The 72,089-nt window shown below is 38.2% G+C and overlaps 1 protein-coding gene across 1 annotated transcript; it reads right to left on the bottom strand.

The window, feature by feature from the left end:
- Positions 1–12,103: 12,103 nt before the first annotated feature.
- Positions 12,104–70,136, bottom strand: LOC139719818 (NBAS subunit of NRZ tethering complex-like). Its single transcript, XM_071631205.1, has 57 exons — positions 70,000–70,136; positions 68,381–68,444; positions 67,757–67,799; positions 66,418–66,498; positions 65,838–65,929; positions 65,057–65,190; positions 63,842–63,930; positions 63,134–63,190; positions 62,369–62,615; positions 61,509–61,580; positions 60,923–61,051; positions 59,631–59,691; positions 59,023–59,072; positions 57,475–57,618; positions 56,674–56,835; positions 56,316–56,371; positions 55,722–55,791; positions 55,121–55,246; positions 54,357–54,508; positions 50,568–50,714; positions 49,942–50,020; positions 49,520–49,624; positions 49,099–49,235; positions 48,457–48,612; positions 47,188–47,266; positions 46,111–46,161; positions 45,285–45,419; positions 44,184–44,309; positions 43,203–43,250; positions 42,228–42,361; positions 41,459–41,644; positions 40,610–40,712; positions 39,638–39,867; positions 38,900–39,012; positions 38,340–38,419; positions 37,221–37,316; positions 36,241–36,362; positions 33,894–33,981; positions 32,787–32,912; positions 31,487–31,837; positions 30,899–31,037; positions 30,177–30,253; positions 29,091–29,394; positions 27,796–27,862; positions 26,974–27,084; positions 25,506–25,753; positions 24,506–24,624; positions 23,484–23,582; positions 22,418–22,531; positions 21,718–21,915; positions 21,065–21,264; positions 20,306–20,401; positions 19,407–19,515; positions 17,981–18,067; positions 16,659–16,798; positions 15,891–15,897; positions 12,104–12,537 (listed from the first exon to the last, which is right to left on the bottom strand). The coding sequence occupies exons 1-57, from the start codon at positions 70,108–70,110 to the stop codon at positions 12,262–12,264; spliced, it is 7,023 nt and encodes a 2,340-aa protein (XP_071487306.1). The 5' UTR covers positions 70,111–70,136; the 3' UTR covers positions 12,104–12,261.
- Positions 70,137–72,089: the final 1,953 nt, after the last annotated feature.

Below are 72,089 nucleotides of genomic sequence, written 5' to 3'. Positions count from 1 at the left end.
AATATCATATAGATTATTTATCTAAGATGCTTTCGAGAAATACTGGGATTTTAAATAAGCTAAAACATTTTTCCCCAAGTATATTCTGAAAAATTTATATTCAATGCTTATCTTACCCTATCTCTGTTACGGAATACTTGCCTGGGGAAACTGTGCCAAATTATATATTGATAAAATTTTCAAATTACAAAAACGGGCTATCCGTTCAGTTAATCTAGCCGACTATTATTGTCACACGAATTATTTCTTCTTTGAAAACAGACTCCTTAAGGTTGCTGATTTGTTTTTATACAACTTAGGAACATTTATGTTTCAGTTATCAGCCAACGGCTTGCCTGATGTATTTACTCACATGTTTCAGAAAAACTATGCCGTCCATGCTAACCCACAAGACAAAGAGATTCATTTCACCTTCCACGTACTCGCACACTCCTTGCTCAAAAAACATTTTTTTTTTTTTTACCAGACCTAAAGTTTGGAATGATCTTCCCGCCGATCTAATGAATTGTTCTAGTATGTTTAAATTTAAGCAAAAATTGAAATTAATGTTAATAAATGAATATAACCAGCCTGATTAGAATTTTTAATGTGTTATATGCGCGGTATCCTCGTTTAATGTATATTTCTGGTTTATGCATCCATTATATAATCACTGCATCCGTACCTGTATTAACATTTCGAACTCATTATGAAGTTGATTATAGATAATGTGCACGTATATACTTGTGTATCTATATGCCATATTTCCACTCAGTTCTTATTCTTTGGATTTTTTTTCACTTTTTCTTTTTCTTTTTCTTCTTTATTATCTCTTTTTTCCCTTTGTACCTTGATATTTTAGCTTTCATATCGTTTCGTCATTATTACTTTGTGTCCTATTTCCATTGATTGCATAGCAAATTTACACCGGTATTTTTTCATGGAACCTGCGTTTACAAGCTTTGCTTTTGCGGTTCCATCATATTTCACAAGTTATAGAGAATTGTCTTATGTACATTATGTATGCTGACACACTTTCTGTTCATGACCCGACTGATAACATATTTTGTATCTTGCTTGGTTTGTATTCTTTTTTGGATGTATTTTGATGTCAAGCGAATTATGAAAATAAACGTGCTGGAACTGTTCACTGTGTCTCGAGTGCAAGACCAGTGCAGTTTCAGTTATTCAATTCAATAATGTCTTATGGATTGTTGTGCTGTAATGAGTTTTATATTTTTCCCATGATAATCAGCTGCTTGACGGGTTGGATATTGATGAATGCTGGAGTTTGAGATAAATACATCTTTAAACATTGCAGGGAGGTGGTTGTAAGTATATCTATACATAGATATTGCAGTTTGCCATATATGTGTATATCAGTAAATTTGAGAGTCTTAAAATCATGGAACAGTGTGTGCTAAATATATAGTGAGAACCCGTGATAATTCCACCTGTACGTTTCTATAAAGGCAAAAGAGTTTTGACTTTGGTAGAACCACAATTTCCCAAAACAATATTAAAGTAGATTATGTGAGATGATATGAATGCGTTATAAAGAATTAACAATGTGTTTTGACCAAATTATTCTCTGAGAATTCCGATATTTCTTGATTTTGTTGAGTAGATTTTTAGAATGTGATAAGACCATTGTAAATGAGCATCAATGGTTGTTCCCACGAACTTAACAAAAACATTTTGTTCCGGATTTTGTCTGTCTTTATAAGTAGCGATATATGGTATTGGTGTATGATGATTACAAAACGCAATATAATTTGTTAGTTTTTGTCCTTACACCGTGTTGATATTATCATAATCAATGTTTGAAGATCTTTATGGGAGAAGTAAATGATCGTATCATCTTTAAATGAAATGGAATGGAGCAATGACGAGTAATATAGAAGATCGTATAGATCAAAAACAAAAGCAGTCCTAAAATCGATCAATGCGGGACTCCACAGAGGATGTTTTGTTTTATTAGTGGGTTCAATTGATTGGTAAAATAATTACTGTTGCGTTTTCTGTTGTGTAGATAATCTTTAACTCAGTTAGAGCCTCGTCTCGGATACCACATTTTACCATCTTATATGATAAAATATTGTGATCAATGGTATCGCAGGACTTACTCAGGTCCATGTTAATTTCAATTAATTGCTTTGTCATATTTGAATGATAGCATAATTGGTCGAATGCCCTTTTTTGAAATCAAATCGGTTAAGAATTAGATGTGCACTCAAATATTGAGGGTTGCTCCGGACACTATTAGAAGGGAAAGGAGAGGGAAATGAAGAAATAAAAGACAGAAAAGAAGAGAAAAAATATTGTAAAGACGCATAATCCGATAATGGACATTAATCCTACAAGATACTCTACAGTAATAAGCAAATTTCTCGCATAGGACGACAGCGTCAGTAGAAGGCGGAGCTCCCGCTAAAGAATTAAAAGAAACTCCAGCACCTGATTGGTAAAGAAATAATATGATACAAATTTGAGATTCTGTTTCAGGCTAGCCTTTGTGATATAAGAAAGAGACGAAGAAGAAGATGGGATGATTGATATAGCAATTGCCTTGGTTGTAAGGCGCTTTTTTGAAACGTTTCTAAGAACACAATTTTCTGAATTATAAAGTATTTATCCCTGACTTTCAATACGTTGAGAGAAAAGGAGGAGAAATTAAAACAATGCATTTGTGAACTTATAATTGAAACAATGAAAGGGGAGGGGTGGGGGGAGGTCTGACATCTATTGAGGTTTGAATGGTAAAAAGTCAACCTGCCATTAACACAAAGAAGAGAACATATGCCCTATTTAGCCCGTCTTAATGAGGAAATCCACCCCCCCCCCCCAAAAAAAAAAAAAAAAATAAATAAAAAATAAAAAATAAAAAAAAAATAGAAAAATAGAAAAATAAAATAAAAGAAATATATAAAAAAAAATAACTTCAAAAGAAAGAGACAAATATTCTTTTGGGGGGTCTGATAGGGTGCAGCGTATCCTAGTACAACTACTACATCATTAACTTGTTTTGGAGACGTGCTTTTTCATTTAGAAGCTAACAAGAAGAAGAATCAGAAGGTAACAAACAATGAATGAACAACATGGTGTGCGCCTTATATAACGTGAGCTTGACATTATGTCATTCATGTTCATGTATCAAAAAAGAAAAATAAATGGCCTTGCCATTTTAGTTCTTCTCAGAATGATCACGCCATTTTCTTCCACTTATTTCAATGAAATTGCGATATGACTGGAGAGGTCAGGTTTTGATTACGTAATGATTTCATAATCGCACACACTTAAGTAGTCCTTTGTCTGAATGAAGCTTGTATCTCGGAAAGATATGAATCTTGACAGGAGCTGTCTGTTACTTGGATATATTATCATGACGGTAATCATGGTAATCTATGTAGACTCGATCATGTCCTTGTTGTTAATATTGATAGTGGGTATAATTACATGAAATTGATAAGGGTTTTTTGTTCATTTTGAAAGACGCTGTGTTTGGTTTAGAAAGCGTCTGTCCGCGCAGTAATACTGTCAGCGACTTTTGTAATATCATAGTGCACTCAAAAACTTGGCCTATACTCCATGGCAACCCCCGCAATAAGCTGCAGAGCTGTCGCTGGTGATGACCAAGTGCAAATAGAAAAAATGGAGAGCTCTGAATCAAGTATTATCCGTTATAATCAAACCGTGGCACTGTGTTGTCTTTTTCTCGTCGGTTCAAACTGACATCTTCTTTTGAATGACATCCTTTTTTGTTTCCCCTGTCTTTTTCCCCTTCAGAAACGTACGCCTGCTCTTGGCATCATCGCATTTCAAAAACGTCTATTTGATGCGAGAAGGAGTGACATGTTTCCAGAAACGAACGCTTTGAATAACTGCTTTCATACCGAGCAAACATTTGCCAACAGAGAACCCATCAGTAATAGAAATACACAGTATCTTCAAACGGACTGGAGAACAGATTTGCATTGACTACTTCTTATCGTTATAACGGGAACGCTTCACATCAACGCAGCAAAAAGGTATCGATTTATCTCATAGGATATACTGTCATCAATTTTTTTTTTTCCACAAGGGGGTGATTTAAATCATTTTGCCTCCATGTGCTACAAGAATCAATAATCAAAAAATACCTCAATAATCATTAATGATAATAAAGATAACAAGGGGACATTTCTGTAGGTAGATAATTTATCCATTGTATTTTGTTTTCAGATATTCTGTAGAGATGAATTATCAACATAACATGAAGCCATTCAGATCATACAGCTTTTTTTAAGCATGATCGGATTACCTCACTTTGACCCTTGAATCTAAGCTTATCATCAATATCAGTCAGTGACAATAGTAAAAGTGAAATATTCTATATTATTGATGCTTGAAATTTAAAGTTAAAAGAAGGTTACCTAACGCGAATTGTATCTTCTTATGCATCAACAGTTTGAAGCTGGGCGTCATAACCGCCGATACCCGCCCCCTCTCCACCCCCCTCCCCATGTCTCGCTCTCCTGTCTCCTTCCCTTTTCTCCTCCGATAAACTCTCTCTCTCTCTCTCTCTTTCTGTCTTTATATCCCCTCCTAGCTCTCTCTCTCTCCCCGTCTTGCTCCCTCTTCTCTTTTGTTTATCTCTGTCTCTAAATCTGTCCCCCCCCCTCTCTCTCTCTCTCTCTCTCTCTCTCTCTCTATCTATCAATTTATCTATCTATCTATCTATCTATTTACCTACCTACCTATCTGCCTATCTATCTATCTATCTATCTATCTATATATCTATCTATCTATCTATTATCTATCTATCTATCTATTTATCTATCTATCTATCTATCTATCTATCTATCTATCTATCTATCTATCTATTCATCTGTCTATCTGTGGGTCTGTCTGTGTATCTACATGTATGTAAATTATCTGCATCGTTGATTGAGAAGCCTGAAACAAAAAAAAACCCACGAACATGAACACTCGTCTGATGTCATGCGTCATGAAAAGTGGGCCTACAACCATTCGAGCTGTACAATGTTATTCTAGACTTCTTTTGTGATTACATCTCATGAATATTCAATTCAATGAGAAGAATTTTCTTGAAAAAGTGCGAGCAAGAAATTAAGGCAAAGAATTAATCTGCATGTAGTTATTTCTTATAATTTCAAGTATTGCTTTAGCTTAAGCAGAAGGTGATACCATACCCCTTTCCTTCAGATCCCCCCCCCCCCCCCCATCCCTGCAAGTTGCCGGTGGCTGATAAAGTTGACATAAATGCAACTGAGACACATTGATCAGTTGATCTGTGTATCCATCTGTTGATGTTATGTACGACTGAATCATTGTATACACACGACTAAGAAGATATCTGTTTAAAGAATGGCCAATCAGTCGTAAGTATGTATGCAATGTATACACAGGAAATCAAACACATTATATCTCTCTCCCTCCCTCCCCCCCCCCCCCTCTCTCTCTCCCTCCCCCCTCTCTCTCTCTCTCTCCCTCTCCCTCTCTCTCTCTCTCTCTATCTCCACATGGCAGTTAGGCCAAAGGTACTTTGCAACAAGTGGTGAAAAGGCATTATATAAATATCAGTGTTTTGTTTTTTCATGTTATGTTATGTTATGTTATGTTATGTTATGCTATGCTTTGTCATGTCATGTTATGTCATGTTATGTGAATAATTATGTTCTGTTATCTTATACTATCTTCTACTACAACAATGTTATGTCATGCTAATACTATGCTATGATATGTGTCATGTCATGTCATGTTACATGTATGTTATGCTATATTAGATCATGTTATGTTATGTTATATTATGTCATGTCACTGCTTGTTATGGGATGAGGACAGCAGAACGCGACTTGCTTATCAGATGGCGTTATCGACATGCATGGCTAGGCGTTTTATTGCAAGAACGCATCCTGTTGTGTCGTAGATACCCAGCCAATATGTTAATAGTCCAGGAGCAAAATATCTCCGATTTCTTTCTTTCTTTCTTTTTTTGCGTGAGTGTGTTTCTGCCTTTTGATTTGCTTAATCTTTTTTTGATTGCTTCCAATTTTTTTAAATCTTCTTTATATGTGAATGCATGATGACGGATACGCGCAAGCAGATGACAAGATTTTATTTCCGTGGCAACGGATCATCAATTAAATTCATCTTGTGTATTTACTGCTTTTAAGGCGAACACGTTTGCAAGAAATGCAACGAGTAATGTAACTTCAATCGGAGCGTGTGCTTGTCTGTATATCCTCTCTTGCTTTCTACAGATATTGCACAGAAATTGTCTTTTTTTCACGAAAAGCTTTGTGAATAGGCCTACTTTCGTTATCTAAGGAAGATTTTGCTTCCAAAGAGTGTCATAAATTGCAAGAGAGTATACTAGTAGATGTCGCAACGAAAATTAAAACATTGCGTCTGAAAAGGCGATGATGCAGATCATTGTTCCGGCTTGGGCAAGGCATTATGACTTAATGTACCTAAACGTACTATATGTCTGTAACACTATCTTTATAATCTATATATAAATATACATGATTTATTTAGTTATTTAGCTATCTAGTCATCTACATAAAGATGGAGAGGAGAGTAGGCATGAATGCATGGGTTTGCTGAGCTTAAAGTGTGGGCAATGCGTAACACTTGGAAACAAAGTAAGAAATTAAATCGTTCTTTCTTGTCAGATTGCAGAATTTTGCCAATTTCTTTCTTTTTTCAAATTGATCATCATAAACGACGATTGAACAGCCTGCAGATTTCATCTGTATTATGACGAATTACCAACAGGGAGATATTTTCAAGAATACCGACACGAAAATGCAATTAAAAAAAAAATCCTCGTATAAAGAAAACTATATTTTGTCAGACCCAGAATATCGTCTGGCTTGACAATAGGCCCCGGCCTGATTCAAACAACCCGAATTTTATTTGTGCAGACATTGGGATAACACAGACATACGGCAGGAGAATGGCTCTGCCATCATTGGCAATAATTCACTTTGGATTGTACAATCATCATTACCGGAAGAGAAAGAGCAGACAAGTGTTGATGGTAATGGGTCCTGGAGAAAATTGCTTTCACGAATCTGGCAAATGGCTTTTTATCCCGGTAGCCGTAAAATGTTCGTAAGAGCTTAAAATATCATTGACTGCTAATTTCGTACTTTGCTTCATCCCCGACCCATCCCTCCCTCTCTATTTCGTGTCTCGAGGGCAATTTTCTCTTAATTTGTGTGTTAAAGCAGTCTGTAAATAATTTCGAGAGGTAAGGAACATGTCTATGTAATTTGAATAGTGTCACCAGACTGTTGGGTTTACCTTTTACAGCACACTTATACAGAAAATAGTGAACGAAAAGAAAACTGAGATACAGTGTACTTTGACACGGTCTTGGAAATTACCTACAAAAAAGTTCAGCAATAACCTAATCGTTTCTCCACGTCCACTTCAAGATGCATAGTCACGGTCGTCACTATCTAGAACACCACCATTAACAGGATCAACATGAACAACTTCCTAAAACATTACTCGTCACCACCATCAACACTAGAAATCCCCTTCCTCAATATCCTAAATCTGTAGTCAATAAGACTACTCATAGAATCATAAAACAAATCACCATGCCGCTTTTATCACCACCGTCACTAGAATGCACTCCCGTTAAAATGAACGCGATTATAACGAAATGCCGGATACAAAAGGAGTAGAATTCAGGGCCCAAAATTATCATCCAGATATCTTTACACACTTGATTTGTTCGGATATGATGAGATTTCGATATATTGAAAGAAGATTGCCCGTCGCCGAGGATTTCGTTATACAGGGAGTCATGTGTGTCTGTCAATATCATCACCGTCATTGCCAGTGTTATCAAATCATCTTCGTTATCCTCCTCCTCCTCCACTTCCTCCTACAAATCATCACCAAAATCATAATCCACTTCACTGTCCATCATCACTCCAAACAATCATCAACCAAAGTCATCAGAACCGTTAGTACCATCACAACCATCGTCACAAGGCACCATGTGGTAAACTTCATTGTCAGACAATGCCCGAAATGTGTCCATGATTTTGTTCTTTTCAATAAAATATGTATTCAATATGAATACATCACACACACACACACACACACACACACACACACACACACTCACTCACACACAAGCACACTCATGCATAAAATAAGACTCACCATGAAACATGTGTATATTTACTTTTATTGCATTGTATTATTTATTTATGCGTTATGTATTTACATCATATGAACAAGAATTCAACAGTCCAATCAAACAGTCACATAACTACAGTACACATGATGGTGACACAAAAGCTTCACTGCATAATTGCATACAAATTAGCCAATTCTTAGACTTTTTATATTCTTCTGTTGTTGTTTTTCATCCGTATCTCTCGTATCTCCTATGCTCTGATGATCATGCTGGCACAGCTATATATGTTGATTGCCAACACGATGTATAGTACAGAGGTATTGCACACAGAATCGCTCTTTTTGATGTTGTTGACAAATGATACAAATAGTGATGAATTCACTGAGCCAGAGTGTGGTGACACATGGAAATTCAGTATGCACTTAACATGCAAACGTGATGCTGTAATGCACACAACATAATCGAGCACGGAGTTGCATCTTTGTATATGTACTATGCTAACACTTTTTACATGTCCTGTTGTACAAACGCCCCACACAAGAGGAGAAGGACGCATCTACAGAAACATGCCTCTTTTCCCCTGACTCATTTTGAAAACATACGGTGTGATTCTACACAATGTTATTCGTCTTATCGCAAAGTTTAAAGTTCAAGGAAGCGACATATTTTGTAACATAGATGCATGCACTCAAAAGAGACATCATAAAAATCAATTATATCGCACAAAAAAAAAAAAAAGGTATCAGCAATTCATTTGCACATTGATTAGCATGTGCATACAGCTCGGCATGAATTTCTTTCATTTCAAGCTGCATAGTAAATCCATTAGAGATGATATATTTTCAGAGCTTGACAGACTGACTACAGCTACTGAATCAGACACTTTACCCAAATTGCCCTGTGATTAGGTGACTGTATACACACTGCAAAATTCAGTTAAGCAGAATACAGGTACTAACAGAAAGTTAGGACTGCAGAGGTCCTCTGATATTCATGAATGTCGCAAAGTGGTATGATCATGGAAAAACACACATAGATACATGAATTTTTCATGAAAGTTTTGTAAATCATTTCTCTGACTGCAATTTCAAAGTTGTTTCCCCCTGTCCATCACTCTTCAAGACAGATTTTTGCCCATCAAAGAGTTTAATGTCATAATATCTAAATAATCACAATCTGTTTGTCTTACAAGAAAAACAAAATAATATATTTCTAGCTTCCAACAGATAGGCATATTATACTACAGTCAAACCTGTCTATAGCGGCCACCCAAGGGAAACGAAAAAAGTGGCCGTTATAGACAGGTGGCCGCTATAGACAGGTAATCCAACTTAATGTGCATTGCCTGTACATGTACATATATCATCGTTGGATACGTCGATAAGTATTTAATGTACATAATGTATGCGTAAGTATACACACGTGTATTTCATGGCATTGAACAATGCCGGTGTTATTGTTGCACAGTAGCATGTGTACAGTCGTGAAGAAAGCTTTACACTAGTGCATTATTATGACTGAATAAGTGATGAATGCAGCGGTGGCGATCACTGAGCGTTGCCCATGAATGTCTGGCACGGCCACAAATCAGAAAAACATGCTGAATTACCGGCTCTGTGGCCGCTATAGACAGGTTAAAATCTACCGCGGGAAACAAAATTTGTGGCCGCTGGCCGCGTTAGACAGGTGGCCGCTATACACAGGGTCTTTAACAGGGCTTTTCTCTCGGAGGGATTTTTCAGTGGCCGCTGTAGACAGGTGGTCGCTATAGACAGGTGGCCGCTAAGGCAGGTTTGACTGTATTTGAAAGTATGACTTTCTTTATATTTTTATCATTTGATAAAAACAAAACAAACATCTAATCATAAAATGTCAGGTCTTTACATACATCTGAACAGGTCAGGCACATAGCTACCCACACAATTCACATGGATTTGAGGAATGCAAAAAATCATTAACACTAAATACAGTGAAGAGCATACTTAAAGTGAGCCGCAGAAAAAGAGGTACTTAAATATGAGAGCTATTAATATGCAAAAAAAAAAAGTCACTTGAAGTAAACACCTTACTAAGCACTACTGGCATGAATTTCTCATTACTTCCAATAAACAACCAAAACAAATGCTCTGTTAAACAAAAACCTCACATTTTTTGCTTGTTTTCAGTACATCTTTTTGACTCTTGCTTTTCTTTAATGAGAAACTTGATAAGTAGTCACATGAAAAGTCTTTGTGCTATTTCCACAAGCAAAGCATCAATACTGTCACACTATTATGTCTGGCAAGTACTTCATTTTGAATAGATTAACTAATTGACTGTCAGACAAATAGGCAGAAAATATTCGTCAATACTCAAAGAATCAGAAGCGAGTTTTCTGTGTGTGGCTACTAGGTTTATTTTTAACCCGTTGAGGACGAGTTCCGAGCATACTCTGGCAGGTGTCTATGGGAAGTACGTGTTGTAGCGAAATCAGTCTGTCCTCGACGGGTTAAGACTGAGCAACCATCCACTCCTCTGTATGTGATGTGGCATCATGCGCACAAATGAAATACACATGCTCTCTCTGTCTCTCTCACATCTCACACCAACACACACACAGAGTGCATACATACTGTAAAAGTGGAAATTTTCGCGGTGTTGAAATTTTCGCGCATTTTCGCACAACCAGAAACTAGTGTGAAAATGAAGCACGCGAATATTTTTGCTTGCCATATGTTCCAGTGCATGATGTCTTGATTCCACGGAATTAAAACACGCGAAACTCTTCTTACACGGCCAAGCGCGAAAAATTAGTCGCGCGAAAATATCCACTTTTACAGTATACAAATAAACAGAAAAATCACAGAAAACTTTACAAAGCAAGCAGGCATTCCATGTTTTCCCTGTCTAAACTTTGTTTCTGAATCATAATAAGCAAAAATGACATGGCTAAAAAAAAAAAGAGATTGTCCATTGGGAAGAAGATGCTTTACACAAGGTTAGATGTGGCACTGCCATAATCATTTACTGCCTCACAATGTTTTTCTTGGTTTCGTAAAACAAAGGCAGGGAATAATTTTCCTGGTATCGCATCGCAATTGCTACGCACTTTTACACCACTGCTACACAAACTATCTTTTGTGTAGCAGTTTTCTTCCATAGAGATGTACAGGATACCATGTGAAATATTGTTCATCAGCTGAAATTGCTAATCAAATTTGAGTTAGAAAATTATTCCCTGACAGGAATGCTGAAAATCATATTTTTGCTCGAACACTTCCTCAACTAACATTAACTTTCTTCTTCCAAAGAGTAAGTATTGCTATGATTTACAGGGGTGGATCCAGGAATTCTGTAAAGGGGGGTGCATGCCCCCTCCCCCCATTTTTTCTTGCTATTCCTTTTGTTTTAACCAAAAATAAAGGGGCGCGCAAGTCTGCCTCTGCCACTGATTTATGAATGATTTCTAACCCCGGTGTGAGGAAATTATAATAATCTGTGGGTAAATTTAGAAGAGAAAATCCTCAAATGATTTGTCTGCAAATTGAGGGTTGACCTTGCTCTACAGCATGAAGTCATGATGGACTCCTCGTAAGAGGAATACTTTCTGGGTTTGTTCATTTCTGTGTATTTTGTTTGTTTGTTTGTTTGTGTTGTGCAAACGGAGAAAGTCAAATGAATAAGGTATTGGAAAACACTATCATTTATTGAGAATAGGATGATTTGCTGATAGGTGATAGGGCTGCAGACAGCCCTTTGAACAATCACTGCTATATTAATTCTTGTAACTGTTCAAGACCAAATTTGGCTATGAGTCACTGTTAACCAGGAGCACTCTTTTCAAGGTCTGGCAATACCCCCCTGGTTATGAGAAAAGAGGGGGGGGGGGGGGAGGGAGGGGGAATGTGTGAGACATCTGCTTTGAGCTATATTTAGATCTTTATGCCACTGTGAACAAGCTTGCCTCACAGCCTCGTGATTGAATGCAATTGGTTACATTCCATGACCAGAGCTGAACTGGCAGAGTAAGGAAAAAAAAAAGGGGGTAAAGAAAAATTGATGAAAAAAAAGAAGAAGACAGAATCAAGATGCACATGAGATGAAACAAGTGTATTGGTTATTAGCTGGTTTTGGCCATACTACTTCTTGAGCCAAGATCTCACAGCGGCGAATGCTGTGTCGAGTGTGCTGAGCATCGGATGTGTCATCCGTTGCCGTATCAACAGGGACGATGCCTCTGCTTCGTGGCCGGATTCCATCAGTTGCCTAGCAACCTTCCCTGTGTCCGCATCCTGGCCCGAGTTGAGCAGGAAGTCTGCCAGGGGAGGAAAGTAGGGTGTGTCCACAACCTCGCTGGCGAAGGAACGGCTGACAAACAGCTGGAGCAATTCCTCGTCGTACGACTCCTCGCCAAACTGAGGAGGTAAACAAAACACGACAAATTTCAGTCCAGTGAAATATGATTTTTATGCCTGTGACAACTTCTCATATTTGATGATACTCAAATTTCAGTGTGGATTCTTTTTACTTAGAAAAAAATATGTATTTTGAAAACTTAATCTTCACTCCATGATCTCCTAATGTAGTTAATATATCATATCACGAGGATATACCTGTATCAAAGTATTCGCGTTATTTCTCTTTTTCTTTCGGCTTGGAGAAGAGCACTAACAGTTATAAGATGCATGAAATCCAGGCAGACATCAAACATGACACGACACACAAGAAATGATAACTTGATTCTGACGCAATATGCCAGCCTCAGTTGGGAAAAGACTTCTCCCTGTACATTCACACACATAGAGTCAACTCCACAAGATTCTGGTGAATTGAGCCCGGAGAAAAAGCTTAGATTTAGGCCAATTACAACTTTGTGTTGCTGATACATGTGTTTCACAAATTGGTTTCCACTTTATAGTGAATAAATGATAGAGTAGGGAGACGTTTTAGCAAACTTTCAATTCTAAATTTCAAGTGAAAACATTGGTGTCTTTCTCAGAAAGGATCGCTAACATCATAGTAAATATAAATCTACCTTTCTACACATATATCACATCTATCACTTCATCTAATTTAATGAATTTCAGCAAGCATCAGGAGACAGCGACAAGGTATTTGTAATGAACAAATAGGAGAAATTGAACACCAGGAACATCTGCAGTAGAGTTTTGAAGTCATCCATCTACCATTTTTTTTTTTTGAAGTTGTGTCACGAAAATGCCTCTTGATGACAGACTGAAAGCCTTAAGAATCGAGGACACCTTTGCTCTTCACTGGAAATAGTTACTAGAGACAGAAGAAGGGCAATCTACAATAATCAACAATCTACAATAATCAAAAGACTTTTAATTTTTCTATTTTCATTTGTAAAACTTGGCACAAATATACCACGCATACTATTAAAAATTATATCAAGGGCACCTCAACCACTTGAGGAGATGAGTCTCCTTTGCCCACTCCGTGCGGCTAATAACAAAGCAATTAAAGATGCTTATCACCAGGGGACCTACTGAATTGACGACATCAGGTCGCCTTCGCAAGGTCTACGCAACAGAGATGAAGTGTCCACTGCTAATGGACTCTAGCAAGGATATCAAGACCGCAGAGTCCATGGTTTGGATGGCCAAGCATAAGTAGCTAGCTCCTACAAGTAAAATGTTGTTGTTGTTTTTTTTCACAGACTTTGTTGTGGTTGGTTGTTTTTTTTTTTACTTATTTTCATTATTTTTTTTCCTTTAAAGGGATGGTCTAGTATTGGTTAAGGTGAGAATTCAGCTCTTAACTTTTTGTAAGATACTTAGAAACCACTCTATAAAATGTTAAAGAGCATACAATTCTTACAGGGATTCAAAGTTTAGTTTATGAAAATTGGTTTTGAAATGGCTGAGAAATCCAAAAACAAAGTAAAATAAAGCAATCATTATAAAAGGTGGGTTCCACCTTTTATCAGGATTGCTTTGTTTTCAATATCTCAGCCATTTCAAAACCAGTTTTCATCAAATAAACTTTGAATTCCCGTTAGAATTATATGCTCTTTCATATTTGATAAGAGAGTTCTCATCATCTAAAAAAAAATCATCATCAAAAAATGTTGGAAACCTGAAGCACCATCCCAACGGAAACTGTACCATCCCTTTAAATTGCTTACAACAGTATGTCTTCGGAAGACAAGAAAAAAGGCACAAAATGTGATGTAATCTGAGAATTACGTGTTTGGGCTCCTTCATGAAGTCAACGATGGCTGGATAGAGACTGGACTGGGCTGTGATGAGGACTGCCTTGATGGCCACCAGATGGTGACCACTCTTGACCAGTCGGGAGTGAAGCTCTGTTATGCACTGCCATTTTTTTTTTTGGGGGGGGGGGGGAGGAAAGAGGGGAATTTACACATAATTTACTTAACACAGATTCAACAGAAACACAATTTGATACAAAGATAATATAAAGAGAATTCCATCAAAATGTCGATACAAAGAAAATATAAAGAGAATTCCATTAAAATTTCTTCTTTTTTTGTTGAAAAGTACACATTCCCTCAACTTTTTGCTGACATCTGTTAAGGGTAATATCATTCCCCCTGCCTTCTGAAAGGCAAGTCAAGTGCTCCTTCATTGAGTAGGAAAAGTGAAAATATGTTGATTTTCCTTTGTATTTTCTTTATATTTTTCTACGTGTGTGACATCACAGACTGTAGTAGCCTTCTCATACAGCAATGGTGGCACTGAAATTTCGAAAATTAATAACTTTTGAACGGATTGTCTGATTTTCTTTAAATTTCCACCAATGTGTTCTGCTAGTATTACTGCATTCACTCAATCCACACATATATCAAGGTATCCTTTTATTTAAACATTAGCATCTGATGAATTCATATCTGGCAAAAACCAAACACCAAAACAAAAAAAAACAAACAAAAAACTCCTGGCATTATATGGCTTTCATGATGAAGCTTCACAAATAGTTTTTGTTGAGATGTGACCGCTAAATAGTGCCATTGGAAAATATATCTTATCTATGAAACACTTTGTGGCTTGTTTTTTTTCTTTGCAACATGAAATGTCCTTCAACACAATGAAAGAAAGAACTACTCTCAGTGCATTAAGGATATTACATCTTTTTGGAATAATTTAATAAAAAAAGGCCCATTTTTTTTTTTTAGTATCCAATACATCCATGAACGTAAAATTATATGCCATGTCTCTTTGTTGACACCATATATATGAGGAGTACTCTGCAAGTTATGTATATTTGATGCAATATTTTGAGATAAGCAGAAAATCACCATGCACATTAATATTCGGATATGTAATGGCTTTAACTTTCCATGATTTGTTAGCTTTCAGTGTCTATTTCTCTAATGTGTAGTAGATGGGAAGAAGATATGGCAGGAGACTTACGTCTGATGAGAGCGGATGGGTACCCTGTATGTCCCTGATGAGGTCAACGACCAGTTGACCTTTGAACTCTGCATGAACTATCATCTTTGACAGAAGCATGACCCATGGAGTTTCCACAGGAGTACTATGTGACAGGCAGAATTTAAAAAGGAAGGAGAGAAAAAGATAGCAGAACAGAGAATTAGCTTCCCAAACTTCCACAAAATAAAAATGAATCAATTGAGGTTCTGAGGTACATGTAGGCTTTACAGGGACAATGTGAAGACACATTAGCATCAGATGTCTTCTCTTTTTTTCTGAAATACCTTGATATTTCTTACAATATGTATGTATTAATGATCCCAAACTATAGTTTGAAGTGGCTATGTTACGATGCCCCTGCAGTGATCACAAAAGAGAAAAATCATACTGAATGTTCATAGAAGTAGTTTTGAAGCCATTTTGTATGAGCAATGTACAATATTTCCTGTGTGTGAATTGTCCTATGTCAGTTAAAATTCTCTTAGCTGATTTGTATGCTCTATCACTCAAATGTAAGATATAGTTTCATGATAATTATAAAATTATCAAAACACCTACAAAATTAACAAAAACACTTATGAAAAGCATGCACTAGCCCACAGTCAAATGATCATAAATGCAAAAATAGAAATTCTTCACAGAAATAATACACAAAACATAACATCTTTCACACTTTTCTGCAATATGTTAATGCACATTAACCAATTGAGGACGGGCTGATTTTGCTACAACACACATTTCCCATACAAATTTGCCTGAGTAAACTCGGGACTAGTCCTCAACGGATTAAATTTCAGCTTCAACGCAATGCAGTAGAATAATATATGAAGGTATTTGTTTCTGTGTTTGTTCATGTTGCTTGTTTTGTTTTGTAAATGTCACAATATGATCAAGGTGGCAAAAATGCATGACTATGTAACTAGATACAAGACTGATGAATCTCCATTATGATCTCCTTAATGTCAGTTTTGGTTTTCATTATGTTCAAGGCAGTCTAATTTCTGGCAAGCAGCAACATTTGGCTGAGCTTCGGTTTCCATGGCAACGGAAACAAAAAGGAGCAAAATACAAAATGCCATCGCGGCAGACAATACACAAGGATCTGCCTGCAGGCTTACCTGTGAGTAGTCTCGAATGAAGGCCACTGCTTGAGCAGGTCAGAGAGAGACAACAGTTGTGCCATGCTCTCACTCGAATTCAGCAGAGTCTCAAACAGCTCAAAACGGCTGGTCTCAGAGACTACACTGTCTTGCGTAACCTGGGAAAGAAGAAGAGATCAAGCATTTGTGAAGAATCAAATGTGCATAGCAATCTATTCATCATAATGTCTGTATGGTGTGATAGTTTTCATAAACATTTGACTTCAAGGACTTATGAGAATCACTGCCCATGCCTTGGAATTATGTTGAGTTACAATATTGTAGCTCTAGAATAAGATTGTTGTTAGTGTGCCATGTTCACACGCCCGACTCAGTTGACAGCATGCCAACTTCGCATATTCTACTCAAACGCACAAACCCGCCCAAACCGATCGATAAATCGCCAAATGCCACAGTACAATGAAAGCGTTTCTCGCGATTCCGTTCCTCTCGCACATAGCTTGCATTTTATGTGGTGAATGACCAGCAAGCAGTGCTCCCTACTGGATGCTGCGTTTAAATTCTCGGTTTCTGTTACTGTTCTGTGCGCAAAAGTCATGCCTTTACAATAATGTATCTCTTAGTCATTTGAAAGAAAAACAAAAAAGTAAAGCTTGGCATTTTCTCTACAACATTGCTAACTGCATGTCCAGCTTAAAAGAAATCTATACAAGTTACATGTATTTGAAAGACGGAATGTTTTCCCAAAGCACGACGATGTTGCTGTCTCAGAATAATGTGGCACACAGGGGGTTTACATTATGGAACATAAAGAGTTAAAAAGTACTGTATGTCCTGGAGTTAAAAAATACTGTATGTCCTGAAGTTAAAAAGAGTTTGAAAATAGCTAAATCTATTGAGAAAGGAAAAAAGGTTCAAGTGTGCGCTGATCTCATTTGAAGATCATTCTCTCTCCAACAAGCCAACAAGAGAATTAAACTATGTAACATACTCTGTAAAAAAAAAAACAGGATCAAAAGCCATCAATACTGGTTAAAGATTGTACTTCAAGTCAATTCCTCATTCTGGTGTTTTAAATATCTCACACTCACTTCTGGATATGTTACAAGCAATATGTAGGGTTCCCTATGTTTTTCACTTTTTTTCTCATCTTTATCTTGTCATCTGTCTTAATTGTGTAATCTGTAGTGATTTGAATCGCATTAATAAGGGTATTTTTACTACTTTCATCCCCTCACCTCCCCAAATGTGTTGTATGTTGATGTGCTCCTCTTCTTGGTCTTCATTCATGAAAATGAACGAAATATGACTTGAAGGAAATGACACACTATGATTCTCACCTGAACATCTGCCCAACAGGAGCTGACAATAGCTTCAGTCCTATAGAACAGTAGGAGCTGTGTGTCTGCCTGCCCGAGAGGGAAGGTCTGACGGGAACAAATCAGCAAGAAATAGACGGGTGACTCATTAATGTGCAACATCAACTTGACTGTAGTTTGCGATAAACTTTTGGGAATCTCATTAAAGGGGGAATCCAGCTTCAAAATTTAAAGGATTTCTAAAATTACCAAAAAGAATAGAGCTACTGTCCACATTGCATCATCAGTGTTTGTGTTGTGAGTCTCTTTTTATAATGTGTGTGAGCAATTGAATCATAATTTGTTTAGTATCATGTTAATGGACCCCAGTCAAAAGCTGTGCTTCTCGGGGTCTATGACCATCATTCACTATTATTTAATGTAAACATGCATGAAATACAATTCAATTATCACATGAAATTGTTATTTGACAGTGTTCATAACTGTTACTGTGTCTTAATCACCAAATTATTGGTTCTCATAAATTGAAATTGAATTGATTTAAACTGGATTGAACTGAAGTAAATTGAAATGGATCAAATTGAACTGAATTGAACTGAATTGATTGAGAACATTCAAAGTGCGATTCCATGCCATATTTGAATTGGCTTTGATTATAGTGCAACATCAGATGAAGGGACCTGTTGCTGTGCTACAGCTTTAAATAGCACCTATAGCTTTGGGTGTAGTTGGTATATCACCATCATCACATGATTGATTTCTTTGATCTATTTCTACAAAAACCAATAGTATACAAGTGAGGTTATGACATCACCTCAAGTAGACCAATATCATTATTTGGTGAAAACATACAAGACTTAAAAATGTGTTATTTTCTTATTTTGAGTTTATCTTAAATGACTTTACTTCATCTCCAGTTCTGGTCATTTGAATTTAGTCTTATTTACAAAAGCTGAACTTGCAAATGGTATGAATTGATGCTATAAGGTCGAGGTGGTAGTACCGATATAAACAGTCTCCCCAATAAATAAACAGACAAATCAAAGAATTGAAGAAACAAATCAATCAATTATATAAAAAGAAAGGAGAATAATACAAACAGTTTAAACGTTTTATTTCTCTCTTTTCACACTTCATGTCTTCACAGCCAAATGCTCTCTGAAAGTCAAAATGCGAATAGCAAACGCAGAGATGTATGCATTTATCATAATCTTTTTCAGTCCTCTAAAAGTGCTTCCATCACTTCCAATAATTTTGAATCTTTATCCATTATTTCCACTAATTCATATTCATAATTTCCACTGATTATTTTCTTTTACTCCTTCCTCTACATACTTTGTAACACTTTTCTTCACGTACAATATGTTCTCTTTAGTGAATTTCATTCAAAAGAGCATTTTCTTGCAATCTTAGTTGTCAGTAACATTGTGGGTCACATTCCCAATACCTCTTCTAATAGCTGTAGGACGTCAATTCGCGGTTGCACTGCAACTGACGTATCACTGCAGAAAGGTCGCAATTCGTCCAGGACGTGATTTGCGGTAACTAGGATGCCACTGCAAAAAAAGCAATGATAATAATAAAATAAATAAATAAGGTGAAATATCATATTTGTGTATAGAAGGTCTATTACCAATAAAAGAACTGTGAAAGCTAGAATGAAGTACCAGGCCGTAATCAATTCTTTTTTCTTTCTTTTTTTTCTAATCTCAGACTAACGGTTTTCATGTTTCCAAGTAACAGACCTTAATTTAGCTTTTGGGTACCCAGACCAATATATTTCCTCATTTCTAACTCTTATTTCTGTTTTGACCAATCTTCACATTTTTTTTTTTCACTCTGTATGTCTCCTTTTGTGACTGAAAAAGAAGAAGAGATAATTATAATCAAATAATGAACCATCGTTTACCAGGGCACCTTGTCTCAGTGTGTCCAGGTGAATTCTTTTTTTGTTGTTGCAATGTCATAAATGTCGAATTTATGTTTTGGATGGGCTTTTGCTCAACATGAAATATAATATCCTGTTCTATTACACAAATAAACAAACATGCAATGTTTTGTTCCAATAGAAAGAAATACATAGGCTGATATTACACAGTATGTGCTAGATCCTCACAAAGAATTAAATCTAGGACCACTAGCAGAAGAAATAGTTTCAGACAAAGGATCTCAACCATTTATTTTTTCGTTTTGTTTTACAATGAGAACATATTAGGTAACAACAACAACAACAACAACAACAACAACAACAATTCCCCCAGCAAAGATGTCTGCCATTTGTGAGTATGATTATGCATCCAGGTATGTTTAGAAAATATCAGTATTCCCGCCCCGTGGCATACGTACCCTTCTGTGGAATGCTTTTGCACAGCCGATGCGATTCTCCTCAGGAAACTCAATGGTTCTCCTTCGAGGTCAATCCCTTCTACAGTACTCCCAGTCCTGGATGCGGGCAAAGCAAAGAAGGATATTAAGATTTTTTAATCAAAAAAGAATTTCCACTGGACCTACTGTTAACATTGGATCGTCAATTGAGAAACAGGATTAATAATGCCATGCAGGCTGTTTAATTGCAATTTATTGGGAAATTGCCTAAATATTCAGGTAGATGTAGGGCAATTTGATAATCAGTTGCAATAAGAACAACTTGACTCAAGAATTTCATCAATTCCAAAGGTTGTTTGGTGTTCATGAATTATTTGTCAATACACATATTATCAGATGAGTGTAGAGGAATATATAATATATTGTAGGATTGTGTATTTGGTTATAAACATTAATTGTGAGCACCTTGAGCACCTATGAGTGGATATTTTGCACAGTATAAATGTCTATATTATCATTATCACACACACACATATATACCCTGTATATACAATATATGCACACACACATATGGATAGATAAGTAGATAAATATAAAGACAGTAGATATTCAATGAATTGGTTGCATTTTGTACATATTCTTGTGAATACCTTACAAAGATCTACATGCAATGTAGCATCTATTTTATACAAAACTACTGAAAATCTATGCATGATGCCATTCCCTGAATGGCATCATGCCTTACTGATGCACCCTATTCAGTATCGTCATCGAACTCACTGGATAGCTGTCTGTACCCTTCCCAGCGCCTCGCGGACCACAGACAGCACTGACCACTTGCCCACTTTGGAGCAGGCGAGGGCGTCTTCCAGCAGACGCAGCGGGGCACCACGGCACAGCAGTGCGACGAAGACAGACTTGACGGCTTCAGCCTCGCCACGACTCAAGTCATACTGGGCGAAGAACTGGGTAGCGTTCTCCTGGAAGTCATGCAGACAGATGAAAAAAAGATATCTCAAAGTGAAAAGATACTGAGATGCTGAGACAGTAACATGAATTGCTTTTCTTTATGCACATAGATATATTTGCATTATAAAGTTAAAACTCATTTACTTTTAGGACTAAATGCAAAGAGAAAGAAACATGACAAGGGCATAAAAATATATTAGCTTTATCAGCTCAATAAAAGCCTTAGAACAGTGAACAAGGTATAATCTATGAATCAAATTTTACTTACAGCCTGTATGTTTGCTACAGGATATGCCACGATTCTTTAATATGGTGGCTAGGAGAAATAGAAACTCCCTATGAAAAACAAAAAAAAAACAAAAAAACAGATTATCATGCAATAAAGTGACACAGTAATTCACGAGTAAGGACATTCCAACAACATAGTGTGCAAAAATGATAAACAATAATGGCAAGTATCGTACCTCATCAAATTGTTTTATTTGCAGGGCGCCCTCTGTGGTCAGTGTCTGTAGATGCTTCTGGTATTGCTGCAGCAGCTGGATGCCTGCCTCAAGGTCATTTTCGCTGCTCTCGCCAGAAAACTTCTGCTTGCCCGAGCCCTGCTGGCGGGTGAATTTCAGGGCTCGGCTAATGATGTTTTGACGACAATCCAAAGGAAGCTACGTCACAGAGAGAATCATTTTTATGGTTGAATTTGAAGAAGGATGAGTACATTATGGGAACACGATCATTTGTATTTCTATAATAGAAGAACCACAAATACGTGTACTTCTGTCTCATATGAGAGATACCCAGGCCTGTGATCATTGCACCACTGAAAGCTTGCTCGCAACATCTTCAGGTTCTTTTGAGATGCAAGCACAAAAATAAACAAATCAATGATTAAATCTAGGAACAAGTTTTTAATGTAGTTATGGCAACAAAACAGTACTCCTCTTTACTATTATTTCTTTCTTTGTGATAATATTTTACCATGAATACATAAATTTCACATAAATTAATTCTCCATAAGCTAAAGAATGCATCTATTCTCCCAAATTCTGGACTTACAAAATTGCATTCTAACTGCATTCATTGTGGTAAAATTCATGTCCAATTTGGCCATTTACAGACACTATTGGAACAGAGATGTTTAGTACATGGTACCTCCTGATATTTTACCTTGTCCAGTGATTTCTGGGAGAAGACGATCCGTGAGATGAGGTCGAGAAAGTCGGAGAGGGTCAGGCGACCGAAGAACTCGCCGCACGCCTCGTAACGATGCTGCCAATCAGCCTGCAATGTGATTTATACACACGTATTCAATAATGAACAGCAATAACAGGAACGTGGTACATGTACATGTGCTAATATCTATGAGTAAGGTACAGACTGTGCAGGGAGAGAGGTGGCTCAGTTAGAAGCAGTAAGCACATCTCCCTCACGATCAAAGATGGTTTGGGCTTGAGTCCCAGGAGTCTGGCTGAGCAAATGTTGTGTGTAGTTATGCCATCCCTCGGATAGGACATCAATTAGAGGACCTGTGTGTGGAGTGAGTCACAACTTACGCACATAAAGATCCCACTTTGCTTCTTCATAAAGAGCAGGGTGCAAACCCAGTGTAGCAGTCTACTGCCACACACCCAACACACCAGAAAACCAGTGAATGATGCCACCCCTCGTGGTTTGTGCCTAGGTACTACCAAAAGTCAACAAACGGTGTCAACTCGGCACATAGTGCTGAAAAGGAGATACATACTGGGACACACCATGGAAGGGTTTTAATAACAGAATGATTTCAGAACTTTTGGAACGCATCAAAACCTTTTGAACGCATTTGAGCTCTGTTTCTATATAGCTCTGTACAAACAGGTTAACACACTTCAAGCTATGTGCTAATTGCACATGGATGAGCCAAGAAGCAAAACAGCAGTGCATATGTCATAGTAAGGCTTGAAACTAGTTATATAACACACACGGAAAAAAAAACATAAACAAAAAATTTGTTTTCCCATTATAGTGGAGCATGGCGGGTTATTTTCAAAAACCCAATCCTTGACAGATGCAGTATATGAATGTGATTTATAAAATTCATGTTTATTTTTTATTCTTTTACCATGACGACATGGAATTATGTGGTGTTGAGGAGTAAATGTGGCTTTAAATAATCATTCAGCATATGTCTAATGCTCCAAGCCCTTGAGTCTTGAATACTAAAAATTGCTGTTAAGGATGGGAGGAAGCTTACTGAATTCTGAGGGACTTTCTTGAGGTTCTGGTCTCCTTCCCAGAACATTTTGACGGTGAAGGCGAGAAACACCTGGGACTGCGATAAATGGCCTCCATCCTGGGAGGAGGAAAAACAAACAAACAAACAAACAAGTCAAGACATCAGTGAGCTGGTCAATCAAAATGACAGTGAACATGTGACATCCTACTGTACTCCAATACACAGTAGCATCATTCATTGACTTACTTCATGAGTCTACTTAAATCTTGCCTCTCATAAAATGCACGGCTTAATTTTCACATCCAATATTGAATCTGACTTTACTTCTTCTCCCACTGTTTTGCCTTTCTTATGACGCATCAGAGCACATACGGACTCTTGCAGTGCTTGAGCTCGACATGACATGCAGAGACTCGCAACTCTCCCGTTTTCGACGGGAGATCTCCCGCCGAAAGCCGATTTTTGCAAAATCTCCTGTTTTCTCGCTCGAGATTTAATTTGTCCCGCTTGAAATGATTTTCTTACTTAGTGTCATCGTATGTTCAAAATAAGCCTTAGATAGCACGAGAGAGCATCTAGAACCCTAGAGCTGGACCCCGGCCGCAAGAAACTTTGCGCTTTGCACACAAAAAGTTTGAATCTCCCGTTTGCCAGGGGTTTCAGGCGGGAGAATCTCAAGATCAGAAGGTGCTTGGGGTTGGAGTCTCTGGACATGCACAGCAGTTTCATCATCCATATCTAGCACACTACTTATGGATCGCTCTGTAGCTTATGAACTTTGTGCCACATGCAAATTTCACTTTGTGTCTACCTGAATTTCACCTTGATTACAATGTCATTTGGGCAATCCATTTACAATGTACAAGATATTCAATGAATTCTGTTTCATTCACTGTTTACATTTGTGATCAGCATTCATATCTGATAATTATAGTAAAAATTTGTTCTTTTTTTTTACTCTTACTTTTGCATCACAGTGCAGAATCAACACTCTACTAACAAAAATCTTTTAACAATCATCTGAAAAAAAAAAAATGTACCTTTGTAGGGATCTTTGGGGCTAATTTGGCAAGAACGTGGACATTCGATGACACAAGTGTTGGGGAGATGACATTGATTGGATCCGACACACCATCCATTAGACGCTTGTAGTCCAGACCTACATCAAACAGAGTATGGTGATGGTCGGGAAAAAGGTCATATATGATCTGTTTTAAGCAGGAGCATGTGCACAAGAATATCATCTTGCACAAGCACGCCTACATGTAAAAACACACATATACACAAATCATGAATATACATACAAACTGTATGTCATAGGAGAGCGGCTATGCATGACATTGGCACTGTTTATGAATACATACTCTTTTCCGATTGAACAGTAAACCCCAACTTTAAAGGACAAGTTCACCTTCATAGACATGTGGGTTGAGTGAATGCAGCAATATTAATAGAACACATCAGTGAGAGTTTGAGCAAAATCGGACAATCCCTTAAAAAGTTATGAATTTTTGAAGTTTCTGCTCAGTCACGGCTGGATGAAAAGACCACTATAGCTTGTGATGTCACATGAGTACAACGATATAAAGAAAGAGTAAAGAAAATTCAACATATTTCCATTTTTCTTGCGTAACAAAAGAACACTCGACTTCTCTCTTTCAGAAGGCAGGGGGAATAATATTACCCTTAACATACGTCAGTAGCAAGTCGAGGAAATGTGCACTTTATTCAAAAAGTAAAGTTTTGTGAAATTCTCTTTTTATTTTCCTTATATAGTTGTACGCATGTGACATCATACACTGTAGTAGTCTTCTCTTCCAGCAGTGACTGCGCAGATACATGTACTTAAAATATTCGTAACTTTTGAACGGATTGTCCAATTTTCCTCAAACTTTCACTGATATGTTCTACTAATATTGCTGCATTCTCTCAATCCTTAAGTATATGAAGGTGGACTTGTCCTTTAACATCATTGTCTAAATGCATCTGCATACAAAATGCCTAATTTATAATTATTGTGACTTTTTCACTCCAACTAACCTGCTGCAGCTGCCTTGATTTTCCTAAGTAGCTTGACGTGGGTGTCGGGGCTGGTCAGTTGACCCTTGACCTCCTCCCCACTCTTCTGCAGCAGAGTGAAGTAGTAGATGAGTCGGGCATGATCGGCGCCCTCTATGGTAGGGTAGATGCAGGATTCCATTCGATGGCAAAAGTCAGCAGGTTTCTCCAGCAGGGTGTTGAGTAGTTCTAGCTTCTGGCTTCGCTGCTCAATCTCAGGGGTAGACAACCTGCAAAGGATGTCATATTTTGGTTATTTTGATTACTCAAGGGGGGGGGGGGGGCAGAGTTTATTCTTGGATCCAAAGATCATTTCATTGTGTTGGTTTAACACTAAACAAATGGTGCGTTTCACGATATGTAAAGTAATGTAATCATATTCATTGTTATTTCCTTATTAATGCAAATACATGTTTATCATCTATATCATATTTCATTCTATTTAACATTCCATGAGTAGATTCATGAAATATGAAATATAGAACAGAAAACAAATAGCAGTCTGGTCATACTTCCGTTTTTGTATTGTCATGAACTTTTGTTTGTTTGTTTGTTTGTTTGTTTCCCAAATGTTCTCTCAATGCCTCTTTCTCATTGTATGGTACAGAAAGAAGAACAGTCAGCACCCAGGTAAATTGAATCACAGTCGTATCTGTGGCTTTACACTCCTGGGGGAACATCTCAACCCTAACTAGGCCTCAGAGCTCCCCCCCCCCCCCCCAACATTCTACATGATGTATCGTCATCGCATAAAGCTATCACCTCGATGTTTCATGGCCTTTTTCTTTTGAGTCTCCCGCATCTTTTGACACCAAATTTGCGAAACCCGGGTAGGCGGTTTCGAAGTTACGCATTAACATGTACATGAATGTCAGAACAAAAGTTGCTCAAAAACGTGAATTCATTTACAATTTCAATGCAAACTGTGCTTACAGACAAATTTCATAAAAGCATGACTATTTGAAGGTTTTTCAATTAATAACATATTTTCATGCTTGGAACAGTGTCACAGACAAATATCATCGAAAAAACAATGAAAAACAAAAGGTAAAAAAGAAGAAATACATAAGAAATTCAAAAAAACAAAAAAAGTACTTCAGAAATTTTCTGATTGTACCATTTTTTCTTTTACATTTGTTAAGGACATGAGAAAGAATGATCACACGAAAAATGTGCCTGTTTTATGCTTCATTTAGTGATTTAGGGCAAACACTCTGATTTATTGCATCATTATGCATAAATTAGCATAATTTATCAACTTAATAGTATTTTAGATTACATCACAGGTAACGTGTGTGCCAATTTTTGTCGTGATCACTTGGTCGACGGCCGAGATCTGGAGGGGGAGGGGCCTGGGGGGACCAGGGTGTTATTTTGTACAAGCTGAATGACATGACTTGAAAATATATGGGAATAAGGTAAAAACAAATGGAAGCTTGAATGATCTTACCCACTGTCGGAGAAGAGAAACTCCAGGTGGGTCATTAAAACCTCCCACATTGGAAGCTGGTATCGCTGGGCGAGGGACACTGACAGGTTGTAAACATCATCCTCAAGACTCCTACAACATAGTTGGAGCAACCAAAACCAAAACAAAACAAACAAACAAACAGTGGACCATCAGGGTAAAGTTGAAATCATCATCATCATCAGCAGCAGCAGCAGCAGCAACAGCAGCATAATCATCACTATTGCAGCCATCACCGTCATCACAATCATCACCATTACCAATAACCATCATGGTCACAACTATCATTATTTTCATCATCATCATCATCATCATCATCATCATCATCATCATCATCATCATCATCTTAATCATAACGATCACCATCAATATCATCACCATCCTCATAATCATCACTATCATCATCACCGTAATCATCACAATCATTACCATTACCATCATTGCAACTACTATCACCATCACCACCATCATCATCATCATTACCATCATCATAATCATCACCATCACTAAAATCACCAACATCATCATTCACCATCATCACCATCATCACCATCATCACCATCATCATATCAGCTGGATTTTCTTTTTGAACTTACAAAACATTGCTTTGCTCATTTTTACAAGTACACATCATTGCTTCCATATGTGTAGAATTTACACCCATTGACAGCACATCTGTGGTTGCAGTGAATGTATGAATGACAAGTTACAAAAAAAGAAGAAGAAAGAAGCACGGAATAAATACAATCAAAGGCAAGTAACACAACTTTCACTTGTAAAAAGCCAGTGAAAGTGGGAACTTACATTGCCAGGCCGAGAATGGTCTCCTGTTTGTATTCGCTGTCCTTGGTAAATCTCACCACATCGACACCTAATAGAGATCAAGGCAGACATTTTGCTGCAAGTAATTAACGACACTCTGGCAATGAATGCCTGTGAAAAAGTGGCCGTTATAGAAGCATACGGGCACAAATGGATTGACTTCATAAGGAGACATCTTTCAAAAAAGATTTCTAAAATTTTCAAAGCAATGGTTCTATGTCTATACAGGAATTCAACAGAGGAAGGGTTACCAGTCTAGTTCCAGAGTTTAACATGTTTCTCTTCCTCACATTAACCTAAGCACATCACACCACTTCAACAATCTCTTCTACAATAATTCCTTTAAGGCGAGAATGTAGTATCATATTTTGGTTGGGGCACACATTGTTCAAATCCTGAGAATCTGCAAGTTAAGTGTGTGTAATATTACAGTCACCTTTGCTAATAGGTCCAACATGCTGTCAAACAGTACAGTGTTCTATGGTAAAAACCAAGCTGAACAAAATTATTTAGCTGATTATTAAAGCAAACATACTAATTGCTGTGCATTCAACAAGAGAAAGGAGATTAATACAAAACCTTCCCTCCCTAAAAGAAATAGAAATGTACTGCTGGTTACACACAGTAATAACAGAGAAAACAAAAATCATAAAATTCAATCCAAATATCATTGCAAATGTACAATTTGACATATGAGTATGCTTTCTTGACAATGGCTGCATATTACCTGTGGTTGCATAAATTCTTAAGTAAGATCAAGCAAATGAAAACCTTGTAGGAATGCATTGTTAGTGCTCAGTACAAAAAAATGTATTGGCTCACAGCATTTCGAAAAGAGCCTCTGGCACATTGGCCCGATTTCACAAAGGTGGTACAATTGAAACCATGGTTTAAACCATGGACAAAGACCGTAGTTTTGTATGGGGTGCCAAGTGTCGCATAGCCTATTTTGTTACGAAATCAGTCATTTTGTCAACGAAATATTAACGAAATGGTTATTTTGTCGACGAAATGACTGATTTCGAAATAGGCCATGCGACACTTGGCGCCCCATACAAAACTATGGTCTTTGTCCATGGTTTAAAGCATGGTTTCAACTGTACCACCTTCGTGAATCGAGCCATTATGTCTATTGCAATGACCTGGTGGATGATGTACAAAGGCTACGGGAATTTGAAAATCTCACACACAAAGGGTTAAGAAGGAAGTATTGCTTTTAGAAGGGTTTTAAAATCTGTTGCACGTGGTACAGGTGGTGGTTACTTTCTCCCCCTCACCTCGCCCGAGAGCTTGCAGGCTCTGTGCTTGGAGGAGGTCTGCCAGCAAGTCGTCATAGTGCCGGAGGCGGCTCACTAGCGCCCTCGTCTGGTCCGCCCACCCCGCAGCTTTCTTGGTCCCTGCCTGCTTCAGTACCTGCTGGACGAGGCGTGGCGGGGAGGCGGCATAGACGGGGCTGCTGCTGTCCGGTGCCTTGCTGGACTGGAGTCTGACCGCCACCTGGGAGGAGTAGAAGTAGGCAGCCAGCTGAAGGGACAGCGCCGAACGAGGGATCCTCTCAAAACACTGGTCAGCATCAAGCGGCTGTATAGGAATGTGCAAGGAAAATAAAAGATGCACTGTGATGTTATAAAAGCATTGCTCGCTGGGACCCACCAGGTTAGGTGGTAAATGAAATCTCTAGGTTCTTATAGTGTTTTTATCATTTGTTTGTAATAAGTGCTCCATTGCGTAGAGGCTCACACACATGGTGATCAATGACATGCTTTTAATGACACCTTCATGGTACAATCATGTATGAATGTGAAAATTCGCACCTAGAGTATCATCAAGTTCTCCCCCCTTCCCCCACTTTGTCATTAAAAAAGTGACTACATTCAGTTACCCTCCTGACTGAGTTACCTAGTTCAGCATGGATTTTTAAAATTTTACACACAATTTTTGCTCCTGAATTTCATTTCACCTGTATAAGAAAGGTCAAAGACAGATGTCTTTCTTGGTAGTGATGAGGATGGGGAAGAGGCAGACACTCTACAATTATACTTAGTAGATATCACAAAGTCAACTTCAAAAGTATGGTTGAAGTCAATGCACCATATGAGAACATGAAAAATCCACCCATTTTCATCACACCTTCCTTAGTGCAAACTCTTTGCTCATAAACATGTTAATATGATACCATATATTGGCTCAAAATTGTGCAGCAAGAGAAAAAGTTTGCAAAGAGTGAAGAGTCAGCTCATTCATCAGCACCAATGAAAAGCATTAGAGTACTTGTGTTGGAGGGTGGGTTAATGAAATCTTGAAGACAAAAATAATGGAGACTGCATTAAACAGCAGAATGTTCAGTCAAGAAAAGGACTTACATTTGGGAGAGCCATTAGGTAGGCAAGTCCGAGGCTCAGGTCTGAGCTGAGAGCGTTTATTGCTAGTTGCAAGAGCACTGTAACAGAACAAAAAAAAATAAATAAATAAATAAATAAAAGAGAGCCTATTTCAACCATAACAAACATTTCATTGTACCTACACCAAATATAATACAACCCCCCGCACACTACTATAAGCAATTCAGAACTAATAAAACATGAGACTATGCTCCAATCTGCTACACATAGAAGACCATGTAGTTTAGTCACTTCTAATTTACTGTCATTTATTTTCAGAGTCTGATAAAATTCATTCTTTGCATCATGACAACACAAAATCTCTCAACAAACCTTTATCATTTTCTTTTATTGACCGTCATTTACACTACGGGCAATTATTTCAAATAACATTTGATATAGTCAACCCAATAATGTATTTCATGCCAGTAGTTAGGCACTCATTCATTCATGCTCTCTCCAGCACCTCAGGGGGCATTTCATAAAGAGTTTTGTCATATATTTTTTTCTGATATACTGTTACAAGCTACTGAAATCCTTGTATCTAATTGACTGAGAGCAAATTTGTCACAAAAATAGTAATATCTTTTATAACATTATTGGATGATCTCATTGAAATAAAGAATAGGAAATTAGCCACTTGACCAGAGAAACAAGATGGGCAGTGTACCTGCCACATTACCATGTATCCTTAAATCACTGACCTTGGGTGGTATGCTCTGCCATGGACTGGTCATCTTTGGCCAGCTGCCTCAGCTGCATGGCTCTCAGGAGTGTCTCGTTGAGACAGCGGTGAGAGTGCTCGTTCCTTGACCACTGGTAGTGGACGTAGCCCGCATCATCCTGGACAAGTAGGTAGATGGGAAAGTGGCGTACTGTGATATAATATTCCGTGATTACACAAAAGACACAAGCACTCATGTTGTACACTTTGTATTTAAACAAAGACGTGAGTGCACCTACATTGTATGAAGGGATAAATTCTCATGGAATGCATGGCACTTGTCATTTTGAAAAAAACTCCTGAAATGACAATAAGAAATTGATGGTGGCTCACAAACACACACACAAAAAAAAAACTCATGAGGGCTCAGAAAAGACATCAGATACAATTATCCCTGTACTGCTGCAAATATGATATGCATCTGTAAAGTTAAAACACTGAATATTAGCTCACTGTGTTTGTTTGTTTCTTTATTTCATTATTTTGAAAGTGTAGGGTATTCTTTGTTGCATAAGAGTTGCATTTGCATTTACTCAGTCAGCTATGTTTTTTTTTTTCAACTCCTTACCCTACTCAGCTCAGGTTCCTTGAAGCAAGATTCGTAGAAAGCTGGGCAGGAGCGCCTCTCAATCCCTGTCCTCTCCACGTCCCCGGTGGCGCCCTCTCCTTCCCCCTCCCCTCTCGCGCCCCTGCCCAGCGGGCGGAGGAAACCAATGGTGCCTGCCCACCACTGGGCATCGCTAACGGAGGCCAGCACCGCTTTGGTGGTCGCACCCGTCGTAGCGAGAACGGCAGATGTCGCCGCCCCCGTGCTGGCGAGGACAGCTGTCGTGGCAGCCCCTGTGGAGGCTAGAATCTGCCTGGTTCTCCTCCTCACACTTTGCGTCCTCCCTTCCGTGTTCTCTTTCACTTCATCTTCCTACAGATGAGAATCATGACATAATGATAATATGATCTTAATTACCCAGGTTAGCCTCTTCAGTGTTAGCACACGCACTGCTCTTCCAGAGGGCCAGGAGGGGTGTTTCACAAAGAATTCAAGTTGATCTTATAATAAACTGTGTGTGACTTCAACAATATTCTCTTTTTCACAAAGAATGAAAAATTTGGAGACTTTTTCATTCGGGTATTAATTAACAAAATAAAGTAAGCGACAAAGTATCTTTCTCTGTAAATTTTGATAATAATTCACAGTGGATTATGAAATCAATAGATAAAACTGAAAAGAGAAACAAACGGCATACCATAATTTAAAGTCGATCTTAACTTTTAAGTTTGACTTAAATTCTTTGTGAAACACACCCCTGGTATCATTACTACCTCAGCATTACCAGATACCCACTTTTTACACCTGGGTCAAAAGGAACATCATGGGAAAAAAAAAATCTTGTCCATGGATGTAGGAACTTGGCAAGATTCAAAGTCGGGATGTCCATTAAACAGTCAAGAGTCTCATCCTCTATATTTCACTGCAGTGCCCCCAATTAACACAAAGGGGAGGAGAAAGGTGTAGAAGTTTCTGGAATATCCATGAAGTTCTGTGCAACACAACATTGCTGTCCCAGTGGAAATTATATTTGCTCAGTCAAATGGGAATTTAAAAATGCTGTCCAATAAATGAGAAATAAAAGTGCAAACATTTAAAGTCATGTTCCAAGAGCTGATCATGACAGACCACCCCGATTCCAAACCTACGTTTTCTCAATTTTGACACAAATAATTTCTGTGATTTTTTCCAACAGGGAAACTACTTGATCTTCATAAAGTGTAAATCTGTAGTTCTACCTGACAAGTCAACACTTTATAAAGAACGACAATTGTTACGACTGATGGATCATCTCGTTATTGCAAAAAAAAAATAAGAATACCTCAATCCCTTCATCTTCCACTTCCATTTCCTCCTCAAGGTTGTTCTCCTCCTCCTCCTCCTCCTCTCTCTCTTCACCTTTGGTGTCATCCGCCTCCACTTCCACCGGTAGCTGGCTGTAGAGGATCTAGTGGTGGAACCGTATGAGATGAGATGCATGAAAACTGCTGCACATGCACTCTCCACACAACTCTTCCCAGATCGCCGTCAGGTGATATAATGCTGCGTAATGTTCTCCTTTTATTTTTACTTCCCCTGAAAGTATCTTTTGCTTCTCCTAGTTTTTGAGACTGCTCTCTACTCTATTGAGAATGCTCCAGAGTCCACTTCTCATGTGGCTACATGAATTCGCTTTTGCAAGGGATTCTACTGGCTAACAAGCTCTGTGTTTTCATACAGTAACGTAACATAATCTGTTACATATACAGAGCTCTCTGGTGACCCATTCAGGCCACTAACATTTTTAATCTGAAATTTTGGTGGCCCAAAACAGAAATGTAGTGGCTCAAAATAAACTGATGCATGACAGTCCATTTTGAATCGTAAGTCCCTGATCGGGCCACCAAAAGATAGCCTTGTCAGAAATTTGGTGGCCTGACATCAACATTTAGCTGCCCCAGACTATTGCTAATACCAAGCCCTGTAAATAACTATCACAGAAGACTAAAATATGATATTGAAGCAAATATGTTTTGTGCAGTGGTCAATTACATGCCTTCTGAAAATGTATGACTCTTCTGTCACTACATGGATGATCACAATTAATTGATACTCAACAAGTTATGAGGAGATTCATATCTACATACTTGCCAACCCTAACATTCAGGATAAAGGTATATGTAGGAGAAAATATTGCAAAAAGAGGAATTTTCCCAACTCCCATACATTACTATTTGCAGGTGCTAACAAAACTAATAACACAAGTTTGAATGAGACTTCCTCTTTCCTAAAGGAATGTTCCTTTTAAATGGGAAAAGTTGGCAGGTGCGCATCTATTCTGAATACAGACTTCCCTACAAAATATTCAAGGTCAATGATAGATATGTTTATACGAATACACTTTGCTTGTTTCTTGGTTGCTGTTGTGACAAGAAATGAGTGTCAGTACCTGTGTAAGGAGTCGGTTTCTTGCTTCAAGGATCGGGACCAGGGCTTCCGTGTCACAGTAGCTCGCTGCAAAAGCCAGAAGCTCGCGCCTGAGGTGCCAGGGAGAAAATGCAAGCTTTCAGCAAATATCATTCCCAATGACTGGAAAATTTTCCAGGCAAAACATATTTGCTGACGTGTCACAGGTACTACTCTTTATGCCAAATGCTTTGCATGTTTATTTCATCCTGCCAATACTGATCATCACAATTTAATATTGAACAAATCCTATGAAAGTCAGGCATAGTTTACACACAATCTCTTTGTAGTGTGTGAATATTTGACTTCATCTCCAGGATTACTGAAATATCTGATAGAGAAACTTTGCTCCATCTCCTGCACAATGAATTACATTTGCTACTTTTTGTATATTGGAACCCATTTTGTGTGTGTAATCACGAGAATACATGATTTCAAGCATACTTGTACATTAAATTTGTTTATAAATCTGAATGTGCCAAACACATTCATACAGTCACTCAATTGTAATCTCCTTTGTACTTCCCATTAGGTCTTGGTTATATTTTGTCTGTTTTTACACAGAAATTTGTGAGTAGTATGTAGACAAGACCCGCGGGTCACGCGCTCACCTGAGTATCGCAATTTCACCTTCCATGCATTCTTGCACACTCTTACCTGAGAACATTGGAAACTTTAGGTCTGCATATGGATCCCTCCCCCCCCCCCCCTCAACTCGGGGGGGGGGGGGGGGGGGGGGGGGGGGGGCAGGCAGTCCTGGATCTGAATCTGCAATTAACAAACTTGGAACTAAAGTCATCAATGTACAAACTCATGGTATTAACTTTGCTTTATCATTTCTGGTTCTAGAGCAGAAGATTTTACATATTCCTTAATGTGGGGGGGGGGGGGGGGGTGGGCCCCCTAGTCCCCCCCCCCCCCCCCCCCCCAAGAGGGACATGGTGCCCATTTGAAGGAATTGAGATTCTATCCCCCTAGGGATGCTACCTGCTAAGTTTGGTCAAAATTCATCTTGAGGTTTTCAAGAAGAAGATGAACATGTACAATTCAGGCTCCATTACAACTGTATTGTAGGACTTCTCCCCAGCCCTCTCCTGGGTCCTAAGGGGGGGGGGGGGGGGGGCACTCCTGATTCCGCCAACCCCACGAACAAACTTGAAACTACAGTCATCAATGTACTAACTCATAGTATCATCTAAGCCCTATCACTTCTGGTTCTAGAGAAGATTTTTAAAGGTTCCTTAATTTTAGGGGGTTTGGCCCCCTAGGGACCCCCCAGGTGGGCAATGGAGCCCATTTGAACAAATTGAGATCCTATCCCCCTAGGGATGCTACCTACCAAGTTTGGTGAAAATCAGACATGGCGATCTCAAAGTGAAGATGAAAATGTACAATTTAGGCCACATTAGGACCCCTCCCCACCCCCTCCCCTGGGTCCCAAGGGGGGCACCCCTGATTCCCCCATGAACAAACTTGAAACTACAGTCATCAATGTACTTACTCAGAGTATCATCTAAGCCCTATCACTTCTGGTTCTAGAGAAGATTTTTAAAGGTTCCTTAATTTTAGGGTGTTTGGGCCCCCTAGGGACCCCCCAGGTGGGCAATGGTGCCCATTTGAACAAATTGAGATCCTATCCCCCTAGGGATGCTACCTACCAAGTTTGGTGAAAATCAGACATGGCGATCTCAAAGTGAAGATGAAAATGTACAATTTAGGCCCCATTAGGACCCCTCCCCACCCCCCCTCCCCTGGGTCCCAAGGGGGGCACCCCTGATTCCCCCATGAACAAACTTGAAACTACAGTCATCAATGTACTTACTCAACGTATCAATTAAGCCCTATCACTTCTGGTTCTAGAGAAGATTTTTAAAGATTCCTTAATTTTAGGGTGTTTGGGCCCCCCTGGGGCCCCCCAGGTGGGCCATGGTGCCCATTTGAACAAGTTGAGATCCTATCCCCCTAGGGATGCTACCTGCCAAGTTTGGTGAAAATCGGTCATGGGGTTCTCAAGAAGAAGATGAAAATGTAAAAAGTTTACGCACGACGGACGACGGACGACGGACGACGGACGACGCACGACGGACGACGCACGACGGACGCCGGACGAAGAGCGATCGCAATAGCTCACTTGAGCCTTCGGCTCAGGTGAGCTAAAAATAGGAAACTTGCATCATAATGTTACAACACCAAACAAAGACAACACATTATGACATGATGACAATAAAGTAACTATGTGGGACTAATGTTCTCGACAGTTCTCAAAGCAGCAAAACATATTCAGAGAATGTCTTCTACTATATTCAACAAAGCAGTGGATCAATCTGCACCTGGCCTGGAGGTCCGTGAACTCATCCCTGAGGCCCAGGTCCCGGCACACCTGCCAAGCAGGCCCATAGCTGTCCCCCACCAGTTCCTGGCTAACGGCCAGAGCTGTCGGGTAATCTAAAGCCTGCCAGATGAAGGTTGTAAAAAATAATGTCAACAGTGACACTTTGAAAAGCTTGTAGCGGGATCTTTTTCATTCATCAGCACTATTTTGTTTTCATTTTGTTCTCCAACTATTCTGTCTGAATTTCTTTGTTCAGATCTCTGTAACCACACACTACAACATAGTCATAATTTGCTGAGAGCTACAGGAATACTAACGAGCAAACCACAAAAGCTACAAGTATCAAACATTAGCTAGAGTTGCAAAGCATACAAAAAGCATTAGATATCCTTCATCAATTATTTCTGTTATTACGGTAATTCAAAGAAAGCAAAGTGCCTCTTCTAGTGATAATGAAAGCAAGCAACAAATGGTTTATCATTAACATAAACCTTTGTATGAGCTTAGTCTGTCTGTCTGTCATTTGTGTGCCAATGGTCAACAATCAACAGTCAACAGTCTTTGCGTTCATCTCTGCTTGTTTGTAAAGCAGACTACTATATCTATCCAGCCATGTGTCTATCTGTCTGCCTGTTTGTCCGTCTATCCATCAGTCCATCTGTCAATCACGGCCCGTCGGTCAATCTGTCAATCACTGATCTATTGGTCTTTCTGTCAATCACTGATCTATCTCTCTTCCACTTCCATGATCTGTCTTTCCATCTATCTATCTATCTATCTATCTATCTATCTATCTATCTATCTATCTATCTATCTATCTATCTATCTATCTATTTATCTATCTATCTATCTATTAATGTTTCCCTATCCATAGGTCTATCTATCCATCTATCAGTCAGTCTATCTATATGTCTATCTATCACTCAATCTATCCATCTGTCTGTCTGTCTGTCTGTCTGTTTGTATGTTTCAAACTACCTGCAGTGCTGCTCCAGCCACCAGGGTTAGGATCTTGCCCTTCCTCTCCGTCTCGTTGTCTCCACACACTCTGAGAAGTTTCCCCAGTCGCAGCAACTGTTAAAGGCAAAGTCAGAGTGAAACAAAAAGAAGACACGCATAAGTCGCAAATATAAAACTTTCTTCTCACAAATGCTCTGGAGAACACTGTATATCACTTGTATACTATGACACAATCCTTTTCATCACCACAGGACCACTTCTTTCCTGTGCTGGAGTCATCTTTTTACACCCGACACTTTATAATTTATCATTTGTTTCATGTGTGCCCACTGCGACAAAACCAACACAGAGTTTGGCGGAATTAATTTTTTCATCTATGATGTGTCCTACAAGAGAAAGCAGACCACCAGCTTCAAAATGACATCTTGCTTGTTGAACTCATTTACTTGTGGACTTGTTGAGAGTTTTCAAAAGTACTACACTATAGTAGTTTACAATGCCACTGCAAAAATTGCACAGTGGGGAAAGGAGACAAAGTTTAAGATTGGGGTTTTATGAATGTGACACATTAACAAAGTGGGGTGAAATTATGTCCAAGGGTGAAGGGGCTACTGGAATCAGGACACTTGTCATGCTGCTCATAAAAATCCTTTTTTACTACTGTCTTCTCATTCATATGTAAGTGATTGCTCCTTCCTGGGCAACTCTGATCAAATCATAACAGCAAGAACTGCCTTTCTTTTTACACATCAAACCTTCAAAATGTCTAGGACGTAAATGGTCCTTATAATAAAAATGGCATTTTGAAAGAACGCTAATCACTCTGATACAGGTATCATATTCCCTTACAACAGCTGAACAAAAATCGAAATCACACATAACAGGAAAATATCAGTATTTCTGACTCTAATTTCATCATCTGAGGGTAATGAGTATTCCTATTTCAAACTTGTAAGTGGTTATGTAAAAGGCAGTCAGACATTAATGTTTACATCATCTTGTAGACATATATGCTTGAGACTTGAAAAACCCGTGAACGTTCATAATGTCATCCGACCACTGGCGAAAGAAAGATACTATTGTGCAAACTGAGACACATAAAACACACTGTCTACATCTAATTCTTTGAGAACTTACCATTGATGAATTGGTGAAGGATGATTTTGAAGATGTGATGACTTTCTCTACCAGCTCGAGTCTGTCCTCACACAGCCGCACTATTGTGAGAAAACAGTCAACAGAAACCCCTCATATAGACACAAAACGGTATTTGCAACTTGCTAAAAAAAAACTACCAAAAGTTGCACGTTAAAGAAACAGAGAAAAATGTCTCAAAAACATCAGCTTCATGTGACGTATTCGAGATAGAGAAATACACTTCTTGTTTCAATTCTAGAGTTATTGTTGGACACAATAGCGAGCCTTATCTTTTTGCCAGTTGGAACTCCCCAACATTTTCATGAGTGGATTTTCATTCACAAATGTGAGGTGCAGTATGAATGGAGAGATATACAAATGCTCGTCTCATTCATGTTGATATCAGAAGTTAATACTTTTGCCTATTGATATCTTCACTAATACCACACAACCCACGAAATTTGCAAAAATAAAAAGCCTTGCAAAATATAGGGCAAATACAGCAGTCTAGCCTTGGCGAGACTAAAGGCGGTCTAAAGTGGTGTTGTTGTAAGACCTACCTTGTAGGGGTAGGATCGGGGTTGAAAAGTCGTCCAGGAGGGCCAGAGAGGCGATGAGGTCTAGCTCCTCCTGAATCTGTGGTGGGCAGTCCATGATGAGCTGGAGGCAGGATCTTGAACCAGGAAGAGAATGGGATGTGTTCTAATATCTTCTCTTGAGATCAAACAGCAGCTTCTACAAACCTTCGTTCTTTTCTCTTCCCTCTCTCTACCGTTTATGTTGTTCTCTCTTTATTGTTTGTTGTTGTAAATCTCAGGCTCTCGTACAAACACATTATCACAAGCACTTCTTCCTGACAATTCAGTTTTTAGCAGCTGGCATAGGATTGGAGATTATGGCAGGATACTTATTAGTGGAGTAGCCCATGTCAGCAATTTGCATAATTTTATAAAACAAATAACACACGCCTACAGACTATCTACAATCTTCAAAAAAAAAGAAAAGAAAAGAAAAGAAACAATTGCTTTGCACATCGCAGTGCATCCCTTCATCTGAAGTTTCTTTATTGAACAAGGCCGCATCTTGATATCAATGCAATCAGTATTTCATTAAGACAAAGATCTCAATCATCCACGGCTGTTCCAATAGGAGTTCTCACATACAGCATCATTGATCACGGTCAAATCTAGATATCAGTGACATCTCAGTCATTTTTTTTCCCCATTCAAATTCAGATGAGCTAACAGCTATGAAATTTGCATCCATTTGAAAAAGGAAAAGATGGAGGTGTCCTCTACCTTGCCAACTCCATAGTGCTGTCCATGAGGTCTGCAGAGGAGTTAAAGTACTCCCTGGCGGCCGAGAGGACAAGCTTGATGGAGGACTCGTACGAGATGCGGGCTGCTGCTCTGGAGGAGGAGGAGGAGGAGGAAGAGGAGGAGGATTCTGACCTTGACCTCGTCAGTCTCTCTCCTGCAAGGCGGATGTTGCTGATGGAGCTAGAACCCAGGAGGCTCTCGGTGAAAATCTGAAGAGAGAGAGAATGAATGGGACAGAGAGATAAAAAGCCACATGCTGGTTTGAAAACCATGACAACACATTGTCATTACAATCAGAAAAAAAAAAAATGTGGGATGAGGTTTGTGCTTACAACCTGTAAAGCAATTACAAATTAGGGAATATTACCAGACATAACTTACAAATGTTGAACTACATGACTAAACCTTGCAAAGACACAGTCCTATACAACTGCAAGAAACAAACTGTAAAACGAGGAATGTTCATGTACATTTTAATTTCGTGAAATCTTGTAAACCAAAATTTGCAAAATTGCAAAATGAATGTTACAGGCAACTCGCGAAAATTTCATGCCGCAAAAGAGGCTATCGGCTCAAATTCACGAAAATTTCATGCCGCGAAAATATCGTGTTTTACAGTAAAGTAGAGCCAAAGCTTGCCAATAATGTCTATGGCTCAATTGACAGGCACAGCCTCACACACTAATAAACATTAGAATATTGTATCCATTGGAAAACAACTGGAAGTACTAATCTTGATTAAACTCTTCCAAAGGGCGCAAGTTTTGCAAAATATCATAGTGATACAATCCCATTGTTGTAGCCTACATCATGACAGGCTGCCAGGTAAGTGTTGAGTCCTGTCATAACACATAACGTTTCCCCAAAATATTGGATATCTCATATTTCATTCTCTAAGAGACAGAATGTACATGGCTGTAAAAATAAAGAATCTAAAAGACATTGCCTTACCTCCTGGCATTGACTGACACTGAGGCAGGTAAAGACGATCCTCCTCAACTCTAGCATGTCTTTGTACAGCTTGTTCCACTCCCACTCCTTCAACGGAGGTTTCCTGCAAGATGCATGTTAAGGGCTGAGATCAATCCAACAGTCAAACAAACAGCTGTTCCATCATTCATTGAGAGATTTGAACCAGGAATCTCTTGCATGCGAGGAAGACACATTTGTTGGGTATGAATTTTAAAATACCCAAGTCACAAAAAGCCACATTTATATCACAATTCCACTGATATCTCAGGAACAAGTGAAATTACCATATAGTTTAGCAATCAGTGCCATGCACACATGATACCAAAATTACGGTACTGTAGATGCTGATATTTTCACAGATTAATTTTTCGCAGTGTGTGGCTAAAAAAAAATGACATATTTGCAGGTTCTTGAATTCACGCTGCTCAATTCCTTACCAATATGTTTTCATCCAATTTACATAAAGAAGACAGAATTTGATTTCCCTGCAAAATAAGCCAGATGTGCTGCCCGATCCATTAACATGTTGATTGTACAGCCTGCACGGAAACTACTAGCATACACACATATGCTCAAATGAATAATACTCATAGTACAAGCACACACATTATAAGGGAGTCATTACTGACGAAGTCCGCGATTCAACCCGTTCAAAATGTGCAGAGAAAACTGCGATGATATTTTATGGATTCTAAAATTGGTACCAGCCAAAAATAGCATGAAATGTGCAAAAATTAATGTACTGCAAATATTTCTGCATTTACAGCATTCAAAAAAAAAAAAAAATTCTGTGGCAAAGCATCCTGCTTCATCTTGCCATTCCCTTACCTCCTAGCTGCTTGTCGTGTGAGTCGGACCATGAGTTTTGCTGCCGCATCCGCATCTGTCTGCATGTCGCGGACGGCATGCGGCGCCATGGCAACGTCGTGGCTGGCGAGTATCTCCACCGCCTGCAAGTGGTGTCCGAGCAGTTCGACGTCGTGGTACAAGGCTGAAAGATCCTCAGGCACAACACTAAATATTCATTAAAAACAAGAAGGGAGATTGACTAAACTTTGGAGTCATGTATGGTTAAAAACAATAATTGCTTGGTGCAAGTATAAGGTCATTGGGGTTAATTTTAAAAGGATACGACACCTATTATTACGCATTTCCGACTGATAATATGCATTTGTAATCTCAGTTAGTGAATAAACTTTTGTTGCACAACATTTTGTATCGCAAAGAAAGAAAAAAAAAGACTTTTATTTGCTCAGGCAATAGTGTACTGATCTTATTGGTACACTTCACTTAGTTCGATTTTGATAAAGCTTGTTTGCAATCTGTTCAACAAGACAGCAATATATGTAGACATAAATAATGTTTTGGCAGGCTTACTTGCTCTGATTACTAAAATCCAAAATATATGCCGAAGTTTAACTCAGTGTTTGTTTCCATCTGTCTGTCATCCTGTATGTCTGTTTATGCTTTCCTTACTTCCTTATTTTCTTCTCTTTTTTTCTTTCGGTGTCTAACTTTTTTCTTCCTTCCTTTCAGTCATTTTTTCCTTCTTTCTATCCCTGTATCTTTGACGGATGACAAGTAAAAGGAGACTCACCCAAAGCTCTGTTTGGGAAGAGCCTGCAGGATGGCCTGGGCTAGGCCAAGCTGGTCTTCCTTCTCACAGGCGTAGACACACCGGAGGGAGAGGGACAGGACCTGGCTGGTAGGGGTAATGATGGGCTGCTGGGTCTAGATTTGGGGGGGGGGGGGGGATGGGGGGGGGGGATGGGGGGAAGAGGTGGATGGGCGGGGCATGGATTGGATAAAGAAAGATGTCACCACTATGCAGGACACCACAATGAAGTCTTGAAGTCATAAAATCTTTATACCATTGAGCAAACATACACTTCCAACAGTGGCAAACTCATCGTACACATGTAGCAATGAACTTTGAACATCACAAAGTGATGGAGCAATATAGCATTAAAACAACTGTTACCATTATTTAATAGGCTGCGGGTTCTGTAATGCTCTGAAGAGCAAAAACAACAATAAAAGCTTGCAATCACATGAAATACCACCTTGTTGATACAACATGAGGAAAGTTTGAAGAATTAATCTTGATTAATAAATGAGAAATAATTTAGAAAAGTTTAAGTGCAACAAGGGAAAATGGTGCTTCTTGACAATTATATCTTTCAATGACACCACAAAAGTATGCCATTTTATGACAACAAGAATCACATCGAGAGTGCCATGTTGGTACAATTAATCATTTGAATAATCTAGTATTCCAAATATCTGCACCATCAGATGAATCTTAACACCACTTTCTCAATTGAATTACTGCTAGTCCAGCTTGAATCACTTGCAATATACATAAATTTTTAAGAGTTATCACACACAAGTGACAGTATACAGTAACAGTATCATAGAATAATTTCATTGTTTTCAACTCTACACAAAACTTTACATCAAACCTTACCAGAAGCTAGCTGGAACTAATAAATAGTGCATGCTATTAAAAGCGGGTTTGATTACACAGTTGATGGATTTGGACAAGATACAATTGAAAATATGCTCAACTTACATTATGTTTACAGCTCTCAAAGATGAGTCGACACTTGGATAGATCCTCCTGCAAATGGAATACAAAAAATAAAAGAACACAAAACTTAAATTTTTACCACTCATAAGCTGCTCTAAGTTCCGTAATCAGCTGATGTCTCAAAGAGATATAATCAGAATATACAAACAGAGGAAGCAAATAAACAGCAGCAACAAATCTGATAAATATATCAATCATAAGAGTGCCTGATTCTTGGAAGTAACATGATGATGAATATATTCCCCCCTTCCCTCACAAATGTGTTTAATTGCTATAATGTATTCATGATCAAAAACACAACACTGCATCGTAACAAGGTGGATATCTATCTCACTCATAATTCCAGTTTTGGAAATGCATTCCATCAGAAGCTGCTGATAATTTGTTCGAAAGGTTGATTATCCACAAGTCAAATACTGCACATCTCTTCACTTGATAGACTAGTCATAGACATCTTGTACTCTTTTTAAAAAAAATGTGGAGTAATGTGCTCTAACTCTCCTTTAAACACAACATGTAACAATGTGACAAGCACCAGACAAAGTCATGGTTAAACAATAGAGAGTTAAATGCTATTCCAGACTTATTAATAGTTAGTCTAAAAAGAAATGATAAAATCTAAGAGGAACAACAGTGGAAATTTGATCTATGTCAGGTGAGAGATGAGGAAAGTTACAAAATTGTTAAGTTTTGCTAATTTTCACAAAACAGTTATTGAACAGCTAATGTGAATATGCAAATGAGTGAGTTGATGATGTCATCTCCTCAAAACTTGCCATATACTTTGCACACAAAATCTTGTAATTTCTGTGCTTGTCTGTTTGTTTTTCTGGTTCAAACACAATTATGCCCCACTGCTTAATCCTGACATATCAGACTGATCATCATTTCAAAGCTAATCAGCCCAGAATAAAATTTCTTTGTCTATCAGTTGACAGAACAGTTTAATGGAAGCTCACTCACCTTTGCCATTGACAGCATGAACTCCTCTATGAGACATGATCTGCTGCCGGGGGCCTGCTCCTCAGAGCGTGCCAGAAATGGGAGCACCCAACGCTTCACGTCCTTCACGTACACCTCAGCTGTCGACTGAGAGGGACAGATGAGCAAAAAACAATATGTGGTTGCGAGATATTAAACTTTTCTGTTCCCCTTTGCCAATATCCAATAAAATTCTATATGTAGAGGAAGTTTGGTACTTTACTGGTATCAAGAAAATGAATATTACCATAAAACAAAGCTACCTTACTGCACAATTATGCATGGCTTGGAGTAGGGAGAGTATTGTTTTGTTTCTGTGAATGCTTTTAATATCTATTTTCACTGTAAAAGTTGCCACTATGATTACAAACTTTATACCATGATATTTTTGTCCAATGAGGTATCACTTTAGATTGTCATATGTCTGTCTGAAAAATTTCCCCTCCCCACCACCATTCTCTCATATTGTTTTACCAAATGAGGTCTAACATATTCTAACCTGTCAGTCCCTCAGGAGTTATGAAGAGCAATGCATAACAAGCAAAAGGAGGAGGATAGTTTGTCTGGCCTTTGCATTTGAAAATTATGTTTTCTGCGGCAAAGTAAGTGTCCAAACAATACAGACTTGCACATGATATGCAATTTTAGGACAATCCACAAATGGGAGAGATGTACACTGCATCACAAATGGGAGAGATGTACACTGCATCACAAATGGTACAAAAAAGAAAGAAAGAAAGAAGAAGGAATAGAAAAGCCAAATTGTGAGCAAATTCAAGCATATGTATAGAATATTATGACCCCTTCATCATCTGAAGATCACCCTACATAGCATCCAACAGATACTTTATAAATACCAGAAAGCCATCTTGGTTACAATAATGTTGTGTGCTTTACACGGTCATCACAAATACAACAAAATGAAAGAAAGAAAGAAAGAATTGTTTATTCTATTAGGTCAGCACAAGAACATTGTGAAATGTGACATGTGTCTGGTTGACATCTCTCATGTTTGCTGTTTTCCCAGTGGACAACACTTTTAGCTGACCGATGAATGGAGTCATGACCTTGTCGCACACTGACCTTCGACATCATCAGTTGAATGACCTGGAGGTCGGAGAGTTTCTTCAGCGACGCCAGGGTCAGATTGGGGTCAGTCTGACACTCGTAGGATAAAACTTCCAGGGTCAAGAGATCGTGGTGCAAATTATCTAGGTCCTGTCGAGAAACAATAGGGGAATAAACTAAAGCTTACTGAGAGCTGCGTTGTACAGGCAACTGTCCATGGCATCCTGTTATACTCATTATCCAGATCACATTGAAGAAAGTATTGGGAACGTTATCATCTATACATCATTGGTAAACTTTAATATTGGATAGTTTGTCCAGGTTATCCAGGTCCCGTCAAGATACAATGGGGGATGAACTAAGCTTACTAGGAACTGTGTTGCAACTGTCCATGGCATCATTATCAGGATAACATTAAAAGTATTGAAAACCTTTACATCATTGATAAACTTTATGACAAGACAGTTTGTTGAAGCATTTACATTTCCATGAAAAGCTTGCAAACTGTTCTTATGGTGACGGAGAAGGCATCTAGCAGGCCTGTATCTTGTCCTTATTTACAATGATTTATTCTTTCATAGTTCAATACAGATAAGTACAAATACAGTCAGTGCACATAATCTGCAACACAAATTGAAATAGAAAGTGTTCTCCTTATTTGATAATCTTTGAGATGGGTTTCAGATCTAAGACTTCTTTTCAGTGCTCATTATCATCAGTCCACATAAACAGAAAAAATTGTCCAAAAAAAAAAAAAAAAATGTCAAGTGTTTGTCATAATCCAGAATTGTAAAAGGCTACATTTCATTGAAAAGTTACCCTCTATGACAAAAACACGTACCGGAACATTCCTCTCCATTGCCAGCTTTACAAGAGAGATCGCATTGTCGACCTGTGCAAGAAAATTGAATGATATAAAAAATGATCACCCTGTCACAATACATAAAATGCATCAGTACAGTCAAACTAAAATCATTCAATGAATGAAAGTAGTCATATTGTTGATAAAAAAAAAAAAAGATGAAGAAGATGAAGATGTTGAACAACATTTATATAGGCATCATTTGCATGGTAAAAACACAAACATAAATTTATGAAACAAACTGTGAATGATTAATGAGTACATCTTTCACACTCACATGTTTTAACTGAAGCCTTGACATTTGTAATTTTGCCTTATTCTAGTAATTAATCTATGAAAGAGAAAAAGATTTCAGGAATCTTTTCATCAACCTGATCTGTGGTTACTGCAGTTTAAACAGGTACATGTAATATCTCATAAACATTGCTCCTGAAAACCTTGAAACTCTCAAAAGAGGTTCATTTTTCAATAAACTGCATAAAATGTGTGTCAATACCATGCATTATATCACAAATTGCACCTGTGGTAATATCACACACCACTTTCATAACTTTACACCACTCCAAGCAAAAACACAGAAATAAGAAGCCCAGGGGTTTGCAAGTATATCTCGAGGCACTACTTTCTCTTCAGTTTTTCATGCATACATTATGTATCATACAGAAATCACACCCATGACAATCTAGTGCTAACGTTCACACATTCTAAAGTTTCATATTCCTTGCCTTTTTATAGCAACATTTGCACTGTAATGAGCAAAGAAGCAAAGGACCACTGACACATGCAACAATTTTCATAATCATGGCATGAACAACTACTGCTTTTCACTAGTGGAATATCTTCACATGATTTTCTCTGATTTTTCCTTTTCACAAGACAAAAATTCTGACCCTTTCTGTATCTTGGCACCAATCCTGAAACTCTGCATTTCTAAGTATTCATATTATTTCTTACATGCACAAAATTCATATGTATTATTTCTTAGATGTACAAAATTCATATATATTACTTTTTAGATGCACAAAATATGAGTGAATGAAGAGAAATGATTGGTACCTGTCTTGATTCGTCCTCAATAGCTCTGGCCCTGAACGTCACCCAGTCCGAGAGAAGCCTCTTGCTCATTGTCTCACACCTACATGAAATAAAAAGAAATCATGCATCACAGAAGACAGAATATATAATACCCATAACAACATAAAAAACTTGCTGTCTTTCCTCCCACACAAAGATCAGGGAGACCTCACATATACACCATAAAGGAAAACTTACGTATGGGTTTGTGTGAATTAGGTGCCTACAAAAGATTCACTCCTGCAGCATAAGGCCAAAATAGCAATAAATAGTGAACAATTCATAAACTGCCTGGCACATGAATGGGCCACATGAAGACTAGCACACCTTTCCTTTCCAACTCTCCAAAACATATCACACATTGTCAGAGACTCTAACCCAAAACATTCTTTAACAGGAGATTCTCCCGCCGGCTGGACTCTCCTGCAAACTTGAAACGCCGATTGCACAAACATGCACATATTATTATGTGAGGGCAGTGCAAATCATGAGCCATAAGCACAATGTCCTATGCAGCTGGGGTCCAGCTCTAGAGTTATAAATGCTCTCTGGTCTTATATTGGCCTTATTCTTTAACGTAATATATAACAAACTAAATTTTAAGTGGGAGGAAATGCATATCAAGCGGTAGACTCACAGCTAGAGCGAAACAAATTCAATCTCAAGCAAGAGAGCGGGATATTTTGAGAAAACAGCCTCAAAGCGGGAGAGTTTGTGTCTCTGAACCATAAGTTTTTCACAAATTTTTCAAGCATCAGTCCCTGAATCAGACATACCAAAAACAGGTCTGTCTAGGAAGTAAACAAATTGCTTTACTTATTCATCAACCCAATGGTGATATTGTGGGAGGTATCAAAGAGAGTGCAAAATGTATTCATGTTGTGGTAGGTTGCTAGCAATTTTTTCATTTAGAAATATCACATGCAGAAGAGCCTTTGGTAGTATAAGAACAGGAACCAGTGGAATGAATCTGTTCAAGAATTAATGCTGCATTTCAACCCTTGTTGATTAAAAGAAGTAATTTCAATAGTGATGATTACAATTATAGAAATGCATAATAAAAGAATAATGACAATACATATGCACACGGATAATGATGATGTTGACAGCAAGAATGAGAAAAAACAGAAGAAAAGGAAGAAAAAGAAAGAGAAGAAGAAGAAAAACAAAAGGAAAGAGAAGAAGAACCATGATGATGATTAGAACAGCAGTAACAACAACAACAACAGTATTGTCTTCATTATTATTGACCTGAATCTCAGTAGTTCCTGGTTCTCCTCATAGAGGAAAGCCCCGTAGTCAATCAGAGTTGGGTTGATGACCCTCTGGCATGCTGGTTCCTCACACCAGTCCTGGTCTCGATGTTGGTCCTGGTCCCATGAGTACACCTCTGGCTCAGATTCATAACTGACGAACATACATACAAACACAAACACAAACACAAACACAAATGTTAGGCAAAACAGGTTAACAAGCATACAGAGCATTATTGGCCAACATTGCTATATGTTATACCTTGGAATGATGACTTGAGTATTGTTTTCTCTGCCCTTCAAGATTACATATTAAAAAATGTGATCACGTCTTCTCCTGTTTGTTTGTTTTTTAAATCTTATTGAATATATCTGTCCCAAGCAGCACTACTACATTGGTGAGAGTACAGAAGACATTGGCATGGATCAATTGAAGTTTAACTGAGTGGAAGTTTCAGTCAGTGTCTGGTATATCAGTCTTTACAGCACTGAATTCAAGAAGCATAAAAACAAAAAATCACTGCTGCAAGAGCAGTGAGAGTGAAATGCAACACGGTCTCTTTGTTGATGGAGAATGCTAAATTGGTTTAGAGGGAAATTACAATACCAGAGCACTGGACTCAGTGTGAATGGTACTTACCTTGCCTCAGGCAGTAAGCTTCTGTACTCAAATGGGGGCGTGGTCTCAGGGAAATTGTTCAGGATCATCAGCCAATGGGGTAGCAGGTCTTTGCCATGATAGGTAAACATGATCTCAAGGGCTTTCCAATCAGAATCCTGCACAAAGAAAATGTATCATGAGGCTCATGAGTGACTATGGAATATGGGTGTGGCCTAATCATCACTATCCAATCATGTACTGTGAGAAAGATCATGCATAATAAATAAGTATCATACGTATGACATCACTTGTGTGTTCAAAGGTCAAATCATTTTAAACATCAGCCATGAGCTGGAAATAAATCATTCCCATCAAATTTCTTCATTTTGTAGATGAGCAGTCACCAGAAATTTGTAGGAGTAGAAGTGGGCAGGTACACGTAACTAGATTTAAATCTTACCCTGGCCATGCCAACAGCTGCTTCCACAATGTTCTGGGACCGGAACTTTTCAAAGTTTTTCTCATTGTAAGCCCTCAGCGCTGACTCCCCACCTCCAAGGATCGCCTGCCATGAAATGAAAAGCCGAAAGATGCATCAGAAAGCATTACAGATTATCAATAACTATGGCCTATTCAGAGAGGAGACACACACACACACACACACACACACACGCACGCAGAAAATGTCGTCAAGACAGCCGATGAGCATTCTTTTTATTGTCTGTCCTTGATATTTGATACATCAAGTCACTATCAAAACCACGATGTGTTTAATTCATCTCTACCTATGACTGTCTGTATGGCAAGTCCAAGGATTAGTATGTGCCATGAACACTTCGCTTTTACACAAGTCTTGGCCTAGATGTTGCGTAATAGCCTCACCTCATACGTTTTGAGTCTGTCAAGGTAGCCAAGAAGCTTGGTGCGACAACGGCATAACTCCCTCTGCTCAAGTGTCAACCTGAAAAGGTAACAAACAATCAAACATATTCAACTTTAAATCACATAGTAAAAGATTATATGTTTTCAAAAATACCATGCAGAGTGGTAATAGCTAGAGATGAAAGTAGAAAATGAATAACTGTATGCAAGTATGCCAAAGTATGGATGAAAACTGCTGTAATGTGGTGGCCATTTGGCCAGTAACTTGACAAACAAAAGAATCTTTAAGACAGCAATCAACTGCAACTCCTATAACACTAATTCATGATCGCTCATTTTGGAATAGCATGGATCACCATCATATAGCATTTGATCTCACTGCTTCGTTTTGTTACAGGGCCCAAATGCACATCTTGCAATGTTTCCTTGCACTAAGAAGCAAGTAAGGCTAACAAAATACCTTGCAGATTACAAAATCAACCAATGATACGTAAAGGAAGTTGTTAACGAGAGTGAAGAAATTTGACCTTTTGTTTTGTACAAAATTTCTGAGGGGCAAGAAAGAGTGGATGCAAGTTGAAAAGGTAGAAATCTGTGATCAAGTTTGAGAGCTAGACTCCACTCACTTTGAGAAGTCTACGTGGGTGAGAAGTTTCTCTCTCTTTTCCTTCACCAGCCTGGCATATCTTTCCTCCTCCTCCTCCTCCTCCTCGTCCATCTCATTGAAGTCTTCCAGGCTCTTCTCAATGTCATCATCCGAGCACAGTATGAATCTGTCCATGTGGAGAATGGAGACAATAAAGTTAGGAGGCTGTCAGTGAGAAAAGATGATGTGTCTTGGTCATTTAATTTAATTTCATTTATTTATTTCAGCACGGCATATGGTTCAGCGAGACAGCTGTTCTTCCTCATGTCCGTGCATCATGAGGTAAAAATGACATAAACTAGTTTCAAAACATATACACATGTACATGAGAGCATAAACATGTACATACAGGCAGAGCTGCTGAGAATATATCAACAGAATGGAGTGAGGAAAGCAAATTAAAACGATGTAATGTCATTTTGTTTTCATTCTATGCACCACAGAATATATTACCTTTTCATGAAAGACAGATACATTTCAAGTCTATATTGATATTTCTTCTTAATAAGACTGAATTACTGCTAAGTGATCAAGCACACTTTCACAACATTGATAATTTTACGTGGTAAATACTGTAAAACGAGGAATGTTCGTGTGCATTTTAATTTCGCGAATTTCGCGAGCAGCAACACTCGCGAAATTAAAATGCACGCGAAAGTTCTTGCCTACATAATATGCATTGGATGCCAGTGGCAAGTCGCAAAAATTTCATGCTGCGAGAAAAGCTGTCGACTCCAAATCGCAAAATTTTGATGCCACAAATATATCATGTTTTACAGTAACTGAAAACATTCATCCTTTTCTTAGCTTTTTTTTTCTCCCTAAGTTCCAGGAATGATCTTTCGACGACTGTGCGAGTACCCAATTTTCACTTATGGTTTTGCATGTGTTTTGTTTCACTTTCCACAGCCATCAATTTCGTACTTTTCACAATCCGAGAAAACTTATTGCAACTCAGCTTCTGCCTATCCATTCTTAGTCTTTGTCAAAGGCCCACTACAAACCACTAGTGAAGGTAAGCAAGTCTAAGCAAAGAGAGTGTTTGGACAGTTGTCATCTTTTCTTACTTTTTGCCACTGATAGCCAAAGGGCAACTCTAGCTATTCCATTCATTAAAGTGACAGACTTATTAATCATACCTACATAAGATTTGTCAAGACTGTGAACCAGAGGTTACTGCCTGCCAAAAACTATGCAAAGAAGTGATATGACCGTCCATGCATGACGTGAGTCTCTCATGCAAGCTCTAATGGAGCCTCAAATCAAACAGTCACATTCACATATTTTAAGAGGCCTCAATTTCTCTCATCTTTGGCTCATTTTGCTCACAACTGTCTGCCCTAACAACAGCATTAGGGCCTGCAGAAAAGACTAGTCCAATCTTTGACAGGTGGTTACACCATCAACATCCCCTTGCAGACAAGTTCCATCATATCATATCATATCATATTATCATATATCATATATCATATACCATATAGCATATACCATATATCATATACCATATATCATATATCATATATCACATACCATATATCATATATCAATTTATCATATATCATATATCATATCATACATCATATATCATATGTCATATATCATACCATACCACACCATACCATACCATACCACACCATTACAATACATTTGATACACTCTTAAATATTAACACTGTTTTAATTCTCAATGATTCTCTACAGAAACGTGCTGCTGGTGTCAGCGAAAGTAAGTAATTACATAAGTGATTATTTTTAATCAATTTCATTTATTACGCGGAGGTTTTGTTTTGAGCGCTGTACGGATTGCAGCTCCTTTCAGAAAGTCTTCTAATTTAGAATTAAGGTTTAATATGATAAGAAGAAGAAGCCTATTTAATAATGTTTCTCTTTTTTGACGATGTGCCCTTGCTTGATCCGTCTCAACACACAGAGAGGTACATAGTCTTACTTTGGCCGTGTTTCTCGGCAGATTTGTTTTCCTTCAAAATTTATGAAGGATAGTATAGTGTATTATAGTCCAGTTTGGAATGAAACCTATACCTATTGTATGGTTATGCTGCCCACCCCATTCTACTTAATATAATCAAAAGTCACTATCGGGTCAAAATTTGCTTGAATCTGTATTTATTCAATAACTTTTTTGTCATTGATTGATTGATTGATTGATTGATTGATTGATTGATTGATTGATTGATTGATTGATTGATTGATTGATTGATTGATTGATTGATTGATTGATTGATTGATTGATTGATTGATTGATTGATTGATTGATTGATTGATTGATTGATTGATTGATTGATTGATTGATTGATTGATTGATTGATTGATTGATTGATTGATTGATTGATTGATTGATTGATCCATTCATTCATTCATTTGATGTCCACGGTGTCACCTGTTTAAGCCACAGGCTGTTCTTCCACAGGTCCGTGCATCTTAAAAGGTCCAGTTTACCTTTGGGAACAGTCATTTGAAAATGTTCAAGATATCGCCTTTCATGCATATGTGTAGGTCTGTTGTGCCACGAAACACCCTCCCATATGAAAGTTTTGCAATAAAGCCCAAGATATGAGGAGACGTCACAATTTTTCTCAATAAACCGTAGCATTATAGGGTTTAGTCTAGAACCATTATTATTATAGCAATTGTTCACATTTTCTATATTTAACAATACTTAACATCCCTTGTACTGATTCAAATTTTCACGGTGGTTGTTTTGACCCCTAACTCACATTTTAGAGCTATTTTAATGCACTAATTCTGTTTTTTTTTTTTAATCTGCAAATGGTAAAATATGCAATTAAGAATAGCTTATACAGACTAAGTATGGGTGGTCAGTGTACATGTAGGGCACAGTAGTTTGTGATGACAGCGCCTGCAGTGTTCCGACGTGAATGCCATGTCACATTTCTAGTATGCTCTATCAGCAAAATTTTGTGTCGAATCATGTTCAAACTTGCTATTGTGGTTTTAGATACAATGGTAGTTTTGTACATGACACAAATTTTCATTGACAGCGCCCTCATTGTTCAAACACTTTGTATGATGATGTGTCACACAGAGTATTCCTTGTGATAGTTAAGATGTGCTATTCCATCCTCATTTCTCAGTATATTTTATTGTATCTTCCGACTGTTATCGTATTATGTATTTAGCCTTGAAAAGTCATAAAGATGTAAAGTGGAGGACGGGTTTGGGGTATACATGCGCTCGAACAGTCCCTGTGTGAGTACTTTAGTTGTATAATACTACTTCGAATCCAATATCAGCATGTAGAAGTGTTGACACAAAAGTAGTGATAACACCAAAAAACAGCTTGTGTACTTCTTGAAGTAGCCGAAAACATAGTTTAGCATGAGTACGATTTTACTGATATTTTTACCGTGTTTGTCAAATGTTTGTTATGTTCAATAGCCTCACAGCGCGGCCTGAATGAAGGAGAAAAGAAAAACAGTGCCCAGGTGAGGTGATAACAGCATTACGAGTTTTTATTCTATCATTTTGGGTCTATAAAATTAGTTTAAGGGAGTTAAAATAGGTTTTTCATATCTGAAAAGGAGTTTATTCCAACCAGTTTCAGGTATTTATCATGCTACTCTCACAAAACTTTCTGAAGACTTTCTTCTACATCTCGCAACATTCTTCGTTGGTTGCTCAGAAATTCAGCATAAATTGTTTGGCTCCATGGAGGTGACATGATACTCGTAACAGAACACTCGTAGCAGAACACCATATCAATCAAGGCATCCTGTGCACAGAATCCTCACCTCCCTCCATCTTTCCCGTTGCCGATAGCGATGAGAGCCTGGAGATCCGTTCCTCGCAGTCCATACTGGAGGAGCTCTCGGGCAGCATCAATGTCATCTGGGATGCGGTCCAGGCACTCATGGAGGACCCAGGGGCGCTTGGTGATCTTACTCTACCGAAAAAGAAGAAAAGAGGGGATGCTAATAGCCAGAAAATAGCCATGTTGTCACTTTCAAAATTCACCCTGTCGTCAAAAACAAGCACAATACTGAAACAAAGAGAAATTCTTTTGCATTTGACCTGGAAAAAAATATTGTACATGCTTTGACAGACAAGGCATTATTACATACACTAATGCTATAACTTTCTAAAATTCTGCTTCTGCATAGCCATCACAACTTTGCATTAATTGTGATGTTACTTTCAGACATAATAATGTCAGCAGTAGTTGACCCAGCATTGACTAGTAAAAAACAACATAGAGCAAATTTTCACCTCAAGTTTATTCACCACTGTTTTATGACAGACTGAAGTAACACTACTTGATGTCATCATAGTTGTCTGAAAGTGAACAAGAAACTTGATGCAATGAATTGGTTCATTGACAAACATGTTAAGTCAAATATTTGATTCCTTGAAATACTGATGGTTCTAGCGGAATTAGATTTTGAAAAAAAAAAAAAAAAGAATGCTCAGTTCCCTTTAACTAGATTTTGAAGGCAGTTAATTACCTCAAAGACAGTGATGTCATGGTAATAACTGACAGAGTGAGAAAACTTCTTACCAAGTAGTCTTGGATGGAGGCTAGGGAAACTCTAGTCTTGCGCCATTGTGTCTGGTATACTACATCTGAGTCGAGACCAAATCTCTGGGAAAGAGCTAGTGCCTCACCATACTCCTCCATCTGGATCTATCATGTTGAGAATTAGAAAACAAGGAGAATGGGGGAAAAAGAAGAATCATAATCAGTTGAATGCAATTTTTTGACATTAAAAAGCTGATAAGGGTGTTTGTTGATTATATTTCCTAAATGGCAGTCATACTAATCACATCCTTGTAATCACATTTCCCACATTATCCAAACAAACAAACACACAAAGAAATACTAGTAATCCCTAAGCAAGAAATGAGGTCTCTTTGCCTGTACCCTTGCTTGCAACAGATATCAATTTCAAATCCTAATCATACAGGTGTGGAGTGAATTTAAAGTTTAAGATCACATTGAGTAAACAGAGAAAGTCAACATATAAAAATCAAAGAAGCACAAAGCATGAGTAAATCTCATCTATTTGTTGACTGGTACATCACACAACAAAAAATCAGTATGATTGGCATGTTATCATAAATCAATGATATAAAGTACATTTTGTCTCTTTTTATTTTACCTTTCTGAGAAAGAGTTCATCTGGTGTGGTCTTTTGAATACTCAGTAGGCAGTATGTTCTGTGAGTCACCCTGAAAATATGCAAGGCATTCACGGATCAGTGATATTCTTTCTCCTACATCTATATCAGTTTATGGTGTACTGCAATGAAATGCAATAATGATCAATACAATCACTTCTCCACAAACAGGCAATCTTCTGAAATGGGAAAAATTCATTGTGCAGAAAAATTCGTAAATACTTTCATACTGCCTAAACATTTGCAACATAGAACAAATGAAACAGATAGTGTTTCAATATCAGTCTATCAGCCAGCGCAATGAGGTAGTGCACGGCACTCCTATATGAGTCCAACATGATTGCGAAACATAAAATATATAGGCCAGCAGACAATAACATTAAATATGTGAACTGTACCCCTGGAACTAAAAAAATCTGTTGGAATTTCTCGAGGGACATTTTAGAAACATGACATTTTATGAATTTGCATCAATAAACAGTTAACAAAATCAAATAAAGCCACAAGCATGGCTCATTGTGTCAATTTCTTCTTCGTCTTCCTTCTAAATTTAAAGCTGATGGGAGATTTCCTTACCTGGGCTTTTTTCTAGGTGGTTGAAATCTTTCACTCTCTGTAACAAAGTACATCACCTATTAACAACAACAAAAAAATAAAATATGAAATAACTTTCCAACATGTCGACAAAGTGTAAACAAACATTCAAACATTTAACTTAGTAATTTCATTGCAGTTTGGAACACTCCTTCAGGTTCAAAAAAGAGAAAGAGAGAGAGAGAGAGAAAAATAGGCGTGCAAAACAGGAAGCAAAATCATACGATGCCGTTAACTGTACATAATCCATTTTTCAAGACTCGGGTAGACTGTCACTGTGAGAACAATTTATCAGTATCTAAAAAATGGTCCATTCAAGAATTAAACCCAACATCCATACCTCTTTCATGTACTTGGCAGTCTTTGTGAGGAGTGGTGCATCCTCGTCGTCATCATCATCGTCTTCCTCATCGTCCTCCCTATCGACAGGCCCACTGGTGTCTCCCTCTCTCTCGCTGTCGGGACTCCTGGGTCTCTTCATGGGCAGCGAGCGACTCTCACACTAGATGGCGGAATTCAAGAAAGTCACAAGTGCTGTTAACACTCACATTGCAACACATTTCAGTGTCACAACACTCATTTGTTTCTTTTCAGTTTCAATCATTTCAATTTCAATCTTTTCAATTTTCAATCTTTTCAATTCCATTTTTGTTTCTTTCAATTATGTGTCAGGTCATACCCTTTTCTTTCCGCCAGTTTGAAGCAAGTACTTTATGGCACCTGTACCATTTTGTTAACCACTGGTGGTTTGCTTCGCACCACAGAGCATCCATCAGTTTGAATGCTAACAACAATATCAGCTCCCTGTGCGTCTATGACAGAATAGGACCAAACTGGCCATAAATGCAAATTGTACATGTGAAACACTAGTTAAATTTCTAACTTTAATATGGCACAAACCATGAAATTGTGTAATGAATGCATTGCACATGATGTAATCTAGTGCATTAAATACCCCCACCCCCTCCTCAAGTCGAAATGAATATGAGCCAAAATGTTCTAATCGTGCCATGTATTTTCAATGTGCAGAAATTATGAGAAATGTATTTGAAAAAAAAAAAAGGTTGGCAATGAGAATATGAAGCTTGATTTGGTCACAGCTCTCAGCAGGTGGATTTTCTCTGATCTCTTTTCCACTCACATCAAGGGCCATGAAGCCTTTCTCTGAGGCCATGGTGAGCCGCGGTGCTGGGGCCAGCCATTCGCAAGATGTACCCAGCAGATTGTTCAAGTTTTTCACAGAGCACACTGCCACAGCTCCTGAGCAGCGAGCAAGAATCACCGCCTAGACAGACAGACAGACACACACACACCCAACCAAATGAAAACAAAACAAGACAAATATAGTCCAATGATCATATTACAGGGTAGGAACATGCAAGAAATTTTAATTTCTTTATGCACAGCTATGTCAAATCCTACATGATTCATTGAAGAAAAAAAATGAACATTATGGCTTTAGGAAAATGGTATGAAAGTCAGGTGAAATCTACCAAAACATAGTGTTTACTCAAGGGAAGATGTTTTTGCTATGATGCAAGGATAAGCAAACTTATATAGATAGCAAACAATGTCAGTATCTTCAAATAAATCAAATAGATAGAGAGGGAATGCCATCACAAATACACTTTTCTTGTCAAGTGGTGATACATTTACGTGCTCAATGACAGCAATCTTGAGAAACAAACACATGTTCCTCTTGCAAACATGATCCATTTCATTAAAATAAGTTGCATCAACTGGACAATTCATTGTGATAAGAATTATATAAGTTACATAATTATGAATATGCTGTAAGTGGTGTGTGTTTTTTTAAACAGCAGGAAACAGCACAATAAAAACGAACATCCTATGGAACACATTCATATTTTTTTCCTACTTCAGATGTAAAACTTGATGTTGCACTTTAACCCTAAAAAGGCCGGGGGGGGGGGGGGGGTTTGAATCACCCCCCCTCGACATTTTTCGCGACTACTCCGCCGCGCGAAATTTTTTGACCGCGCCGTTCGCTGACTTTTTACTTTCAAGTCTTGCGCATCTTTTGACACCATTTTCGCGAAAATCGCGCATACCGTTACGACGCTGCGCGACCTTTTATACATGCCTGTCAGACCGAAAATGGCTCAAAAACGTGATTTTTGTGTATAAAGTCTATGCAAATGGAGTTTTCTCTTCTTATTCATAAAGATATGATTATTTTCACTTTCATAGGCTGAAACTAATTAATTTTAGCATAATTATGCTTGAAATAGGTTCTGTCATAAATTTTGAGAAAAAAAAATGATAAAACAAGAGGTAGAAAAAACAGAGAAATACATAAGAAATTCATAAAACAATAAAATACAAAAGAAATTGATTTTGATACCAGATTTTCTTTTTATACACATTGTTAGGAATGCTACAAAGGATGTTATCACCAAAAATTAGGATTCTAGGAGCTTTCATTTCTGATTTAGAGCAAAAAGTATGATTTTATGCATATATTAACATAATTAATCATTATGATGAAAATTTTCATTTTTTTTTTTAAAGTTTGGTAGATTACGCCACAGGTAATGTATGTGCCAATTTTCATGGTGATTGCACGAGCGACGGCCGAGATCTCGGGGGGGGGGGGGTTGAATCAACCCCTCCCCGGCCACAGAACACCCAAAAAAGCCCGGCCTGGTTAGGTTTAAAGGTCACTTACCTCCTCAGACCAGAAGTTGATATCGATCAAGAGATTAGAATGAGATGAACCTACAAGGTATGAGAAGATAAAACAGTATTTCACACTACCCCTATTGTAATATTACCACAAAGGAATTCAATCAGTGGTCTACATATGAGGAAACTGACAACTGGTTGACACTAAAAAAGGAAAACATTCCTAGAATTCTCCATTACATATTGTCATTGAGAAGAACAAGTTATCAATTAAACAAATTCCTGACAAATGTGTAAATTTCTTATCACATTTGCTTTACTGGTATTTCAGAAAACCTAAAGAATAGATTTCCTGCGAAAAATACTTGGTAAAGAAATACCTTCAATTTCATAAAAGAGGCGATGAAATTTGCTGATTATGAAAATGATACAAGTCATGAAAAACCAAGAATATAAATTCTGATCCAAAACGCTTTACATACAGTGTTTCAATCCATACACACTAGGTAAGTCACTGACCAAAAAAGAAAAAGAAGTCACTAACAGTCCATGTTGACAAACTCTCTTTTCTTTGACTTCCTATTCTTTCTTTCTTTCTTTTCGGGGGGGGGGGGGGGGGGGGGGGGTGGGTATTATAGCCCTCTAACTCACCATCATTTGCCTTTTTCTTCATGGGCACCAATATCTGAGGATTGCTCTCATTGTATCCAGGCTAAATGAATACATACAAAATGACAACACATCATTAGCTTACATGTATGTCCCAAACAAGACTTTGGAATATCTGCATGTTCATATCAAATTACAGTCAAACCTGTCTATAGCGGCCACCCAAGGGATACGGAAAAAGTGGCCGTTACAGACAGGTGGCCGCTATAGACAGGTAATCCAACTTTGTGTGCATTGCTTACATGTACATGTATCATCGTTGTATACATGTACATTTATGTGTGTACGTATGCACACGTGTGTATCATGCATAGCACAATGCCGGTGTTTATGAAATTGTTGCACAGTACACTAGATGTAGCATGTGCACAGTCATGAATTAGTGCATTATTGTGACTGAATAAGTGATGAATGCAACGGTGGCGATCACTGAATGTTGCCCAGAAATGACTGGCACAGCTAAAAAGCAGAAAAACACCCTGAATTATCAGCTCGGCTACGGCTCCATCGGGTTTTTGGCCGCTATAGACAGGTTAAAATCTACCGCGGGAAACAAAATTTGTGGCCGCTGGCCGCGTTAGACAGGTGGCCGCTATATACAGGGTCTTTAACATGGCTTTTCTCTCGGTGGGATTTTTCAGTGGCCGCTATAGACAGGTGGCCGCTATAGAGAGGTGGCCGCTAAGGCAGGTTTGACTGTACATCTTATGGGTTGGTTTTATTTTTGCCCATCAGAAGTTTTGTACACTGGATACAATATTTCACAGTATTTTTTTTTTCTCTTTTTGTTAAACATAACTTACAGTACTCTTTTTCTCTTCCTATCATTTACATCAACTACTATGGGCATCCATTAACATAATCCAAAATGGCTATTCATTTGGACAAATATTTCATTTGATACTGTAATCAAGCAAATATCACCTAGTGGACGCAGTTGTACTTCTGCCAAAGATTTGAAGTATACAGCCATGGGTCTAGTCAAGGATTTGCATACTTCGATCAATTACCTCCTGCAAACGTAATGTACTGTTTAAAATGCTGTGCAAACCACTTCCTATTCAGTCAACATTTTGGAGCACTGAGACATACAAAACTGAAGTGAACATAGTATATCAGTGCAATCATATATTGACAAAAACAACAACAACAACAACAACAACAACAACAACAACAACAACAACAACAAAATAAACCCTTTCAGGTCTCTGAAGTACTGCGATGGGGGTGCATGGTATTAGTTTCTGTTGTCAAATTTTTATTCCCCACCATACCTGTTCTTCCAATGGCCAAGCCTGCTTTCTTCTCAGAGAGGGCACCTCCCACAGGCACAGCAGACCAGACTGGTGCGCAGTCACCAAGTGGCCTCCCTTGGGTGATAGGCACATTCTGTAGATGCCATCCTGTTACACAAGAAGATGAGATAAAGACTGGTGTGCCATCCCAGCGAAAAATGTGTAAAAAGATTTCGAACTGTTACTCTCTCTCTCTACAGACCTGCTTATGCATGCACTAACAAACCATGCACAAGAACAAGGCTAATATTAATGTATCTCACTTAGTGACTTAATTGAAATGAGACAAATGGACAGATACATCATAGCAAATGTGAATGCAAGAACACGCAAGTGCATGACGGATTCATGTTACAGACTTAAACAAAGTATTTATCTGCATTCAGTACAGCTGAAATTGGCCACATCATCCAGTGTTATAAAGACGAAAGTTCTGTATTAATTGCAGTCACTCTATCATTCCACAGTCCAAGATCAAATATCAAATTTCTTTACTACGGTGAGGAAAAACTGTTGAGATCTTATCATTGATGCAACTCGTAACAGCTATATCCCCTCATCTTACCTGATTCTGCGACCTCATGAAGAGATTATTGACTGTCGTCATCCTGCGCAGAAGCTTTCTTGATGTCCCAACCTTTCAATGCAGTACAAGAAACACACCATGTAATTACTGTTAGAAACACCTGCACATGCAGCTCAGTACAAATAATGAGGCATCATTATTTAAAACACCAAAAAGTACTTTGGGGGTTGTTGTTGTTGTTTTCTTTTCTTTATTTTTTTAACAGGAACATCTTAATGTGAAGCAATTAAAAAGTGCTGTTCTGAAATACTAAGTACTTCGTTTCCTCACTACCAAAATAATGACATTAAAAAATGCACCATCCTGAACTACATCAAACATTTTTTTCTTTTGTCATGTTGATGCCTTACTTACATGTATGAGGAACACTATTTTTTCTGTGTACTTGGAAATTGATGTTAATACCAAAAATTTCACATGGAGACCATGCTTCTGAAACAACTATAGCTGCACAGGACAGCACACATTTCTAAATGTATATTTTACCCATAACACCAAGTAAAAAACTTTTTACCTCATCTGTTCCCATTGAATACACTAAAATACTTGGGATCCTACTATATTATCTGATAAACATCACAATGAATGCTTTGTAGTGAGACCTGAGGTCAACAGATCTATTTGACACCAGAATGCAGCTGTCAGTATATTTTGACATCAGCCCTCATTTTACTTCAAACATAATCACAAAGATACACAATGACACACACAGACACAAATAGAAAACGTCTACACACACACACATACACAGACACAAACACTCAAACATACAGCACACCCGAGTAAATGACACTAAATGAACATATACCAGGAGAGAGAGAGCATAAGGCAGAACTCACCTTCCCATACTCCGCATCATAGTCTGTCACCAGCTTGTAGTAGGGTGGCACCGAAAGCACCCTCCACGCCGTCAGTCCGAGCCTCGTCGCTGTGGTCGGACTGTCGCAGGATGCGGACGTGTCATCCTGGGACGCTCCCCCGACAAACAGGAGGGAGTGAGCAGCATCGTACGTTACGCAGCTGATGCCCTGGGGGTAGTGGCTGCCAAACTGGAAGGTGTGGTTGTACTGGTACTCCCCCGATGAGCTGAGGAACATTATGCATTGTTCATACATGACACAAAAATCAACTAGTGGGTCTATTACTGAATGCACAGCCAGTCCTGCTCATAATTTGAATTACACTTTAACAAGGAAATCATTTTTGCAGCTCTTTAAATAGTGTCATATAGTTTTCAAGAGAAAGATAAGCAGCTATTTCCTTTTCTTACTGGTCATCTGGTATCTATGTGCCTTCACCAATGTAGACTTTATAATGATCAAAAAGACAAAAACCAGAGTAGGTTGTATAGACTGCATCATCTCATTCGGTAGCACTTAAAATGCAGAAGTTACAAACTTTTGAAAAACATCAAATTACCACAATTCCTTTTCCCATGACACAAAATAATATGAAAATGAGTACAAACTAATGCACGCATTACAAGAGGAGTCCAATCACTTCTAACTATAATAGTGTATATTAATAGTGTATATTACATAATAGGGTTCCTGTGTGCACTGTCATACATAAGCAGTCTGGAAGGAAGGCTAAACCTGTCTTACCTGACCAGATAAGAGTCTAGACTGCCATGGTAGTTAATCACAAGCAGCTCAGCTGACCTAATTATCAAAAAATTCAGTGTAAACATAGATACAAATTTTGTAAGTACATAGATAAATATAACGGGGGGGGGGGGGGGGGGGGGGGTGTGGTGGTTCTGTAAATGTTCAGAAACCATGCAAAGCAATTTTAATGACAAAATGATTATAAATCCTACTCTACTTCATTCATCACTAAGCTCATCCACTACATGATTCATTCACACCTGTGTCCTAAAACAAACTCTCACTGAATAGGCTAGGTAGTCTCACACCCTGTCATATTATAGATGGAGACCTTCAGGATTGCGGCCTTGTTGTGGCTGAGTGGTTTGTCTGCACTACCATCGAGTTTTTTGGGGGGGATTTGTAGCACATTTCCTGTGGAGAATGATTTGCATAATTTAGGAACATGCATGCAGGCATTAATAACATTTCCAAAGTAGAGGAAGACATAAGTAATCACAACAAAGTAGTTAAAAGTAATCACAACAATCAAGACAGTTATGATCAGGAAAGCCTGATATCATATGGGCATGGAGGTAGCGAGAGACAATGGGTTTACCAGAGTAGGTTCTTGTTGTTTGGTTTATAGTTGGTTTACTTGAGTGTCTCTTTTTTTTGTTTGCATAGTTATCATCTATTTCTTTGCCAGTCTGACTAATTCTTTACCACTGGGCGGTCTGTTTGTAATCAGTGAAGAGTAGCGTTGCGACGGCTTGGCTGAAATCCACGGGACTGTCGGGGGGCAGTTGTTTAGCCTGAATGATACAGAAGCATAAAATATTACAATGTAGCAACAATTTGCGCCTGAGACAAATGAAAGACATGCCCATGAAAGTAGGATGCAACTGAGCACACAGAGTATCGCATCTCCCAAGCAACCAATTTTTACTTTGCCGATTGTCTCATTAATGCCGTCAAATCATGGCAGAAGTTAGCTGCACAAATCTTCATCTTGTGATCATCAAATTGGCACTTCCGAAATTCCCCGCATATCTTCTAATGGAAAAAGATTAAATGGATCTAGATGAATCCAGCAAGTCTGCACACAAAATCAGATGAAATTTACGGGAATATGAGAGGGAAACAGGAACTCTAATCTTCTAAAATTGTGTTGCCAATTTAATACACATTAACATCTTATCTATCAATCTGAATTTCCCTGCATAGCTCATATTGGAGAAAGATTAAGTGGAAGTATATGAATCCATGAAGTCTGCACAAAATCAGACAAAAAAATACAAAAATTTGTAATAGATAGGACCTCTCATCTTCTATATTGTGTCAAAAGTAATAAACAGTCCTACAGTTAGCAATCACAGGGTTTTTTTTATTATCCTGCAAATCAAAACAAACAGTTATAGATGGACAACAGAGGGCTATAAAAATGAAATATAATTTGTAGACTCTACCTTATGAAGCATTATCATTAATAAGTAAAAATTACAATAAAATGATACAGCAACATAACACAGAAATGTGGTTTCTGGGACTCAATTGATTGACAGTTTCCTTACATAGCTCTTTTAAAACCCTGTGGTTTGTCACAGTAATCTTTTTGTTCTGCAAATTCCATGTTTATGTTAAAATTTGGTACCAGTAATTTCAAACTCATGTATATTCAGACTATTAAACAAGATAGTAATCAGGTTACACAATGTGTTAGACATAAATATCAAAATGTACAGAAAAAAACAACAACTTTGAATCCCATAATGAACAACAAACAGAGACAAACAGAAAGGGATAAGAAAAACATGTGCAGTCATTTTGAGAGATAATTCCTTGAAACATTAATTCATTAAATGCTAAAATGACATACATGTACCACAGACTTCTTCTTCCCTGAATACAATATCTGGTGACCCTGATAATATTTCTTACCCTTTCAATGGTAAAGAGCAATGTGCCATACAGGTCAAATGCCCTAATGTTGCCCCTGCTGTCCGAGCAGGCGATTAGGGCCCAGTCGGGACTCCAAGCCAGCCCTCTCCACTGGGGGTGTGAGTCCTTCGGAACTTGGGAGAGCAACAGAAACAAAGTAGGTTTCAAACTTGAACATTAATATTCACTGACAATGTTGACACCCATTTCCTCCACACCAGGCATTAAAAAAAAAAGTACAACTGGAATAAATTGACCAGGACATGACCAAATTCATCATAAAATTCCAAAGTCATTAAGTCAAGATGATGTGGAGGATTCATTTTGCAGCAAATCACCTGAATGTGATAAACTTCATCATTTATGGTGTATAAAGTAACTATCCACTCAGGATGGTATTTTGTGGGCCTGTAACAAGTATTGAAATGTTGAACAAACAAACAAACAAAAACTAAACAAACTGGAAGTAAGCATAATTCAAATGCCATTAACATACAGAGAGGGCACCATGTATCCATAATACCTGATATGTGTTTGTTGTTGATATGAAAACATGTATCAGTCATGAGATTACTAATATGTTGACCCTGAAACTGTTTTTGGTTGTATGTGACATTGGCATTCTGTAGATAGAGATGGTTATATTATAATTTTGTACATGTTTCTAAGAGGCATTATAGGCTTACACTTCAGAAATTGCTAACATCTGGTAGCCTATCAATGACTGTATTTGAACAAGGTTTGAGACTTCAGTCAAAATGTTTTGAACTCTCTCTTTTACCTTGGCACTTGCAGACACAAGACTGAAAGTTATCTCTCGATGACCGAACCTCAATGCACGTGTCTTGTAGGACAGCCACTAGATTGCCATCACTGAAAAGAAAATGATCATAATAACATTTGTGTGTGTGTGATTGTTAGTCATTTACTAGTACTCCTGAGACTACTTTAGATGTTCAATTTGCAAAGGAAATCAAATTTGTGTCGACCTAGCTTTCCTAGCTGAGAATTACACATCAATCTTTCCAATTTTGTCACAGTCATAATATGAAACAATACTACTACTACTGGTTGATATCATGCATGAATACATTACTAAGAATCTCTTCTTTTTTCATTCAGTGTCAAAACTGACAGAAGATATAAACACCTAACACCTGGATCTGATTTTTACACTTTTTTTTCTTTCAATTCATACACTTGGCAGACTAGCTGAGCACTAGCCTGCATTGATTTACCATAATGTTTGTGAGCTTTAAGCTCATTTTTTGCAAGGGAGGCTGGTGTTAATTTTTATCCCCCTGTCAAGTCCTGTTCAGAGATCAACATCTTTAAGAGTGTAATACAGTACATCCACCTACCTGGCAGTGGCTATATGCCAGCTGATTTGCGAGTTGACCAGTTTGATCAGAGCTGCTGGTAGGGAGCACGTTGATGATGACCTGGTGGAAACAGAATGTACAAACTTGTGGTAGCAGCAATGGAGCCATAGGCTTAGCTGCATTCCTATAGAGTACAACTATGTATGAGTCTTCCTGCTTATCTGTAAGTGTATCTAGAGTTACATTATATGGGTAAATAAATCAATTATATGCTTCTGATTTACAGGAGCTGCCAACATTTTCACATGAAAACCAATAAAGCTACGAGGAGCAATCTGGGAGATACTTGTGTAAGGGACACATTACATGTACAAACAATGTATCTGAGTGGGCAAAAAATGAATAAAAAAAAATACAAACAAAATAAAATAGCAAACAAACAAACAAACAAACAAACCACATGGTACATGTTTATATTCTCCCTTTAAGACACGACCAGATACCAGTATCTTTGTTTTTATTTGTGACTTTTTTTTGTCGGTGGCGGTGTTTGCTTCTTTCTTTCTTTCTTTTTCTTTCTTTCTTTCTTTCTTTCTTTCTTTCTTTCTTTCTTTCTTTCTTTCTTTCTTTCCTTCCTTCCTTCCTTCCTTCCTTCCTTCCTTCCTTCCTTCCTTCCTTCCTTCCTTCCTTCCTTTCTTTCTTTCTTTCTTTCTTTCTTTCTTTCTTTCTTTCTTTCTTTCTTTCTTTCTTTCTTTCTGGGAGCCTCCTGCAGGCTTAGTGAGGCTTGGCAGCTTTGGATTTAAAGGGGATGGCTAGTAACCGATCAATGGGAATCAGTAGGAATGCTGAGGGATGATTGTTCCAATCCTTGTAGGATTCATTAAGAGTACATTATATATCTACTATTGTGTGAAAATTATTTGCTTCAGAACGGTCTCATATTCAAGTAATGTGCAGATTAATGCCCTGTCACTGACCAAGCACGCTAACCTGGAAACATAAAACTGCACATTACTTGAATATGAGACCATTCTGAAGCAAATAATTTTCACACAACAATAGATATATAATGTACTCTTAAATGAATCCCACAAGGATTGGAACAATCATCCTCCAGCATTCCCACTGATTCCCACTGATCAGTTACTAGCCATCCCCTTTAAATACAATGTGATCTTATCAGAGAGACATTACATTTATCAGAAATTCTTTGAAATCTTTTGACTAATCTTTTTTGTCACAAGCATTAACCTGTTGTACTGGATGTGTCCCTCTATCTGTTTTTCACATGCCATCTCCCCTTTCCACCATTTCTCTGCCTATTCTTTCATGGCTGTTTCTTTGCTTTTTTTTTCTTCTTCCCTACTTTGACACTCACCCTACAGGAATACCGGTACTGCGGACAAATGTCCATAGGGATCCTGCATCGAGGGAAGAAGACACAAGAAGTAATAAGTCACACAGTTCAATCACTTGATGCAACATTTACACATTGATATACACTCCAGCGTTTAAAAATGCGCACTCTGTTTGGATATGACTGGTAACAATGACACGACAACAAATATTGTTATACCAACACAATAAAATGCATTGAGACATCCAAATGCACATCAGCACTCTATCATGATTGCAAAGAAGTAAAATTACACAAACACACAGAAAAGCAGTGTATGTACCGCGACTGAGGAGAGAATCAATTTCCAAAGCCGCGGGTTGGAGAGGAGTGACATCCTGTAACAAATCCCTGCAGCTATGTTAAAAAGCAAATATGCTGTATGTTAATTGCACCTCTCTTTTCTTCTTCGATCTACTTCAGATTCTACTTTACTCCATACTATTAGCTTATCAAGATTGGGTGCACTCAAACAAGATCAATCTACAAACTTAATACTGTAGATATCTAAACTTCATGGTATTTATTAAATAAATGATTTGATTAAAAAAAAAAAAAACACCTTCAAAACACACAAACACACAAACAAAAAAAGTCATTACTCACTTGCTGTAGCCGATGATACCTTGCCTATCAGAGAACCCCTTGGTTTCTCTGCGATGACATTTGTCTGACAATCAAGAAAAAAATATGCAAAAGAGATGATAATGACTGATTTTATAAGAAACATCTGTATGAAATAGGGATTTACCCCAATCATTCATGTAGATTTAGTGAATGCAGAAATATTAGAACCACACATCAGTACAGTTGAGGATATTCAGAAAGTTTGTTCAAAAGTTCTGAAGTTTTGATAAACCATGTGCCTTCATCATTGGTGGATAGGCTACAACAATCACATGGAACTTTGTCATCATTTCAAGCAAAAATATAAGGAAATTTGACAGAATCTAATTTTAAAAGAAGAACACAGTTCATTGACTTCTTACTGACAGCAACTATAGTCTTCAACTGTTCTGCTCTTGAACTGTGTAAGCATGGAACTCTTGCTTTGTTTTACCTTTGTGGTGTACACTGTAGCTTAAGCATGGTCTTGGTTGCACGCACGCACAAACATTTGCCAAGTGGTGGGACAGCGTGCATCCATGCGTAAGCTAATAAGGGCAGGGTAGTGTTGTGGTATGGCAAAATAAGTGGGGCTGGCTGGGGGGGGGGGGGAGGAAATCTTTCCACATGTAATAATGGTGAAGACACAATAAACTACTGATGAGAAGTTTTCAGTTTGAACACTAATGACAAATTACAGAAAATTTACATGCAGGATGTAGCTGACCCCCTTCCATAATTAACAACATACTAAGACGTTTACGAGTAAAATAATTGTAGTATTGTACGAACAAGGTCTAACATGTGCATGCAAGGTACCAATTATGAAGTGATTGTGGGTGTAACAAACTAGTCCGTGGCAATGCCTGTTAGTGTTACACAATAAAAACCATCATTAAAAATGTTAAATTACAGCGTCAGCTACGACGTTACTCGAACAACATCAAACACCTCCATCTGACCTGAATAACATTCCTAACCACCTGCCTGGGCTTTGCCTTGCCTTTGATTCAAACTTGGCCTATAAAGTTTGATGAGAGGCACCAAAGCAAAGGTAGCTCCAGTAGCTGGTTTGTAGGTAAATTCAGAATCTTTGTTAGATCTATCTACCATCATTGCATTGTACAGGCTGTACCAACCAGCTACTTTAGTGCTTCTCATCACACTATGTTAGAGTTAAGTTAAAGTTAACTGCAGCAGCGACCCCAATACGGACCAATACGTACTACATGTATGTTACAGCACCCCGCGCCGGGGTTAAGTTAAAGTTTAAATTAGAGCTACTGTCTGTAGGTAATGCCAAGTTATCTACCAATAGATTAGTACAATTTTCTGGTACCTAGGCGAGATAAATTAAATTTAGTTTTTGACTCTTAAGAGTCGCATTCAGGGCTGCCTGCCAACTCTCACTCATTGAGAGTCAGACTCACTCATTTTGGTCCTTTCTCACTCTAAAACTTTATTTCATTTGCATGCATTTCTATTGATCTCACTCATTTTGACTCCTATAGTCTAGTCCTAAATTCATTGGCCTATATGGCCATGGCAATGGGAGTCTCACTCTCAACTAGTTTCCAATGACACGATCCAGAGAGACTCAGTCAGGGACAGGTTCTTACCAAAGGCTCCGACTCCTGTGACCATTCGTAAGGAAAGAACAGATCGTAAAGAATTGTGTCATCGTCGTCATTCTTCGACTTTGAAGCATCTTCCCCACTGCCAGATGCCATCTCCTCGTTGTTTGCCACCTTGGCAGGGTCGTCGTCCCTTGTTGATTGGCTACGTCATCAGCTGCTGTGCATGTGCTGTTTGGCTGCGGGCTTTTGGCGACAGGTGATGGACCATGGACGCGATCGAGAACCGTGTCTTGACCCTAGCTAGAGCAGGGAGGTGAGAGGACCGTAGTAAAACTCAGTGGAGCTGCGGTGCGAGCGGAGATGTACAGCGTAAAAATAAGTGTATGGGACCGATCTGAATTGAATGCAGATTCTGTCACACGTCACTGACCTGGCGCAGGTGGTCATTCAAGATGGTCAATGCGTCTTTCTGCAGTCTCTCGATGTAAACGTTTTAGAGTGTATAAATGTTTATATATTATTTTGTGAGTAATTTATATTTTTATGAAGCAAATATAATTTCATAAAGGCTAAATGATTTTATATACTTACATCGACTACAAATATAAGGCTGTGTGTACAATGGATTACGTAATCACGTCGGAATATTACACACCAAACATTCAGCCGCCGTACAAGTAAACACGTTCGTGTACCGAGTTGAGTAATTCTCAGTGAACAGATACTAGTAAATTGGAGAAACGTCGAAACCTTCTTCCAACGTCAAATACACTTCTGTCTACTCACTAGTCTACTTGACACCTATTCTACAATTCATTGTGAGAAAGCTTCTCGCCTTTTTCCACTATGGTTTGCGTCCCGTGTATCGTTATTCCAATTGTCTTGTGGGTGTTTAATCGGTTCATTCAGCCGTGGATCTACCCATTCCTACCAGAGAGAGTCAAGTCGTGGTTAGATTTCAAGCGAAAAATCTACGGAACGAATCCAGAAGATGAAAGCTCAAGTAATGCAACTGAAAAGGTAACGTTAGTGTGTCTTTGAATTCTGAACTAATAACAGTTAGACCTCTATCTGAGAGTGATATTTTACATTGTAAACACTGGTAAAGGAGACGTCAAAGTTGTACTTGTAGACATCTAAATTTTGACTTGTCTGTAGTCTGTACACCACTGACTGCCTATTGAGTGCCAGTCTTCTATTTCTAACAAATTAAATATTGGGGAATAGGGCAAAAGCCTCAAGAAGTCACAAAAGGTCTAGTTTCAAGACCTCTAACACTGTTTCTAGTGTTAGACACCAGCCACACGGTACATGTAATGTAGACCGTCTAGCTGTTTTATAGAATTCGGAAACTCTAAGTGAAGATGTTAAGACTGAGAGCTAAGTTATGAAATGAGTGTCAAAGAATACAATACTAACTTAAGGATAAATTTAATACTAATAGTAGACTAGGGCGAGACACTATTGTCCTTTCATTTTGCCTTTGATGAAGATTCTGTGAGGATCCAAAGCTCAGACCCCTTTTGACTTTATTTTACTCCATTGGCTCGCCTCTATTGGATAAGCAGTTTTCAGGCTTCAGCAGCTTTTTTTTTTTTTTTCTGCTACAAAATTGTCCTTTGCTCACAATACTTAATTTCTTGGCTTGGTAAAGCTTGATTACTGCCATATTGGTATCAAAAACTGCAACCAGCCCAAATGTGTTGTAATTTACTGTAGAACTCACTAGAAGGTACAGCTGTACAATGGAGTGCCTCAGGGGTAGTCTGGTGACAGCCTGGACCTGTTTTCTCTATTAAACGTTAGACATGTTTTTAAGTCAAATTTCTTCAAATAGAAGATGAGTTTCATGTTGGATTGATTTTGTTTCTGTTAAAGAGCAAGTGGTTTATGTGGCTTATATAGAAACGCGGACATGTTGACTCCCGGGAGTCAATACGTCCATGTTTCTAACTCCCAATTGTTTTTATCCATCTTTTGAACGTGCAGGAATCTAGTTGTAAATTACATTTTATGAAAATAGAAAACAATGCTTTGTTCTACTTCTGTTTTCCTTATCCCAGGATGGTGAGCAAGTGGAACAATCAAAAACAAGAAATGGATGTCCCTTCCAGCCAAATGGAGCAGCAGTG

This window comes from Diadema antillarum, unplaced genomic scaffold (assembly GCF_040938485.1).
Source record: "Diadema antillarum isolate AM-2024a unplaced genomic scaffold, OU_Dant_1.0 scf00000115, whole genome shotgun sequence".
Lineage (NCBI taxonomy): Eukaryota > Metazoa > Echinodermata > Echinoidea > Diadematoida > Diadematidae > Diadema > Diadema antillarum.
This window is presented reverse-complemented; position numbering and strand designations above follow the sequence as displayed.

Excerpts from the sequence above, each read along its gene's own strand:
- LOC139719818 (XM_071631205.1), bottom strand. The coding sequence starts at position 70,110 with ATGGCATCTGGCAGTGGGGAAGATGCTTCAAAGTCGAAGAATGACGAC. Across the intron at positions 62,616-63,133 it reads CTAGACTCTTATCTGGTCAG|CTCATCGGGGGAGTACCAGT; the intron begins GTAAGACAGGTT and ends AATGTTCCTCAG. Across the intron at positions 54,509-55,120 it reads CCTCCATCCAAGACTACTTG|AGTAAGATCACCAAGCGCCC; the intron begins GTAAGAAGTTTT and ends CTTTTTCGGTAG.